Here is a 72,089-nt window from a genome sequence, read left to right as displayed (position 1 = left end):
TATGAGCTGCAGTAGGGACATCAGTATAGATCTATTTGTTAGAAGGGAAAGTAATGTTTTGGGGACCACTATGGTATGGAGAGGATGTTACAGAATCTAGGAAGCCAGTTTTAAGCAGACAGTGCCTGGGTACAATTGACAAATTTAGCATGGCAAACTTAAGACATTTTCAAGAAACCAGGATCCTGGTGAAAAGCCAAAATTTCTGTCTTCACTACTTAAAAATTCATTAATTTTAGTGGCACACTAAAACTACCAGTCAGTCATTCAACATAAGCTTATTTAGTTCTCATTCATGTTTGGATTATGGGTGACAGAGCAGAAACACACAGTTAAACATAATAGTGCACAGGATGCTGGGAGAGCAGAACAGTACACAGGGCAAAACAGGAAGACAAAAGCAAGCCATCCAGACAATAGCAGATGCACTGCACCATTTTGATTTTTTAAAGCAATCAGTAAATCTTAAAAATTTATTTATGTGTATCTGTGTGAGTATATGTGCACATACATTATCACACTTATGCATTTAGAGGTCAGAAGAAAACCTTGGTGTCCTCTACCTGTCTCTGTCTATTCCTTTGAGGCAAAATCTGTTCTTGAACCGGGAACCCATGCTTTGTCTGCTAGGCTTTTGGGCAAAAGAAGATGATCCTCTTGTCTCTGCCCTGCATGGAGCTGGGTTTCAGGTATGTGAAGGACTCTTTCTTTCTTTTCATTTTATCGTGGATGTTTTCAAATGTTGTGAACATCTTTGAGATAGGATATTAATAGGGCATGTTGTGAAATTTTATTCTCTGGGAGAAATAAAAGATCCCAAAGACAAACTGCAGTACAATTCCACCTAGGGAACCAATGATTTTATTACTAGACATTCTTTCAGATCATAGGTTGTGGGTGGGTGGTTATGGGAAAGAAATATAGACATTATAGGCAAGAGCATAGGCAGACTTAGAGTAGCCATACTGGAAGATCCTCACTGAGAGGTTATTTAAGTTATGTAGATGAACCCCCTCTCATCATCTTTTCCCTAATACTTCCTCTAGCTCCTGCCCCCAAACCATGTGTGATTAGGGCAGAATTGCATACAACTGATTTGAATGGGTGAGTCAATACTCAGATGAAGGTTCAATCTATGAGAGACAGTAAATGACCAATAGGCCTTGCTATGAGGAGCTTTTATGAACAGGGCCCAGAAGAATTCCTGAAGATGTTGGCTAACTGACTTGAAGGACAGTCCTGTTCAACAAAGGGTCTCACAAAGATTGTACAATTCAATGTGCCTGGTGAGTGTGCCTGCAGTGTAAAGAAAGTAAAGTAAATAAATAAAGTAAAGAAAGTGTAAAATGCAAGAAAGACAACAAGACCCTGTGACAGTGGCTCATGAGGAGAAGGATTTCATTCTCAAAAAAATATTCTGAGTGATTAAACAGGACCTTGGAAAGCAAGCTGAGATGTAGTCAGAGGCTCCTTATTTATTCTCTGCTGCTCTGAGAATAAATATATCATTTATTCTCAAAATAATCATTCAGAAACTGTATTATTTGCAATACTGTTTGGCCAAGGGCTTAAGCGTATTTCTGGCTAACTCTTATATCTTAAATTAACCCATTTCTATTAATCTGTGTATTGCTATGTGGCTGTGGCTTACTGGCAAGGTTCCAGTATGTCTGTCTCCTGTGGGCGGCTACATGGCTTTTCACTGATTCTGCCCACTTTCTCCCAGCATTCAGTTTAGTTTTTCTACCTACCTCTATTCTACTCTATCACAGGCCAAAGCAGCTTCTTTATTCATTAACCAATAAAATATACAGAAGGACTTCCCACATCAGTGAGAGTTGAAGTTGGATTCTATAGGCTGGTAAGTGCTATTATTTGGCAAGGAGAGTCATATTATAGATAGTATTAGACATATTGTCTTAGTTAGGTTTCTATTGCTATGCAAAGACCAGATAATAATAGTAGGTCTTACAAGAAAACATTTGATAGAGGTGGCTCACTTCCAGTTTCAGAGGTTCAGTCCATTATCATCACAGTGTGGAGCATGGCAGTGTGCAGACAGACATGTCTTAGAGTTGAGAGTCCTACATCTTGATTCAGGAAGTTGACTGACTGTCACATGAGTGAAGCTTGGGAAAAGAGACCTCAAAGCCTGCCCCCACAGTAACACACGTCCTATAACAAGATTACACCTATTCCAACAGGGCCACACCTCCTAATAGTGCCACACCTTTGTGGGACATTTTCTTTCAAACCACCACATTCTACTCCCTGGCCACCAACTGTTTGTATCAGTATCATCATGCAAAAATGCAGTCAGTTCAACTTGAAAATTACCCATAATCTATAGTAGTTTCATAGTTCCAAACTTTCAAAGTCCAAAGTCTAAAATTTTTTCTGAGACACATGTAATCTCTTAACTATAAATTAAAATTAAAAAGGAGATCACATACTTCCAACATATAATAGCATAGGATATACATTACCATTCCAAATTGCAAAAAAGGGGGTATAGTGAGGAAGTACTGGACCAAAATAAGACCAAACACAAGCTGGGCAAACTCCAAATTCTACATTGAAATGCTCTTCACTTTTGTTGACTGCAATATACTTGTCTTTCACTTCCTATGGTTTTACTTCCTATTATCATCTGTCCTTAACAGGTATCCCACAACTCAGGCATCTCTACCATCTTGGGTTCTCTAAGGCAATCCAGGTTTTAACTTTATAGCTTCATGCAATGGTCTATCTACTTAGGCCTCTATTCAGGGACACCCCAACACATCTTTGGCTTCAGCAGCTTTCTTTAGGCATAGAAACAAATTGCATAACCTGGCTCTTCTATACTTAACTCTAAGGCCAGAACTATGTGGCCAAAGCTGCCAAGTTCTGGTGCTTACTGGGGCTCAAACACATCTCCCTTGTTCATTTGAATCTTCACTAGCTTCCTGTCTTTCACTGCCTAAGCTTGGCTGTCCTGAAACTTGCTCTGTAGACCAGGCTAGCATCAAACTCAGAGATCTGCCAGCCTCCGCCTCCCAGTGCTTGGATAACATGTGTGCCTCACCATGCACAGTTCTAAGCTTTTCTTTAGTTTCTTTCCACAAATTGGAAACTTAGCTGGGTGGGATCTTGCCCTGAGATCACCACTTCCTTCATTTCATGTCTTTATATATTTATCTTCTTAAACACAGGATTTATCCCCATTCCACTTCTGGGTGCTCTTTTTCTCCTTAAAATTTATATTTTGTAATTTACTCTACTCAGTTTACTTTTTTCATTATAAATCTTCATTAGTATTACTAGTATTGGCATAACAGAGTCTATACTAGGCTGGCTAGACTATAAAGGCAGTTACTTCCTTCACCAAAATATCACAAGAATTATTTCTAGGCAACATACTAAAATTCTTCTCCTCTGAAACTCTCGAGCCAGCTCCCTACAGTTCATCAAATCACATTGATCACCTCTGTCTTCCATGTTCCTACTAAGACGGCTCATTAAATAGCACTTGATGCTTTCAACTGCTTTTCTACTCCACACTCCCAAGGTCCATATTATGCCAAATAACAGCATGATTGATACGGGATTCTCCTCTGTATGCTGTGAATAACACTGGTTAATAAAGAAACTGCTTTTGGCCAATGGCTTAAAAGAATATAGCCAGGCTAGAAAAGATATATAGAGAGCGAAAGTAGGCAGAGTCAAAGAAAGGTAGCTGCCTAAGGAGACAGACACCCCGGAAGCTTGCTGGTAAACCATAAGCCTTGTGGTAAAATGTAAAATAATAAAAATGGGTTAATTTAAGATGTAAGAGCTAGCTAGGAATATGCTTACGCTGTTGGCCAAACAGTATTACAATTATTATAGTTTCTGTGTGATTATTTTGTGTCTGGGCAGCTGGGAAACGAACAAGCTGCCTCCGCCTTCCCATGGTCATTCGTAATACAGCAATACTCTACTCCCTGGTGCCAGCTTCTGTGTTAGTTAAGGTTTTTATTGCTGTGAAGAGACAGGTGACTGTGAGAATACAAAGGATGAATGCTGCTCCACAGTCAGAGAAGATGCCATCCCTGAATCTGATTTGAGGAAACACATCAGTACTGGTGATCCTTGGAGATCTTTCTGTACTATAGCTCTACATTGCATATTCTTTTGTCAGTACTTCTCAGGGTCTACAGTGGGACTACTCATGATCGGGCACAGAACAAAGAGACTAGAACGACTCTGTGGATGTATCTTGATTTAGTTCTGCAATCGCCTGTTCCTATGGAGCTACTCCTGGTGAGGTTGCTGCCTTGGGCCTGATTCTGTGAATGTCACTGCCTTGGGCCTGCTCCATTGGAGGTCACTGGCTCAGGCCTAGTCTGGCAGAGGTTACCATAGATGTCCCTGGCTTGGGCCTGCTCCTACAGAGGTTCTTTTCTTGGGCCTGGTCCTGCAGAGGTTTCTGACTTGGGCCTGCTCCCTCAGTGGCCTCTCTCTTGTAGCTACTCCTATGAAGGTGGCTGCCTCAGTCCTTCTCTGGCAGAGGTTGCTGGCTCAGGCTTGGTCCTGTGGAGGTTGCTGGCTCAGGCTTGGTCCTGTGGAGGTCGCTGGCTCAGGCCTGTTTCTGAAGATGTCCCTGGATTGGGATTGCTCCTTTGGAGGTCCCTGACATGTGCTGGTCCTGCAGAGGGTTCTGACTTGGGCCTGTTCCCTCATAGGTCTCTCCCTTGTCAACTTTCTGTTTTTAACTAGTTGTTTTAGTTAGTGAAGTACCAAATAATGGGCTTAACTATAGTATTCCTTGCGTGCCACCATGACATTTGCTCATATCCATTCTTCTCCCATCACTTCCATCCTTCTTCCTCCCTTACCTTTGTGTCCTTCTGCTTTTGTCTCTAACATATTCATCTGTTTTGAAATTTAGATTCTACATAAGAGAACACAAACATCTTTCTTTCCTGTATTACCATCTCCTGTTCTTCATGTCCATAGAGCCCTTAGACTCCTTTTATTCTCCACATATTTATGCTTCCTAAGTTTCTACTCTCTACAACACTGTCCTCAAGAATATCAGCCATGACTATCTTCATTAGAGCACCTGTAGCTACTTGGCGAGACCCTCAACAATGGGCTTTTGGCTTCTTATAGGAAGTGAGCAGAACTTCATTGCCCTATCTGAGCTTCCAGACACTCCTTCCTAACCTGCCTGCCAACCTGTATGTAATTCTGCACAAGACACAGGGGGTTTCAGGTATACAGCCTGTGGATGGTTGACTGAGAGGACTCTCTGCAGTCGTGGGAAGTTGCCATCATTGCTAGAGTAAGACTTTTCAATAAGGTGTTTGCTTCAGAGTCACGCACACCCCTGCAAGTTACACCTCACTTATGCTCTGTTAGTAAACAAAATAAAGCCATTGGGTCACCAAATTGGATTTGGATGGACTGTTTGGCCTGTTATTCATGCCCTATCTGGGCTGTATAGACATTTATAATTTGCATTTCCCAGAAAAAGTTCACATGACATGTGTATAGTGGTTGGTTTTAAATGTCAGCCTGTCACATATGACAAGCAGGGAGCATCAACTGAGGAACTGTGTATATCAGGTTGGCCTATGGTGGATTCTCTTGATTGCCTTAATTGTGGTAGGAAGACACACCTCAAATGTGGGTAGCACCTTCTGGTAGCAGCCCAGATAATAAACGGATACAGAAGAAAGATTATTTCACCTCGTGCTTGTGTGGCCTTCCCTGTTACTGCTGAATTAATTCACCTTGCTGTTGCTGCTGCTTCCCTAACTAATATCAGAACCAGCTTTTCCTGGCTCCCAATGGAGACTGGGGACCAGCAGTTCTCTAGGAATCTTTCAGGGTTTTGGCACCGGATAAGGACTGCTGAGGAATCCAGTCTCATGGACTAGGTAACTACTGGGCTCTCAGCCTGTAGGTGAGGGACAACTGTGTTGCAAACACTGACCCAATACTGTTGCTACAAATATACATTTGCTCTATTGCTTCTGCTCCCTGGAGAGCCCTGATGAGTAAAATCTGTTAATCTATCAAAATACCGAACTGTCTGTGCTTTAAAGCTTCTATGTTTTCTATCATCTAAGTATTTTCTTCTGTCTTTTAAATTGCACATTTATATTAAGATATTTATTTACTTTATTTTATGCGTATGAATGTCTTCCTGCATTTATCTATGTGTACCATATGTGTTCCTGGTGCTCAAGGAGCTCAGAAGACGGCATTGGATGCTCTGGAACTGGAGTTATGGCCTATAAAGAGAGCAAACTGAGTCAGTGGTCCTTGCTATAGGTAGAAGCTAAGGGAATTTAAACGATATGTTCTAACAGAGTTTAAAAGCACCCCGGAAACCTAACATCTTTGTTAGTCTCTGTGTCTCCCCAGTTGACTCTTCTGGATGTCCTATGGACAGGGTACATTTTCTTTTAATCACTTTTTCATTCTCTATAGTAAGATTCTGAAAGGCAAGGGTTTAACAGAATGTGACCTCTAGAAACCTTCCCAAGACAAGAGAATTCCAAGGCAGACAGGGGAGTGTGTCCTTGGACGGCTGGATATAGGGAGAGTTGTTAGCCATCACATCGATGCTGGGTATCGATCTCAGGTCCTCTGTAAAAGCAGAAGGTGCTCTTAAGACTGAGCCATCTTTCTAGCCCTAATCCCTTGTTCTAATCTGTCAGAACTCAGCTTCCCATTTTCCATCCCGGGAAGAAACCTTTCTTCAATAGCTGCGGTTACTCCGGGCTATTTCCATAGCGTCTTTACCAGAGAAGACTAACAAACTCTGAGAAACAGACTTGTCCAGTGTCTAGTAACTGTAAGATATCAGAGCCAGTGTGTTATGTGACACCATTCCTTGGGAAACACAAACAGTGAAGTTCCAATGTATCCTGGGCTCTATGAGTTCCTGTCTCGAAAACAACAAAAAAACCACACACAAAATGAAAAACAAACAAATAAACAAACAAAAACCAAAAAACAACCAACCAAAACAACACAAAAAGCAAATAAGGGAAGCCAGATGGAGCGGCATTAAAGAGGTTGATCATTAGATTCAGTAATTGCTGAAAACCTGCTTCTTCTTCTCTAATTAGCAAATCTATTATAGAATTCACATCTTTTTTTTTTGTTTTTTGAGAACAAGAACCTAAAAATAAGCAAAACATGACAATTTAAATTCAAAAAAGCAGCCTACATATGTGTTTCTTGGCGTGAGTTAAATATTAACTCTTTGGAAACAGCAGCTATCTCTGCTATCAGAAATGGGGAAGGGCTATCAGTTAGCAGAACCTGTCCTCCTGCAAGGCTCCTGATTGTGTCTGGTCCCAGATAGAGGATAAGGCGCTCCTCCTGCCCAGAGGCCATCCTCCTAAGTACTCACTTGGCAGGCATCCTGGAAAATGGCCATGCGGTGCGGACTAAGTTACTCTTCTCAGAGATCTCTACCGGATTTGATACAGGGAAAAGTCCCGCTCAGAGCGCTCGTTGTACACAACTCAATGTACATTTTAAAGGATGTACAGTGAGTATTTACACAGTGGGCCAGGCGTTTGTTCTGAGAAACTCAAGAGAAGAAAAGACCCCTTTGAGTGAAGAATCTGCCTTTTTGTTTTCGGTGGCGGCACATAGAGACAGGTGATCCAGAAGGCATCGCTTTCAAGGACGTGCGTTCTATAAGCAAGGGAAGTTTCAGGTGTTACACCAAAGGTCCCATGTTACACCGGCTCACAGCAATTACTGACAGTTATTTCAGAGCCCTTTCCCTCTTGTTGGTAGTAAGTAAATCTGAAGCAAACTGTTGTTGCAAACAAGCCATTCCCGAATCACAAAGAGTGAATGTCTGTTATCAAAGAATTGGCAACAAAAAGAAAACCCGAAAAGAATCCAGATTTTCTCTCAGGCTATCTGGATAGTTTATAGCTTCAAACTGAATAAGATCAGTATGAAAGGTTCCCGAGCTTCCTGAAAGAGCAACTATAAACTGTAAACTATGAACCACTTTAACAGGAAAAGCTGTGCTAGGTCACACATCTAATCAATTTACTTTGGACCATTTTATACTTAAAAAAAATCACCATTACGATTAATGGCTAGAATAAAAGAGCATATGCTTTTGCAGGCTTATTATTTTTCAGATAGATATAGTAATGAAAGGTACCAATACTTTTCAGATGCCATAGAACATAAATTGGATGCTTTAAAGGATGGTTATTCTTTGAAACAGTGTATGTGCATTTTTGTTTTAGAAAGATGCTGATACGATCACACCTTTTTATCACAGAGATGTGAACTTAAAAGCCTCCACTGTGAGAGCTGGTGAAGTAGTTTGGTGGGTAACAGCCCCTGCTGTTAAGCATGATGACCTTCCAGTCGACCCTGTAACCCACTTGGCGGAAGGACACAAGAGACTTCTGAAAGCTGCTCCAGATCATTCCCTGGTGCCCCTCCCTCATTGCCAGAAGGACATAGACTAGATCATTTTCTTAAAATGAAAATCTCTTTTTGTAGACATTTCTGTGTGCTTACAAGTATGGATAACTTTTACTATTATCTTTTTAAGCTCTGTCTGCATGTGTCTAGAATTGTTAGTCACATGTATTGTTAGCAAAAAGAGCCTTACTACCAATTTCCCGGAAGTATTTGTCTCCTGGGCTATTTGGAACCATGATTCAGCGCAAGTGGCCTTATGATGGGGACTGCTGTTGTTCCTGGCTAGACAGAGAGCCATCTGCTCTGGAAAGCAGGTTCTGTTATGTCATGACCTAGAAATAAAGTTGCCATAACTGAGGTCTAACTCAGATGCAGGCAACTGAACACACAGTTTGTAGTGGACAAGCCTCCATGCTTGAGTTTTAGTTTGGGTAAACACTATGCATACAGATCTGGCTTCCAGAAAATTTAAGGGGCCTTTAAAGGAAAATATCTCTCTAGCTGTGGTGGCTTACACCTGTGACACCAGTGCTAATGGGGCCAAAATGATTGCTGTGAAATTGAGGCCATTTTATCAAGAGTGATCACCAGGACAGTCAGAGTTATGTGGCACGATCTTGTCTCGCTGGACTTGACAATTGCCTGTCACAGGTTTGAGAGGGGTCATAGGGCCCAGCTCCTCCTTTCTGAACTGTGGACTTATGGATTCCGGGACGTGAGAAGTCAGTATCTTCAGACATGAACCCACTGGTGACTCCAGCAGATTCTATCATTGCACAGAGGACCCAGGCTATACTAAGTGGGCCAAAAACAAGGAAAAAGACACAAATGAACATTGAAAAGGAAATGTACAGAGGAGTGTTGACAGGGACGGAAGGGAAGTAAAAGAGGGCGGAGAGGTGAGAACCACAAAATACATTATAGATGTGTGGTTAATTGTCAAAGAGAAAATTCAACTATTAAAAAGATGAAGAATGACTGAATGCAGACAGTGGACATGAATGATAAAAGAGGACATGAGACTAGGTGTTTCTCTACTTCTAACTCTGGTGGAGCGTTTTATGATGTTCTACAGTTCATAACTACATTACACTACCCTATAGTTCACAATTTGTTATTTTTCCTATTAAGAGGTTGTTATTTGGAAACTCAGGCCATATTTTCTTTCAGAAAAATTCTATCTATTTAGCAGGGAAACAGACAAAAGGAAAACACAGCAGCCAAGAGAAAGAGGAAAGAACAATGAGATATACACAGGGTGAGAATCTTGCATCAGTTCAGTCTGAGTACACTTAGAAAATGTGGTACATTTTACTCATGAAACAACAACAATTGAGAACTATTTTAACATACCACAATAAACCATATACCATTGCTATACATGTAATAATAGTGCATTAAATTGGAAGGCTCTTCTATTTGTTCTTCTTTTCTGGAGAAACTGAAAGACCCTGGTGTAGTCAGAATACTATGTGGGCTTTAGTTACCATGATTTTCTTTTCTTTTTTTGAGACAGCAGCTCCATGTACAGTTGTGGCTGGTTTAAAACTCACTGTGTATTCCACACCGACTTAAAACTTGAAGTTATCCTCCTGCCTCTGTCTCCCTAGTGCTGGGACCACAGATATTTGCCACTACACTAAGTTTTACCTCTCTCAGTTTTTAAAATTTACATTTTCTTACTTTATATGTGAGTGTATGTTTGTGCATGTGTATGTGTGTGTTTGCATGTATGTGAACATGTATGAGTGTGCATGTGGTCATGTACATGTATGGCAGGCATGTGTGTGCACAGGCATCTGTATGTATCTGTGCGTGCATTCATGTTCATGTGTGTGCATGCGTATGCATGCATACATGCATGTTCATGCATGCATGTGTATGTATGTGTGCGTGCATGTTCATGTATGTGTATGCATGTGGGTGCATGTGTATGTGTGCATACATGTTTGTGTGTATGTGTTGCAATGCATGTTTGTGTGCATGCACATTCATGCATGCATGTAATATATGTATGCACACATGTTAATGTGTGTGCATGTGTATGTATGTGTGCTTGCATGCTTATGTGTGTATATGTGTGCATGCATGTTCATGTGTATGTATGTGTGTGCATGTTCATGTGTGTGTGTGTATGTTCTTACACTAATTATGAATCTAGGGTACTGGCTCTCTCCTTTCCCCATCTAAGTCCATAAGACTGAGCTATCTCACCAGCCTTTCTTTCATTTATATCACCACATACTTTGCTCTATTAAATAATATATTGTCTGAAGTATGACTAGTTATGGTATGTTAGATAACTAAAAACTTGTATAGTACAAATTAGTTATTTTGTTATTGTTGGATCTTATATCTAAAAGTAATAGTAAGATCATAAATACAAATCTTAAGCCTATATATGTGGGATTGTGAAAAAAAATTTAAAACTTAAGTTCTACTTTGAGTAACTTCCTTTAGAAAAGAACAATGGGAACTGCATGTGTTAGAAAACAACTGATAAAGTAACCAGACCATAGATGGATTCTATGGGCACCGTCCTTCCAATCAGAAAGCTTCATCAAGATTCAACGGAAGGGTACAATCATGAACCACTGTGACCCACAATAAGCAAAGCCCAGCAGGGCACAAACGTGAGAGCTGGCGGGAAGCACTAGCTGCCACAGGGGCCGTGAAGACAGGCACCTCGTGCCTGATGGCACTATGGGACAAGAAAATTTGTCTTTGATGAAAACTTTCACCTTTACCTTCACTTAACCTAATCATTTATGTACACAGAATCAGTTCTAGTCAGTCCTCTTTCTCATTGAGTTGAGATGAGCCAAGATTTTGTTCTTTGTTTTTACATTTGTGTGCTCTTTTCAGTACACTTTAGGGTTGGTAAAAAGAAACAGAAAATAGGCTGTGCTTAGTGTCAATCTTTATATTAAATTTTATTGTAGTCTTTATTTCCAATTTGCCAGGTTTGGAGGACATCTTCATCTCTAGTCCATTTAGGTTTTAGGATCTGATTCAGGATCCCAATTGTATTTTGTCATGATACCCCTTACTATCTCTCTGTTCGTGACAGTCTGGGCATTGCCTTTGACTTTAATAAGCTGGACACTTTGGGGAACATGCGGCTGTCTTTTGTCAAGGAGTGAAGTCACATGGTTATGGGAGGTATCCTTCTAAAGTGCTGGTTTGCTCCTGGAACATAGTCCCATAACCATTTCTTTGCTATGTCTATAGAAGCTGTTCCAGGAGTCTTCTGGATCACTACAATGTATTCTTACCAGTTTTTCTCCATCTGAACATTTTGTTTTGTAAATTTTATAGCAGCATAGGATGCTCCATACTTGAATATTTCCTGTCCAGCCCCAGTATCGCATCCCCAAGATGCCTGATATCAGGTTTTTCTGATATGTTTCTTTAGTTTTTATTTTTGTTCTTAAAATTCTGGGTCTTGGATGTGTCACCACAGAAAGAACTAACATACATTATTTGTGCATTATCTGTCACTAGTGGGTCCCTGTGTACCTTTTTCTAAACTACAGCTGTCCAAGCATCCCAAAGGTGTGCACACAGTATCAAAGGCTAGGTGTGCTGACCTGCAGCAGCACATCTGAGCAAGACATCTAAGGCAACTGCTGTGCAGCAGGCGACCCTGGACGCTACCTTCCTTCACCTCACACAGGCAACTGGTACATCTGTGTTGTCACACAGGCTGCCCTCCCTTCTCATCTTGACTGCCATTCTATTTGTCTTTATGTTTCCCAGGGCTTCCCCAGCACATGGCACAACCTCCTGACAGTTTATCCATGGGAATGTCTCCATTCTGTGTCCCATCCTTCACACAGATGCCTAGGCATAAGCGATCTTTTCACTTGAAAATGGAGCTTTGTTGCTTGTTCCCTGAAGGCTGGCAGAGGACAGTTTTGGCAAGTTTGGTCAGTTTTTCTCCTAACCCACCGCAGATGAATGGTTCCTGCCCCTTGGTGTCTGTGAACATTTGCTGGAGAATGTGCTAGTGTGGTTGTCTAGGTTCCACCCTGTGTTTCAGACACAGTTGGCCTGGGGTGGGAGTCTGACAAAGAGCCCTCCCCCACCCAAAAAAAACCCCAAGGAATGCTGAGGTTAGGGGCCAATGAGATTGTATACATAGTGCGGAAGAAGATAAACACTTTTTACGTTTGGGTTCTAGCTCCTCTGTCTAGCTTTGTCCTTTTGCCACACATGCTCTAACCTGCTCACATCTTTGCACACGCCCTACAAATACAAGCCCCTCAATCTATTTGCCTCCCACTTAAAAAAAATGTAATAGATCACTTCCTGGCTCCCTTTGCCAGAGTCTTCCCTCTTCTTCCAACCTCAGAAAAGAAGTCTGGATCCCAATAGTGTCTGGTCTAAAAGGAAAATTGCTATTTGGTGCAGGGTGTCGTGATTTACTAACTCAGGTCTCTGAGCAGCTCAGGAATGCCATGGTCTTAGTTAACTTTCGTCTTTAGCACTTATACCTGCTGACACTCAGCACAGAATAGCACTTAACATATGATGTTGAAAGAAACAACCTCTCCCAAGAGAAATACCTTTTTACACTGATGAAAGTGGTAAGGGGTTTACAAGAATGTGTCAAGATTTGTTATTATTACATTGCAGATGTAAAAATGATATTTTAAAGAAGAGAGTGGCCCAAGAGATGGAATGGGCCCAGTAATGTATAGATTCTTTGCTGATTTAAACCAGGCAATTCAAGCAAGAGTCCTAAATGAATTTGGAATGAGCTTTTACCCTCTAGCAGCATGGCAGCAAGCAAGGCAGAAATCTAGCATCTCTCATGGGCTGCTTACTGGTACCTCAGCCCTCTTGTCTGCATGGCCGTTAACCGACTAAACGATGGATGGTGCGGCCAATTTTGTTGTCAACAACTACGGTATCCACCCCCATTCTTTTTATACATGCCATTACCTGTAGAACCAGCAGACTAAATCAACCACTGGCAGTGGCTATGAAATAGAAGTGCTAGTCTTCACAGAATCCACAAGCTAAACAATGCGTCAGAAAAAATAAAATTTTGGGGGCTGGAGAGATGGCTCAGAGGTTAAGAGCATTGCCTGCTCTTCCAAAGGTCCTAAGTTCAATTCCCAGCAACCACATGGTGGCTCACAACCATCTATAATTGGGTCTGGTGCCCTCTTCTGGCCTGCAGGTATACACACAGACAGAATATTGTGTACATAATAAATAAATAAATATTTAAAAAAAAATAAAATTTTGTGCCCTTATTAATTGTACCCTTATTGGAGCCTAACTCCATGAATAAGTACAAGTGTTACAGTCTGAGAGGGAAAGGTATCCTGTTGTAATGAGGAGCAGCATGCGCTTCCCGCCACCTGGCTCTCGCACTGCTAGCTTTACCTGAAATAATTACACGGAAACTGTATTCTTTTGAACACTGCCTGGCCCATTAGTTCCAGCCTCTTATTGGCTAACTCTCACATCTCGATTAACCCATTTTTAATAATCTGTGTAGCCCCACGATGTGTAGCTTACTGGGAAAGATCTTAACCTGCGTCTGTGTCGGGTGGGAAAATCATGGCGACTACCTGACTTGGCTTCTTTCTCCCAGCATTCTGTTCTGTTTACTCTGCCTACCTAATTTTCTGTCCTATTAAAGGGCCAAGGCAGTTTCTTTATTTAACCACTGAAATCAACACAAAGCAGAAGACTCCCACATCATTTTATATTAGTTACATTTTCTAGATATATAGAGATATATTTCAGTTAGATAGGCATTCTTCATATCTTTCAAAGGCTACAGAATATGGCATTTAATGTTTTAATAACTTAAGACTTTTCATGACAATGAGACACGTCTGTCTTGGCAGTACCAATCTACTTCGAGAGGAAGATGGACATCGAAGAGGCTCCTTATGGAGTTTGATAGCCATTTGGGCAAGAAACTGCTCTTGCCTGGACTGTTGCATAAACTGGACACAGAGTACCCTCAGAGAGAGGACTGCTAAACTTGCCTAAAGGTGAGATAATCTTTCCAAGTCCCTGATTCATGAAAGAGTCTGTGAGACATTCTGCAGGACACAACAAATAGTGACTGAACTGCCTTTGAAATTTCCTGCTTCATGGAAATGTCTGCTGGAAATTATGGGTCTGTAGGCAAAAGATGGATGCCCCAATGGTACAAAAGAACTTTGGGTGACTGTCCAGACAGTGAGATGTCTCTGTCATTTCTAGAGCTTTGGACTTCTTGTTTGCTTAGGTAATATTATATCCTTCTGGAGTCTTTGATGGAATTGAAGAATGGATAGTTATAGTTTTCCTTAGTTATGATAAAAGATAAAATAGATATAAATATTGTAACTGTAATTCTTGTTTGATAACTGTTTTGTTATATGTAATCTTACTATGTTAAAGTGAAAGCCTTTCTTTTTTTGTTTAAACAGAAAAAGAGGAAATGATGTAGGAGTCTTTTGCTTTGTGTTGATTTCAGTGGTTAAATAAAGAAACTGCCTTGGCCCTTTAATAGAATAGAAAATTAGGTAGGCGGAGTAAACAGAACAGAATGCTGGGAGAAAGAAGCCGAGTCAGGTAGTCGCCATGATTTTCCCACCCGATGCAGACACAGGTTAAGATCTTTTCTGGTAAGCCATACCTTGTGGTGCTACACAGATTATTAAAAATGGGTTAATTGAGATGTGAGAGTTAGTCAATAAGAGGCTGGAACTAATGGGCCAGGCAGTGTTCAAAAGAATACAGTTTCCGTGTAATTATTTCGGGTAAAGCTAGCCATCAGGGAGCCGGGTGGCAGGAAGCAGCATGCCACTGAGTTGGGCGGGAACACAGCCCCCTTGCTCCTACTACTACAGAGTGGCACCAGAACACAGCCTGCTGCTCCTCGCTACAGTATCCTGATTTTTCAGGAAGTCAGGCTATATCTGCAAGTATTACAGGTCTGGAGGGAAAGTGTCCTAACTTGCTGGGAGGTCAGGTTATACCTACGGTAGTGAAGGAAGGTACCCTGGATACCTACAGATATGAGGAGAAAGGTATCCTGACTTGTTGGGAAGTCAGGCTATATATGAAGCTGGGGTGCCAGGCAGGATGGTCTCCTGGCAGGATATAGCATTTTCTCCTAGAGAGAGCCATTACAGTTGAGCTCTGCTCTGCTCCCTCCCCTACTCCTGCAAGGGACCTTTCCAGCCAAAGTATCCATTCCAGCTGAGGGATCCATTTCTTCTCAGATCATATTCAAGATGTTACTTCTTCTGCTTCACGCTGCTAAAGGGAAACCCCTGCAGAAATGTACAATTTCCTCTGGCTCTGGAGACAAGTTGTTACATCTTCTGTTCAGCCCCTCTAAGGGAACATCCCAGCAGAGATTCTTCTCCCTGATGGCAAAAGAAGATCTTCACCAAAACTCTTTTAAGAAAGAGATTTATTTGAGAAGGAGGAATCCAGGAGAGTGGTTGTCTTTGCCAGAGTTGAGAACAACTAATAATTGAATAGGCAGAGGGGTTTATATAGAACTTCTTAGGGGCAGAGTTTTTCCAGGAAAAAATTTTCAGAAAGGGAATTGGTCAGATTCCACCTCCTTGAGCTTGGAAAAACACAGATTGGCTAGTTTTCCTGCTCAGAGATTGGTTGATTTTGTGTTCAGTTGGTCAGAGACGGAATTGGCTCTGGTTTCAGGGCCAAACTGTGTTTCTTTCACCGGTCTTTTTAAGCTCTAGTTTCAGTGCCTGGAAATATTTCTCTCACTGGCTCTGATTTGAGGGCCAAAGTGTGTTTCTTTCACTGGCACTGCTTTTAGGGTCAGGATGTGTTTTTTTTTTTTTTTTTTTTTTGGTTCTGGTTCAAGGATAAAGTGTTTCTTTCACTGACTGTGGGTTTCAGGATCAGGGTGTGTTTCTTTTGCAGACTGTGGGTTTGGGGTCAGGGTGCTAGATTTCATGCTCAGAGGTTGCTTGGTTTCTTGCTCAGGGTTTGGCTGGTTTTCCTGTGTAGGGATTGCTTGATTTTGGGTTCAGTTGATCAGGGCAGTGTTGGCTTTGGTTTCAGGGCCAATTTTTTTTTTCTATCACTGGTCTTTATTAGGCTTTTTGTTCTAGCTTCAGGGACACAGTGTATTTCTTTCACTGGCTCTGGTCCCAGGATCAAAGTGTGTTTCTTTGGCTATGATTTCAGGGTCAGGGTATATTTCTTTGGTTCTGGGTTCAGGGTCAGGGTGTGTTTCTTTCACTGGCTCTGGGTTCAGGACCAGGGTGGGTTTCTTTCACTGGCCCTTTTACCCTACAATAACACTGTTTCATGCACCTTAGGAAGCAATAGTAAGTGGGCCCTAGGGCTGCTTGTATGTTGCAGAGAGCAGCCAGGCATTGGTAGTTTAATTACCACGTTCCTTGTTTCATAGCTAGTTACTGGACGGCAAGGCAGATTTGAACCCAGACAGCCTGGCTCCAGAGCCTATGCTAACCACGACACAGCAATTAAACAGAGCCTATGTTAACCACTACACAGCAATTAAATGCATACTTTATTCAAACTTTGGAAAAGTCAGTGGGTCTTGATTTTTATTTATTATTCAAATGTTTCTTATTTCAATTAGACCGAGTGGCCCTTGCCTGAAAACTTACTGTTTTGTAGGTAGGAGCAGGAGGACTGCCACTAGTTAGAGGTCAGTTAGGTCACAGTGAGTTCCAGGCCACCCAAGACTGCATAGTAAGATTCTTTCTCAAAACACACACACACACACACACACACACACACACACACACACACACACACAGAGAGAGAGAGAGAGAGAGAGAGAGAGAGAGAGAGAGAGAGAGAGAGAGAAAGAGAGAGAGAAAAGACACTGGAGCCCATGAACACAAGTGTGGGAGTTTGAGCAGAAGCAGAATTGTGAGATTAAGGCCAGCAGCTTGGGTTACATAATGAGACCCTGACCCTACCAAATAAAACAATACAAAACAAAACAAAATAACAAACCAAATACAAGCAAACCCAACAAAAAGTTCCTGGGTATAAGGAGTTTCAAAAGCTCTGTATCCTTTTGACTCTCTTTTACTGAGCTGGTGGGCTTGCTGGTCTTAGTAACAGTTCCCTAGGAAAAGAGCTACAAAGGAAAGGAACCCAGCTGAGAGGGGGGTCTGTTTATCTGTCAGTGAGTGTATTAGTCCACAGGGAAATGTGATGAATTGAAGAAATGACAGAGACAGTGTTTGTGGTAGGCAGGGGTGCCAGGGCAGTTAGGTTGATCCTTGAGCAATGTTTCCCTCAGTGTGAATTTAAATAAAATATGGGGTTATCTATGGAGTTGTTGGGATATGAGGGTGACAAAGGGGGCAAAGGCTAAAGTGAAGAAGGTACAGGTACGAAGGGAAATTAGTCCCTCAGTTCTAACACATTTTGTTGTCTTTCAAGTACTTTTATGTCAGACAAGAGAACACTCTGCTGCAGTATCTGCTTAGACCCCCACTCACTAGGGTTAACGAGAATCCATTCGAGCAGTAATTTCCTATGAAAAGAAACCCTAGCAGGCCCACGTCTGGGTCTGTGCAGCTGATGGATTGCCTCTTTTTCATAGAGCCAAACCATCTTCATAGGAATCAGCTTTCAACTATATAAATTTCAGCTTGGAAATTATTTCTCTTGATACTGCTTTCAGCTATTCTTTTATTTTAAAGACATTAATTAACTGAATAAATCCACCAAGGAACACAAAGTGTTTCTGCAAAATAATACGATAATTTGTATTGAAATGTGATTGAAGACTGGAAGGAACAAAAGAAGCACAAAGATGGCAAAGTTATAGTTATTGGGAATCTGGGATAAATCACCTCTCCTCTATTTGATCTAATGTACCTGATTTTTATCTCCTATTCCCACCTCCCATTCTTTCCACAATTTAAACAGTGTCCCCTCTGTTAATGTGTCACAAAAATGTAACTCACAATTTAAAATAAATAGTCAGCATTCAGAAAAATGTCTCTCAATTGCATGATAAATTTGAATGTTTATAGAAATCAGGTATTTTTCTACTATTATCTTATGGGTCAACATTAAAGTTGCAGGCAAGGCTCTTCTTTATAAGACAAGCAACTTTTATGTCAGATATACTTTTTATTATTCATTTCTAACTTAAGGAACATACCAAGATAAATGCAAATGTAATCCACTGGATATGAAGAATTCCATATGCTTCATTTTGTTGGTGGTTTGAGGAAGAGCCTCACTGTGTGGTCTGGCTACCCCTGGATCTCTATGTAGACCAGGCTGGAATCCTGGAGTTACAGAGTGTTGCAAGCTGCCATGTGGGTACTGGGAATTGAACCTGGATCCTCTGCAAGATCAGTCAATGCTCTTAACCACTGAGCCATCTCTACAGGTGCCTACCCCCATTTGCTTCATATTGAAGAATTGATATTTTATAGCAAAAGAGAAATTTAGGTCAATTAGCAGTCAGATAATTTCCCAAGTTGTTTTCTTTGGTATGTTAACAAATTTTCACGGATACAAATTCATAGTTAATTCATCCAATAATAAGGTGGCAGTGGAGCTATGGCTAAGTAGACAGGACAGCAGAGTTGGGATGCCACAGTCTAGATTTGGATCTGCTAACTTGTCTATTGCTAGCAAAACCTTACTGGAGTAGCTGCCTCTGCTTTTCTCTTTCCTGTTCAGTGACAAAATCATCATGGGGTTTATGTGTGTGCATTAAATGCCACAATGTACAAATGCATACTTGATGCATCACTATGAGTTTTAAAGATGTGATAGTTGGCTCAATGTGCATCTGCTTCTAAAATGTTTTCTGAGTCAGATAGAAATAAGACATTGAAATGATTTATGATAATGGAAATGGATTTTTTTAAACTTTTATTGATTCTTTGTGGATTTCACATCATGCATTCCCATCCCACTTATCTCCCTTTCCCCTCACATCCATTCTCTGCCCTTGCAAACTTCCCCGAAAACAAAACCCAATTTAAAAGAAAAACCAAACAAACCAAAGAAACAAAACACAAAAGGAACAAAAACAACGCAAGAAAAAAGAAACAAAGGAAAGAAAAAAGAAAAGGAAAGGAATCTTGTTGTGGAAGTTGTGTGTCCCATTGAGTCACACAGTTTATGCTCTAGACCATCTTTACTTGCAAGTGTTCATCACCGTGAGTCTTTGGTCTGGCTTGATATTTCTAGCTTCTGCTAGCTACCCACTGATAATGGGCTCTCACTCTGACTCCTCTTGGATATTCTGTTGTTGTCCTGTGTAATGGAGATTGTGTGTTTTGGATCTGTAGGTTCCTTCCCTTCACATGCTCCAACAGGTCACAGATGGGGTGGGATTGGGACTGGCCTATAGCCCTGGTTCTGAGCTTGGGTGGTAACTGGGTTGGATAGCTTGCCAGCCAGCTTTCCCTCCTTGTCACTACCCAGGCAAACTCTCCAGCAGTGTCTCTGCTAGCTCACCCATAGCAACCTGTAACAAGGTTCAGGGCTAGTTCTCCAGCTCTCATGTCCTCTGGGCATGCACATCCGTGCTGCCAACAACAGAGTTAGCTCTTGTGTGCTGCCCAGATAGGGTGCAGGGCCTGCTTTCCCATGTGTTGTAGCTGTTGAGGGGCAGGGCTAGTTCTCTCAGTCTTGTGATTCCAAGGCCAGCTCTTTTATTTGCCATGGTTGGTAACGGGTGAGGGAGAGAGCATCTTTCTCTCATCCTTGACACCACATAGCAGATAAAGTAGGAAGAAGGGTCAGCTCTACTGTTTTAATAGTCAGGGACAAATCCTCAGAAATGCAAGTGCTGGGTCATACAGAAGAGCAGTTGTGGTTTATTTTGAGACCGACAAACTTTTTCAGAACTGCTCAAATCAATACTTGACTGCCAGCAACAGAGAGGCGTCTGGCAATTTGTTCTAGTTTTCTTCAGATATTTTAATTTTACATTTAGATTTATGACTAATTTTGAATTAGTTTTTATATGACCGATGTGTTACAATGAAAGATATCTTTCTTTATATTAGCTTTTCAATAGTCCAAGAAACACACGATTATATTGCTGTTGCCAGGTGCACTTGTATTTTGGGATGGGGAGGAAAGGCTTTATTTCCTCTTACAACTCTCAGGTCAGGCTCCATCACTGAGGGAAGTCAGGGCAGGAACTCAAGACAGGAATGTGGAGGAAGGAACTAAGGCAGAAGCCATGGAGGAACATGGATTTATGGCTTTCTTTTCATACCTTGCTCAGTCTGCTTTCTTTCTTTTTTTAAAATGTATTTTCTAAATTTTGAGATAATATAATTACACCAGTTCCTCCTTCCATTTCCTACTTCCAGTTATCCCACATAAAACACCTTTGTCTCTTTCAAGTTCACAGTCTCTTTTTCTCATTTATATATATATTTCTAGATACATAGACGCAGCCCAGTAAGTCTGTATAGTATTATTTGTATGTATGTTTTCGGGGCTCACCACTTGGTACTGGATAATCAATTAGTGTGATTTTTTCCTGTGGTAGACTATTTTTCCCACTCTCAGTGTTCCTAATTGCCTGTAGTTCTTTGTGAAGGGTTGAGGCCTTGTGAGTTATCATTCCCCCTGCCCCACAATCCACCTTGACATGTCTATTTGTGTCATCTTCATTCAGCTCCTGTTTAGGCAGCCATACTAGTTATACTTTAATGAGTAGATTCTGACATTTTGTGGAGACACAATCTCACAAAAAACTCCCTGATCTTTGGCTTTTACACTCTTTCTACTCCATCTTCCACAGTGTTCCCTGAGCCTTAGGTGTGGGAGTTAGCTTGTAGATGTATTCACTGGAACTGGGCTCCAAAAATTCTGCATTTTGGTTGGTTGTAGATTTCTGGAATAGTTTCCTTCTTTAACAAAGAGACATTCCTTTGATGAGGTATGAACCAAGCTATTCAGCTAGACCCTGGAGAAAGAGGTACTGGATCTGGCTAGACAGAGAGGTTGGAAGTCGTAGTTGTATTCTTGAGAAGAAGGAGAAGAAGAAAGAGAAAGAAGGAGGAGCTATAGGCACTTGCTTCCAATTCTGATGACTTTAGGAGCCTTACGGCAGAAGGAGAGAACTGAACTGAATTTTACAAAGTGTCATTTTATTTTATTTTTTGGTTTGGATTTCTCTGTATAGCCCTGGCTGTCCTGGAACTCACTCTGTAGTCCAGTTAGTTGTCTTTGAACTCACAGAGATCCAGCTGCTTCTTTCTCTCAAGTGTACCACCACTCTTGGCTTGCCTCAAACCCTTGAACCTCCTGTCTTTATCTCTTAACGACTAGAATATAGAGTTACAAGCATGTGCCAGCATGCCTGGATTTGTTCGTTTATTTATTTACTATGTGTGTGTACAAGTGCGAGTGTGTGGAGGCTGGAGAACAACTTTGGATGTTGACCCTGTCCTTTCACTGTTTTGATGATGGGACTCAGGTAACCAGGCTTGCAAAGCAACAGCTTTTATTCCTGGAGCCATCTCTCTGGCTTCTTTGTAGATTTTATGAAAGGGTTTCAGCCAGGCGTGGCGATGTATGTCTGTAACCCTAGCACTGAGGAGGCAGAGGAGGTATGACTGAAGCCATTTTGAGCATCCTGGTCTACATAGAGGGTTTCAGATGAGCTAGGGCTACACAGTGAGATACTTCCTCAAAAACAAAACTGTCTTGCTTGGTTCTCACACAGACGATCAGATCGTCTTTGAATAAAGATACCTTTATTTTTTTTTCCTTTCAACCTAGATATCTTTTACTTCTCTTTATTGTCTAATAGCCTTTGTCAGAACCTCTACCAGAATGTTGATTAGAAATGACAAGACTGAACTGCCTTTTCTTTCTGCTCTTAGTGAAGGCATTCAGTTTTCCACCATTAGGTGTGATGTTAACTGTAGGTTTTTTGTTTGTTTGATGGTACATGATCTTTATTTATCAGGTTGAGAAAGTTCCCTTGTCTGCTCTGTTTGTTGAGTGTTTCAACAGTAAAAGGGAGATGGATTCTATCAAATTCTGTGGAGTACAGTAGAGTACTGCTTGCATTTTCTCCTTGTTTCTGTTGAACTAGCCCATGATGCTGATTGATTTTGATATGTTGAAACAAGAATGTATGTTGGATAAGCGTTATTCAATCCGGATGCACTCCCTGTGTAATTGGGTAAGGGTTGCAACATTTTAGGAGGACTTCTGAGTCACACTTGTATTGGATGCTTTCCTTCCTGATTATGTCTTTATTTGGCTTTTGGGTGAAGGCAGTCCTAGCCTTACAGAGTGAGTTAGAAAGTCTTCTATCTTCTACTACATTTTGAACAAAACTGATAGGACTGAAATTAATTGGTACTTAATTTTATTTATCTATTTGATAGAATTTTCCAAGGAAACCTGGGCTTTTCTTTGTCATATGCTTTCAAATTTCAGATTCTCTTTACCTGTTACAAGTCTGCTGTCTTAGGGTTTCCATTGCTGCGAAGAGATACTATGATCACAGCAACTCTCATAAAGGCAAACAATTTATTGAAACTGGCTTACAGTTTCAGAGGTTTAGTCCATTATGGTCATGGCAAGATGCATGGTGGCATGCAGGCAGACATGGTGCTGAGAGTTCTACAGCTTGATCTGCAGGTAGCAGAAGGAGACTGTGTGCCACACTGGGTGTAGCTTGAGCATATGAGATCTCAAAGCTTGCCCCCACAGTGACACACTTCATCAGACAAGACCACACTCACTCCAACAAGATCACCCCTCCTAATAGTGCCACTCTCTGGCGGCCAAACATTCAAACACATGTGTAAACCCACCACATCTGCTTATATTTGTTATTTCTTCTTGAGACAATGTTTGCAATTTAGATATTTTGGGAGTTTATTCATAGGATCCCGGTTACAGAAATGCTATTTTTTTTTCAAGAATTTAACAGTTTTTTTAATTGTACCATGTGGGAGATTTTACAAGAGGTGTCTATCACCCCACATCTATGGATCCTTCTGGGATTCATAGTTTTCATTGTCACTAAATGGTTTGATAATAGAAATATGATAAAGTCTTTACAAGACGAATCCAGGATTCTTTTTTTTTTTATTGAGAAATGGAGAAAAAAAAACAAGTTTCCACCTCCTCCCAGCCTCCCATTTCCCTCCCCCTCCTCCCCCCCTACGCCCCCTCCTCCCACCCTTCTCCCCCTCCCCCACTCCTTTCCCCCTCCCTCTCCAGTCCAAAGAGCAGTCAGGGTTTTCTGCCCTGTGGTAAGACCTAGGACCTCCCAACTCCGTCCATATCTAGGAAGGTGAACATCCAAACTGGCTGGGCTCCCACAAAGCCATCACATTACATAGGATCAAAACCCGGTGCCATTGTCCTTTGCGCCTCATCAGCCCTCATAGTTCGCCATGTTCAGAGAGTCCAGTTTTATCCCATGCTTTTTCAGTCACAGTCCAGCTGGTCTTGGTGAGCTCTCAATAGATCAGCTCCACTGTCTCAGTGGGTGGGTGCATCCCTCGTGGTCCCGACTTCTTTGCTCATGTTCTCCCTCCTTCTGCTCCTCATTGGGACTTTGGGAGCTCAGTCCAGTGCTCCAGTGTGGGTCTCTGTCTCTATCTCCATCCATCACCAGATGAAGGTTCTATGATGATATGCAAGATATTCGTCAGTATTGCTCAAGGATAGGGTCATTTCAGGTTCCCTATTCTCAACTGCCCAAGGAACTAACTGGGGACCTCAGCTTGGGCACCTGGGAGCCCCTCTAGGATCAGGTCTCTTGCCAACCCTAAAGTGGTTCCCTTAACTAAGAATTGTGGTTCCGTGCTCCCCTGTCCAACCTTCCTTTATCCCAATCCTCCTGCTTTCCCAAGGCCCGACCTCCTTCCCTTCTAACTTTTCTCTCCCCATCTCCCCTTACCCCCAACCCACCCCACCCCAAGATCCCAATTTTCTCCCCGGCAATTTTGTCTACTTCCCTTAGCCAAGAGGATAACTATATGTTTTTCCTTGGGTTCCCCTTCTTACTTAGCTTCTTTAGATTCACCTATTGTAGACTCCGTGACCCTTATTTATGGCTAGAAACCAATTATGAGTGAGTACATCCCATGTTCATCTTTTTGGGTCTGGGATACCTCACTCAGGATAGTGTTTTCTATTTCCATCCATTTGCATGCAAAATTCGAGAAGTCATTGTTTTTTACCGCTGAGTAGTACTCTAATGTGTAGATATTCCATACTTTCTTCATCCATTCTTCCATTGAAGGGCATCTAGGTTGTTTCCAGGTTCTGGCTATTACAAATAATACTGCTATGAACATAGTTGAACAAATGCTTTTGTCATATGATAGGGCATTTCTTGGGTATATTCCCAAGAGTGGTATTGCTGGGTCCAGGGGTAGGTTGATCCCGAATTTCCTAAGAAACCGAAACACTGACTTCCATAGTGGTTGCACAAGATTGCATTCCCACCAGCAATGGATGAGGGTACCCCTTCCTCCACAACCTCTCCAGCAAAGGTTATCGTTGGTGTTTTTGACTTTAGCCATTCTCACAGGTGTAAGATGATATCTCAAAGTTGTTTTGATTTGCATTTCCCTGATTGCTAAGGAAGTTGAGCATGACCTTAAGTGTCTTTTGGCCATTTGAACTTCTTCTGTTGAGAATTCTCTGTTCAGATCAGTGCCCCATTTTTTAATTGGGTTAATTAGCATTTTAAAGTCTAGTTTCTTGAGTTCTCTATATATTTTGGAGATCAGACCTTTGTCTGTTGCAGGGTTGGTGAAGATCTTCTCCCAGTCAGTAGGTTGCCTTTGTGTCTTAGTGACAGTGTCCTTTGCTTTGCAGAAGCTTCTCAGTTTTAGTAGGTCCCATTTATTCAATGTTGCTCTTAATGTCTGTGCCTCTGGGGTTATACATAGGAAGCGATCTCCTGTGCCCATCTGTTGTAGGGTATTTCCCACTTTCTCTTCTATCCTTTTCAGTGTGTTCGGGCTGATATTGAGGTCTTTAATCCATTTGGACTTGAGTTTTGTGCACGGTGAAAGATGTGGGTCTATTTTCATTCTTCTACAGGTTGACATCCAGTTGTGCCAGCACCATTGGTTGAAGATGCTTTCTTTCTTCCATTGTATACTTTTAGCTCCTTTATCAAAAATGAGGTGTTCATAGGTTTGTGGGTTAAAATCCGGGTCTTCTATACGATTCCATTGGTCGACTTCACTGCTTTTATGCCAGTACCACACTGTTTTCATTACTGTAGCTCTGTAATAGAGTTTGAAGTCAGGGATGGTAATGCCTCCAGAAGATCCTTTATTGTATAGGATTGTTTTGGCTATCCTGGGTTTTTTGTTTTTCCATATAAAGTTGATTATTGTCCTCTCCAGATCTGTGAAGAGTTTTGATGGGATCTTGATGGGGATTGCATTGAATCTATAAATTGCCTTAGGTAGAATTGCCATTTTTACTATGTTGATCCTCCCAATCCAAGAGCAAGGTAGAGCCATCCATTTTTTGGTATCCTCTTCAATTTCTTTCTTCAGTGCCTTAAAGTTCTTGTCAAATAGATCTTTCACTTCCTTGGTTAGATTTACCCCAAGATATTTAATGCTGTTTGAGGCTATCGTGAATGGTGAAGCTTCTCTGATTTCCCTCTCTGCTTCCCTATCCTTTGTGTATAAGAGGGCGACTGATTTTTTGGAGTTGATCTTGTATCTTGCCACATTACTAAAGCTGTTTATCAGCTGTAAAAGTTCTTTGGTGGAGTTTTGGGGGTCGCTTAAGTACACTATCATATCATCTGCGAATAACGAAAGTTTAACTTCTTCCTTTCCAATTTGAATCCCCTTGATCCCATTATGTTGTCTTATTGCTATTGCTAGAACTTCAAGTACTATATTGAAGAGGTATGGAGAGAGTGGACATCCTTGTCGTGTTCCTGAGTTAAGCGGGATGGCTTTGAGTTTCTCTCCGTTTAATTTGATGTTAGCTGTCGGCTTGCTGTATATAGCTTTTATTATATGTAGGTATGACCCTTGTATCCCTAATCTCTCCAAGACTTTTAACATAAATGGATGTTGAATTTTGTCGAATGCTTTTTCAGCATCTAATGAGATGATCATATGGTTATTTTCCTTCAGTTTATTTATATGCTGGATTACATTGACAGATTTTCGTATGTTGAACCAGCCCTGCATCTCAGAAATGAAGCCTACTTGATCATAATGGATAATTTTCCTAATGTGTTCTTGGATTTTTTTTGCCAGTATTTTGTTGAGGATTTTTGCGTCGATGTTCATGAGTGAGATTGGCCTGTAATTCTCTTTCCTGGTTGAGTCTTTGTGTGGTTTTGGTATCAGAGTAACTGTAGCTTCATAAAAGGAATTAGGTAATGACCCTTCTGTTTCTATATTGTGGAATACATTAAGGAGTATGGGTATTAGCTCTTCTTGGAAGTTCTGGTAGAATTCCGCATTGAAACCATCTGGTCCTGGGCTTTTTTTTGGTAGGGAGGTTTTTGATAACAGCTTCTAATTCTTCGCGACCAACAGCTCTGTTTAGATTGTTCACCTGGTCCTGGTGTAACTTTGGTATATGGTATTTATCTAAAAAAGTGTCCATTTCTTTTACATTTTCCAGTTTTGTGTTATACAGGCTTTTGTAATATGATCTGATGATTCTCTGAATTTCCTCTGTGTCTGTGGTTATGTCCCCCTTTTCATTTCTGATCTTATTAATTTGCGTATTCTCTCTCTGCCGTTTGATTAGTTTGGATAGGGGTTTATCAATCTTGTTGATTTTCTCCAGGAACCATCTTTTTGTTTCATTGATTCTTTGGATTGTTTTCTGTGTTTCTATTTTGTTGATTTCTGCCCTCAGTTTGATTATTTCCAATCTTCTACTCCTCCTAGGTGAGTCTGCTTCTTTTTTTTCTAGAGCTTTCAGGTGGGCTGTTAAGTCTTCAATATGTGCTTTCTCTGTTTTCTTTAAGTGGGCACTTAGTGCGATGAACTTTCCTCTTAGCACTGCTTTCATAGTGTCCCATAAGTTCGAGTATGTTGTTTCTTTATTTTCATTGAATTTAAGGAAGACTTTAATTTCTTTCTTAATTTTTTCCTTAATCCAGGTATGGTTCAGAAGTTGACTGTTCAGTTTCCATGAGTTTGTAGGCTTTCTGGGGGTAGCATTGTTGTTGAATTCTAACTTTAATCCATGGTGATCTGATAAGACACAGGTGGTTACTAATATTTTTTTGTAACTGTGTAAGTTAGCTTTGTTACCGAGTATGTGGTCAATTTTCGAGAAGGTTCCATGAGCTGCAGAGAAGAAGGTATATTCTTTCCTCTTCGGGTGGAATAATCTATAGATGTCTGTTAAGTCCATTTGCTTCATTACCTCCATTAATTCTTTAATTTCTCTGTTAGGTTTCTGTTTGATTGACCTGTCCATTGGTGAGAGAGGAGTGTTGAAGTCTCCTACTATAGTGTGTGTGGTTTGATGGCTGCCTTGAGTTTTAGTAATGTTTCTTTTACATACGTGGGTGCTTTTATATTCGGGGCATAGATATTCAGGATTGAGACTTCATCCTGATGAATTGTTCCTGTTATGAGTATAAAATGTCCCTCTTCATCTCTTCTGATTGATTTAAGTTTGAAGTCAACTTTGTTAGAAATTAGTATGGCCACACCTGCTTGTTTCTTAGGACCATTTGCTTGATAAGCCTTTTCCCAGCCCTTTATTCTGAGTAGGTGCCTGTCTTTGTGGTTGAGGTGTGTTTCTTGTAGACAGCAGAACGTTGGATCCTGTTTTCGTATCCAATCCCTTAGCCTGTGCCTTTTTATAGGTGAGTTGAGCCCATTGACATTAAGTGATATTAATGACCAGTGGTTGTTGACTCCGGTCACTTTTTTAGTAGTAGGGTTTGTGTGTTTCCCTTCTTTGAGTTGCGCTGGTGAAAGGTCTCTAGATGACTGTGTTATTGTGGGCATTGTTGGACTCCTTGGTTAGTGATTTTCCTTCTATAATTTTCTGTAAGGCTGGATTTGTGGCTACGTATTGTTTGAATTTGTTTTTATCCTGGAAAATTTTGTTTTCTCCATTTATAGTGAACGAAAGCTTGGCTGGATATAGTAGTCTGGGCTTGCATCCATGGTCTCTTAGTTTTTGCAGTATATCTATCCAGGACCTTCTGGCTTTCATGGTTTCCATAGAGAAGTCAGGTGTAAGTCTGATAGGTTTACCTTTATAAGTAACTTGGCCTTTTTCCTTTGCGGCTCTTAATATTCTTTCTTTATTCTGTGTATTTTGTGTTTTGATTATTATATGGCGAGGGGATGTTTTTTTTTTTATCCAGCCTATTTGGTGTTCTGTATGCTTCTTGAACCTTCATAGGTACCTCTTTCTTCAGGTTGGGAAAGTTTTCTTCTATAATTTTATTAAGTATATTTTCTGTACCGTTGAGCTGCACTTCTTCTCCTTCTTCTACTCCAATTATTCTTAGGTTTGGTCTTTTTATTGTGTCCCAGATTTCCTGAATGTTTTGTGATGAGAATTTGTTGGTTTTGCTGTTTTCTTTGATCAGTGTGTTTATTTTTTCTATGGTATCTTCAGTGTCTGATATTCTCTCTTCTATCTCTTGTAATCTGTTGTTAGTACTTGTTTCTGTCATTCCTGTTCGTTTATCCAGATTTTCCATCTCCATTCTTCCCTCAGTTTGTGCTTTCTTCATTGCTTCCATTTCATTCTTCATTTCTTGAACCGCTTCCCTAACCTGTTTGATTGCTTTTTCTTGTTTCTCTTGGTTTTCTTGCGTGTCTTTGAGCGATTTATTTATTTCCTCTACCTTTTTGTTTGTAATCTCTAATTGTTTATGGCAGTTTTTCACCTCCTGTTTAAGGTTCTCTATTATTTTCATATAGTTCACTTTTGAGTCGATTTCTTCTATTTCTTCAGGAGTAGGGTGTACAATTCTTCTTATTTCGGGATCCCTGGTTTCTGATGGTGTCATGTTGCCTTTCAGATTGTTGGAGGAATTCTTGTATTGGCGCCTTCCCATCTCTTCCTTCAAATGGAGCCAGGAGAGGCCTGGTCTCTTGGTCCAGACTTTGCTGTGATTGACTCTCAGGGTATATCTCTTCAGTGTAGAAGCAGGAACCGTTCCCGTCCAGATGGGATTCCTCCGCAACCGTCCTGATGGGATTCCTCAGCAACTAAACAGGGCCGCCGGTAGCCCAATGATCCAGGGCCAACAGGATGAATGGAGCAGGGGGGGGGGGGTATCCAGCAGCGCGCAGGAAGCCTGGCGCTGGAGCTGAAGGTGCCCGGCTCCCTTACAGGGGACCCTGAGGCCTGCCCGGCTGGCAGGCACTCACCGCTCTGGGTGGGTCGCCTTAGTTTAGGAGCTTAAGACTGTAGTTGAGCACTGGTCCTAGCATACAGCGGGGCAGGGTTGGGGAGGGGTGCTGGGTCGTGGGAAAGAAAAAAAGCCAGAAATGCTATTTTTAAGAGTAATTTCTTTTAGCGTTTTGTTTGTTTGTTTGTTTTCGAGACTGTATCTTGCTCTTTGGCCTATGATGTCCTTGACCCTCCATCCTCCTTCAATCTCCTCAGTGCTGGTGTTATAGGTGTGGGCCACACTTAGCTAACTCTCTTGTACCGTTAGCAGTAATGCCCTTACTTCCATTCCTGATTTTTACTTCCCTTCTTTTCTTAAAAAAATTTCAGGTTGGAAGTGTAAGAATTTGGCTGATATGTCAAAGAATTAATAGGTTTCAATAATTTCTTCCTTCCTTTATCGGGGGGGGGGGGGCGTTCAAGACAGGATATCTCTGTGTAGCTTTGGAACTGTCCTGGAACTTACTCTGTAGCCAGGCTGGCCTTGAACAGCCAGAGATCCTTCTGCCTCTGCCTCCCAAGTGTTGGGATTAAAGATATGCACCATCACTGACTGCTCCTTGCTCATTCTTTCTTTCTTTTTTCTTTCCTTCCTTCCTTCCATCCTTCCTTTCTTCCTTTATCTCTTTTTGTAGTTCTGTAGGTTGCCTTCAGGGCCTTACGTATATTAGGTAAGTTTTTTGGCTACACAAAAGCCAATTAATCAGTTTTCCCATGTTATTTTTCTGCATAAGGAAAATTGCTCTATAGTCACCCTTTCTTACAATTTTTCCTGCATATTCTTCTCTTGTTCTGCTTGCTTCTATGTTTGTAACAAGTGGGTAAGCAAAGGGCCTAACAGTGGGCCACTATCCACCCACTGAAGTCTACTGGTCAAAGCTTTGGGGATTCTATTTAGGGCCACAGTCGGGAGACAGAAGACTTTGCACAGAAACTATTAGTGTAAAGTAATAAGATATGGTCAGTTGTCGTGGTAACAACTTTAGTCCAAGAACTTGGAAGGCATAGGCAGGCAAATCTCTCCAAGTTTGAGGCCAGCCTCCTCTGCACAGTGACTTCCAGGCTTGCCTGGACTACATAATGAGACTCTATCTAAAAATAAAATAATAATAGTAAAAATAAATAATTTCTAAATAATAAATAAATGCATAACATGGTTTATATTTTAGAAACATTTTTTTCAGTACTTTATTGAGAATGTATTGGTACAGGAGAAAAAAAAAACTAAGAAAAGTGGATGAAGTCTGTCCTGGTCTTTGTGAGAGAACAAATTATATGTGGGGCTTAGTTATATATGATCCTTTTTAAAATGTGTCAGTCTGACCTTAAAAACGTTGACTCTGGGCTGTGGGTATAGTTCAGCCTTGAAGCACATTGCCTACAATGGAAGAGACTTTGGATTTGAACCCAATGCCGAAACATAAGTTTAAATTTATATTTAATTAAAAGCCATAATATCAACGAACTTGAAACGTATATTTTTGAAGCAAATAAGTAAGGTAAATCAATTCTTTTACAGAGATGCTGGATTGTGCCACATACTTGGGCTAAATTTTCACCACTGTAGGTATTTTTATGCGAATTTTCAAGGGGGAGTTGAAATTTGTCTCTTTTTTGGATTTTGACATTTAAAAATGTATATTTTTTATTATGCCTTTTGACTCCAGCCTGGAACTTAATATGTAAACTAGGATCATTTGAAACTTAAAGAGATCTACTGGTCTCTGCCTTCTGTATTCTGACATATATCACATGGCCAGCTATTCACATCATTTTTATTTTTTATTTTTTTGAGACAGGGTTTCTCTGTAGTTTTGGAGTCTGTCCTGAAAGTAGCTGTTGTAGACCAGGCTGATATTGAACTTACAGAGATCCATCCACCTGTCTCTGCTTCCCAAGTGCTAGGATTAAAGGCGTGCTCCACCACCGCCCGGCTTTGACATCAATTTTTAAAGATTGCCCCATTTAAGGTTTCATCTGAAATTACTTCCTGGTATTTAAAAAAAATGAGTGTTTTTTTTTTGGGGGGGGGTGCAATAGCAGGCTGGGAAAGCTCAGGGACCTGAGTTCAAATCCCATGTGCCCATGTAAAAAACCAGGTATGACCATGAACATGCACCTAACTCTGGTACTGTCAGGAGCAGGCAAGGGGATCACTTTGGCTTCCTGGCCCCCATTGTCACTCCAGGTTCAGAGACCTTGCCTCCAGAGGGTAAAACAGAAACTGATAGAGCAAGGCATACAATGTATTTTTCTGAGCTCTGAACACGCAGGCACATATGCCCATAAACACATTGGCAGACATCACAAACTTGTGTTCCACACACATATATGAAAGTAAACAATAAAATACCCTCAAAAATTTGCATGATTTATGCTATGTACTGTGTATTATATAATAAGATGCTTGAAAAATTGTGGTGATGGCTATCAAGATGGTTTAGCAGGTAAAAGTGAAGCAGACAAGCATAGGAGGCAGTTTAGTACCCTGGGGCCCCCATTGGTTTTAGAGTTATGCATATCCCCTTGAAATAATGGCTTGGCAGCCTAGTTCCTTCACTTGTATGTACCTGTGCACATGCACACACACACACACACACACACACACACACACACACCTTTCCAAACAATGCATCTAGCTACCTCTGACTTCCCACCTTTATCAGGTTATATACACCTCTGTATTTGAGCAATGGTAATGATCAAATTTAGACAGTTTTTATTCAAGTATGTTCCCGATGTCTCTGTGTATGAAGACTAGAAAGACTGATCTTGTTTAAACCTGTCTGGGGTATGTCCACAGTAAAGCAAAACTCTGCCCTCTAGCAACATTTTCGGGAGGGTGTCCTATTTGCCATCTTGGTAGTTAGAATGTAATTGGCCCCCATAATCTCGGTAAGGAGTGACATAATAGGAGGTGTGGCCTTGTTAGAGGAAGTGTGTCACCATGATGGTAGACTTTGAATTTTCTAATGCTAAAACTATTCCCAGTGTTACAGCCCACTTCCTGTTGCCTTATGATGAAGATGTAGACAGCACCATGTCTGCCTACATGCTGCTATGCTCCCCACCATGACAATAATGAACTGAGCCTCTGAACTGTAAGCCGCCACCTTAATTAAATGTTCTCCTTTAATAAGAGTTACTGTGGTCATGGTGTCTCTTCACAGTAACAGAAACCCTAAAGCATAATCTTAATCTTATGCATAATTGGGTATGCATATAATTAGAATTAGAGACGTTATAGAAAGGTACATATACAGTAGAATAAAACAATGCATGAGCTAACCTATAAATCAGAATAGAGAACTACACAAACTTACCCCGTTAGTAACAACTTGTCCTTCTCTTGAGCCCATGCAAGGAATCATTGGCCTTCAGAGTGCTCTCCCTCAGGTGGCCTGCTGTCAGTCTTGATAGTACATCTTCATCCTCCTATACTCTTAGCACCACATAAAGTTACATTGCTTCTTCTGCAAATCTGTGTGAATGCTCATCTTCAGTTCTTTACATGAGAGACCGAGAGCCTGGAAACATCTGACCTAGGCTCCTACTACTGATAGCAAAGGCACTTCTGTCAAACCTGACAGCCTGTGGTCTCTCCACAGGGCAGGCATTGTATAAGGAGAGAACTGACTTCGTTACCATGTCCTCTGATGTACACACACACACACACACAGACACACAGACACACACACACACACAAATAAGTGGAATAAATTAAAAATGGGACTAAATATGCATTACTTTGCATTTTAAGCCATTTGGAAGGTACAGTTCAGTGCCATTTAAACACATCTTAATCTTATACATAATTGTTACAAGTAGTATCAATAATAATAATCTTTCTGTATCTTTTCAATAGCATTTCATTAAGTTATGTTTACCATAAGATTTATAGAACAGTTTTTACTATGTATATATCAAATTATTGTTAGTCATAGTTCCATAGGGTATAATAGTTAAAAATGAGCAGAAGATCAGCTAGTTACTCTAGCTAATCCATGGCAGAATCCGAGCAAGTACCTGTGTATCACACATGTTCGGTGTCTCACTGCTTCTTCAGGACACGTCAGACTATGGCGGCAGAGGATGTTAAGTTGGTCATGCTGCTAAAACAGAGATTCCAGAAAATTCCAGGGAAGAAACAACAAAATCAAATGCTTTGAAGTCACAGACTAAAATAACTCTCCAAAATACTTTACTTTTTCAGAATTCCACCACTTGGAAGGTGGAGACAGGAAGAAACCCAAGGTCATTCCCCACTGCACAATGAGTTTGTGGCCAGTCTTGGTTACTCTAGACCTTGCCTTAATTCCCTTACTCCCCCAAACACCCACCCAAAGCACCAAAGTACCATTTTGCTTAGACTTCGTCTTCATCTTGTCAGGAATTTTGTGAGATTCGATGCTGTCTCCTCGGAAGACTGGCAGCTCTGTGCTCTCAGAGACTGTCTGCAAGCTGCTAGCATTGTGCAGAAACAGCAGCAGGCTGGTTAGTGTGAGAAGACGGTCAAGGACTGGGGCTGCTTGGAAGGCTTTCATTACTTGTCAGAATTTACAATGGGGTTTGTTTTATATATAACAGTGGCATATACACTTTGGCAATATAAAAATAAGAATCATTTCCAGAGGTGTATATTTCATTGCAACAAACCTACTCAGGAATCCTGAAGTACAAGTCTTAGATCCCACGCTCTGGGCTTCAATTATTAATCCTAGGTAGAAAGAGCAACATGATGTTATCTTGAAAGTTAATATTATCTCCTGATAAATAATAACTGAAATGCAAAATTCATTTATTAGCTCAACAGATAATTCTGGTCACTTATTATTTATTACAAACTGAATTAAATAAGTTGAATAAAGGAGTGTATATGAGAGCATTTATGATTACAAAGCTTTTTCTCTGGAGGGAGAATGGACAGTAAATTCAAACCCCAAGACAATTTCAGTAATGAATGTGGTGATATAAATAAGACACCCATTGGAGCAATGTGTTGGGAGGGTAAATTCGTGTTAGGTATATTAGGAATGATGGTTGACCTGAGTGGCTAGGAGCTACGTATGGCGATAGTGAGTTGAAGATGGTAGGTAGAATGAGAAGCAGCTTCCAAAGCTCTGAACTTGGGAGTCGGTAGCTTGAAAAACAACACAGGCCAGCCGACAGGACAGAATCACATGAGGATGAAGGATGGCTGGGCATGTGGCAGTCATAGAGACAGTTTGTGATAGACAATGACAGAGCACCTATGTGAGAAAAGATGCCTAATGTCCATTCAGGTGCCCTTGTCTTTCTCCTAAGAATTAAACCTAGCGCTTCATAATGTTCTAGACAAGCATTCTGACTCCAAGCTATATTCCCAGCTCTCTTCTTACTTTTTATTTTTTTAAATAATATCTTACTGAATTGCCCAGGCTTCCAAGTATTTCTATAGTCCAAGCAGACCTCAAACTTGTGATCTTTCTGCCTCAGCCTCGAAAGTAACTGGGATTACAGGCCTATACTACCTGGCTAGGCTTGCACTTCTTTTCTACATGCAAAAGGAAACAATTGGCAAGCTTCAAGAAACATAACGTTTTGGATATTTCATAGGTGCCCTCGGATTGCCGTCTGGGGGATGAGTTTGGAGGTTCTATGTGGGAAATAGGAAGCTTTGAGGCTTTTGTAAAAGATGTCAGTAGCGAGGTCAGTGCTGCTAGCAACACATCTAAGTGGGCCACTCACAGGTCTATTTCTATGTCAGCATTTATCAGCTTTATGCTTCATTAGTATTAGGAAAATGATGTAGGAGGCATGGAGGATAGTGGTGACATAAGACAGATCTTGGGGAAGTCTCTTTGAACATTTAAATCAAGAGGGATGTTCTATTAGTGAGGGGAGACAAGGATAAATTCAATAATCTTGGATAGAGAAGTCAAGACAAGAGATTCAGGATGGAGAACCAAGATCACACAATGAAGCCATGGGCTGGGTGAGATGCCTTCTGACAGGCTAGATTAAAAAATGAAGGACAGCCTAGCTGAATCAGAAGGAGAGAAGAAAGGTCATTCTGATGGTAGTAAAATTATTGGTGAGGCTTTCCCTGAGGGGTTAGGAAATTGGGAAAGAATTGGAGGGCAGTAGAAATGTTAGCAAAGGTGTAATAGATAGCTTGTATGTTTATGCCTACAAGAATGATCCAGTCATCGGTGTATAAGGAGAGGAGGAGAATTTCAAGGTAATTGTTGGCTCAGTTTCCTTGAAAATGGGGATAGGAGATACAATCTAGAAAGTCAGGGAAGGGTTTGGTATTTTTTAGGCAGAGGGGAGCTTTCTCACTGTAAGAAGAGGAAGGCAGAGAAGGAGAAAAAGACAGGAGACATTTAGCCAGTGTGGAACTGGGAAGTTCAGGTATTTCTCAACTTATTACTACACCTTTCTCAGAGGAGAATGATGTGGGTTCCTGAGCTCTGGAAAGGAGGGGCGTCTGGAGGTTTGAGGAGTGAAAGGAAACTCTGCTTTGATGTGAGAAAAGCAGTATGTTTCCTGGATATCGATGAATGCTCATCTAAAACTAGTGTTCAGAAATTGAGGGCAAGATATTCTACATGGTTGATGCTTTTTTTTTTTCACGAGGAGCATTTGACTTTGGGGACAGATGTGCAGATGAGTTTGATTAAGACTGGGGTTTAAATAGTAAATGCATAAAAATATAGGAAAGAGTACATGAGGATGCAGGAGTTAAAGGAAAGTGGATTATGATGACTATTCACAGGGTTCAGACCGGAAGAGATGGAAAGAGTGTGCCCATGATGAGAATGGGAAGCATTTTTCGCTCTGCTCCACTGAACAATTGCTGACATTTCAAGTGGAGAAGAGAAGTGGGGATAAAAGGCAGTGCTCTTGCCACGGTGGCTTTTCTCTGCTGTGGTGTACTCATTAGTGATGCCAAGATACTCACAGTGTTGGGGATGGATGAGGGAGACAGATAGAAGCAAAGATTGGGAAAATGATCTAGCAACTGAGAAGATAAGGGATTAAGAAAAGCAATGCCCTCTCTCTCTACACACACACACACACACACACACACACACACATGCACACACACACACACACATACACATGCACACACACACATACACCATGAGACTGTCTTTGAACAAACAGTGTTCTGGTAACTTCTGACTCCTAGAGGATCCATTGCTCTGGGCACAGAACAACATTGTCCTCCCCTTTGTTATCATGACGGTCAGTGTTCAGGGACTTTGCTGAACTTGCAGGCAGTGTATAGCAGGGCGCAGAGCATATTGTTTCCTCCTGCCCACGCCTCCAGGTCCAACAACCCAGGCAAAAATGTAGGAGCAATAGTCTTACAGGCATTGTTACTCCGAAAAACAATAATTTAAACCCTCAAATGGGAAGGGTTATAAAATCCAAAGACATGGTCTATCAAATATAAAGGACTGGGCATTGTCTGTGACTTTTCTTCAGGAACATTGCTGAGCCTCACATGTCCTTATTTTGAGTAGGTCCTGAGAACTTGGAAGAAGAAATATCCATTGGAACAGATCTAAATTATTATTTGGAAAAATAAGTTTCCTCTAAATTATAGTACCCTTTGTAGTAATCAGTAACATTGTTTAACATTGTTTGGAAAGCTCTGGAAATTCATTTTTCTGTCTTCTAATATGTAGAAATAAAGAAACATTAAATGTGGAAAACAGAATAGTTTTTTTGTAGGTCTTTAGTTATGCTGCCACAAAAGTCCCATGAATACAAGATCCAATCTATACCATCCTGCAACCAGAGGGAAAGGGAATTCTCCTCACTTTCCCCTTCTACTCTTCTGTTTCAAACTTCTATATCTAGCCAAAGCTTCTTTTGGTGTTAATTATTTATTGCATTTATGTCCTTTTCTCCTAGACATAATGATCCTGTTAATCTCTGCATCTTTAACATTTATCACAGACTCAAAACATTACAGGTTTTAAAAATCTTTCAAGGAAAAAAGAAACTTAAGTCAATGAAAAAAGAATGATTAAGCCATGCATAGATAAGGAAAAATCTTTAAGGCATTTTAGCAATGGAAGAAGTCAGCCTAAAAAGGATCACACAGGGCTGGAGAGATGGCTCAGAGGTTAAGAGCATTGCCTGCTCTTCCAGAGGTCCTGAGTTCAATTCCCAGCAACCACATGGTGGCTCACAACCATCTGTAATGAGGTCTGGTGCCCTCTTCATGTCCAGCAGGCATACAAACAGACAGAACACAGTATACAAAATAAATAAATAAATTAAAAAAATAAAATCATAAGTAAAAATTAAAAAAAAGGATCACACAATGTATAATTTCAATCATAAGCTACTTTGAAAGCGACAAAGCTATAGAGAGAGTTAAGAGATCCATGATTGAAGGAGGTTAGATGATTGACATAAAGGAGTGTGAACAGGAGAAGCTCAGATTGTCTTTAAGCTGAGGATGCTGTAATTAAGGATATTGATGCCGTTGACACAAGCAGTACATGTGTAACTAGAAGAGTGGGCCTTACACACACTACAGAGCACGGGTAAGAATAAACTACCAGTATTAGCTCATCAGTTATAAGAAGGTGCAACATGAATGCAAGGCGCTAATCGCTGTAGACATTGCAGCAGCAGAGGGATCAGCTATCTGGAGTGCTCTGTGTCATTTGATCAATTATTCTGTCATCTAACTCTGTAGCAAAAAGGTCTAAACTCTATAAAAAGAATGTCATTAAAAGTAAGACTCAACGGGAATCAGGCAATAGATGATGTTTTTAAAAAATAAATGCTTGAAACACGTGCTACTAACACGGATAAAAAACACAATGGAATCCATGAGCAGCGACGTGGTGCCAATAGATTCTTTATGAAGGTCCATGACTCCACCAGCATTGGGAAGCTGGCTAGGTTCCCAGTGCCAGGCATGATTTACCTCGTGTTGAATGGTCTTTAATTACAATTAGGCAGCTGTTGATTTCTACCAACATGTTGAGGGCCACTTATCTATCTTTTTATGCATATCTTACTGTGCTCATAATTGCCATGGTTCCTAGGTGGTGTAGGACTGTTTACTTCCCTCCCTTGGCAGCTTGCATAGTATCTTCTGGAACAATGGAAACTAGATTGCAGGAAAGAGGCTTTCAGGTCAGATCCAGCTTGAGTCATCCAAGTCAAGTGTCTTAAGTGTGGGATGTCTTCAGCAATAGGGGCCTCCCTCGACCACTGAGAGGCAGCCAAGGGCTGCATCTATAATCTATATTGCTTTGGGAGTTACTTGGATGGCCTGACCAACCCTTCAAAAGGGAGTTTCTTCTCCTCTTGGAGATTTTGTTAGGGAACTAACAGAGCATTATCAATAAAAAAATAAAAATAGTGAAGAAATACTCCAAAAATTATTCATCAGCATTAACCATCAGGGGAACACAAAGTAGGATAACATTGAGATTTCATCTCACCACACTCAGAATGGGCAAGATTGGCAAAACCACTGGCAGCAAAGGCTGGGGAGTCTGTAGATAGGGGAACCCTTATTCTCTGTTGGTGGAAACATAAACTGGTGCAGTTGCCATAGAAACTAGCTTGGAAAAATCCTCAGAAAACTAAAAATAAATCCACCACATGGCCCAGCTATACCACTCTTTGGCAATGCCCAAAAGAATCAACAAACTATCTTACATAACTTGTTCAGCGATGTTTATGGCCACCCTATTCACAATAGCCAGGATATGGAAAATGACCTAAACATCCTGTGGTATAAATGGCCCCCATAGGCTCATAGGGAGTGGCACTATTAGGAGGTATAGCCTTTTTGGAGTAGGTATGGCTTTGTTGGAGGAAGTGAGTCACTAGGGTGTGGGCTTTGAGTTCTCAAATGCTCAGACTAGGTCTAGTGTGACATTTACTTCTTCCTGCCTGCAGATCAAGATGTAGAACTCGCTGCTCCTTCTCCAGAACCATGTCTGCCTGTGTGCCACCATGCTTCCTGTCATGATGATTTTGGATTGAATCTCTGAACTGTAAGTCACTCAAGCAATTGTTTTTCTCTATAAGAGTTGCTGTCGTCATGGGGTCTCTTCACAGCATTAGAAATCCTAAGACACAACCTTTAACATATAAGTGGATAATGAGAATATGATACAGATGCACTATGGAATACTATTCAGCAATAAAGAAAATTGGAATCATGAAAATTGCAGGCAAATGGATGGACCTAAAAAGGATCATATTAATTGAGGTGACCTGGACCCAGAAAGACAAATGCCACATTTTCTCTAATCTTCAAATCCTCAGATGTGAGTATACAATGTAGAATAACCAAAGAGACCAGGAAAGTGTATAGGGATCATAGGTAGGGGGAAGAGATTGAGAAGGGGATAGCAGGATGCAGCTGACAGGAAGCAAGAAACAGAGTAACAGGGAAAAGGCTCTAACTGAGGATTTGGAAGGGAGGCAGATCAAGACAGAGGAGGAAGGACAAATGACAAGGTTGTTTAATAAAAGAAATTATACTATTTTATATTTTAAAATTAAACTAAGTACATATAAATTTATGAACACAGAGAGAGAGATAGAGAGGTGGAGGAGGGAGTCAGGGAGTGAGGGAGGCGGGGAGGGGGGAGAGAGAGAGAGAGAGAGAGAGAGAGAGAGAGAGAGAGAAGATTAAAGGAAGCTAGGCCTTTTAGGCTGACAATGTTCCCAACAAGAACCATAGACTATCAAAAAAAGATAATTCCTAAAAACTGTTTTCATAAAGGAACACTTTGGAAATTCCTCAACAGGAAGCATGGCATAGCTTTGACAATACACCCACACATTTTCATTGTTTGGCTACCCATCTTAATCACCATATCACCTGTCTGCCATCCTTTGCTCTGTCTTTTCTTTCCCCTTGTAGTCTAACCTTGAATGTTGGACACTAAAAAACGTTTTCTTTAATTGAGACTTACATAGCTCTTGATGCAATAATCATGGTCATTATAAAATTAAGCAAAAAAGGAAACTTGTTCAGCAGATTCTCAGTTATGCAGACAGGACCTACAGAGCCAGGACAGACACAGCACAGTTAACATGTGTCCCCACAGACACACGGATAAAACTCACATGTTAATCTGGGAAGCTATTTTTCAACTGTGTCTGTGCCGGTTTGCTTTGGCCAGCGCAGCTCAGAACCTATAGGTTTAAAGGCAGTTCATAGTGGGCACGGAAAAAAGTGAGAGTAAACCTCTCAGTCTAGTGTCGGTCATTGGCTCCTCAGTCTCAGAGGAATGTGGGCTTCATCAGGCTGAGCTGACTCGTACAGGAGAAACGTGAGACTCAAGCAGGTCACTCTTCTTTGTTGAGCTGCTCCTTCTTGTCAAGCCACAGGGCTGCACGCTGTGGCTCTTGCTTGTCACTGGGAGCCTATCACAAAGCCCCTTCTGTTAAGACCCCACACCTGAAACTACCACCAGTCAGCGGAGCATAAACAGTAAGGTGGAGCCAGTATTCCAAAGCTCCCCGCGCACAATAGCCTCTGCTGTCACAGAGCCACAATCCCTGGCTCTTCGGGTGGTATATTTTTCCCCATCATATGCATGACAGAAAGTCTAATGGAGCCTGGAGTAGCTTTTAAGATCCTATAAAATGGACTGTTATCAGTTTCATCGGTGTCCCAAAATGTCTCCCTGGATGTCAGGGAGCCCACAGTGGCTGTATTTTCAGTCCTGGGGTCAGCAGGGAGCAGAAAAGAATTAGTTGAAAGAATTAGGGAGAGTGGCGGGGGCAGTGGGGAGGGGGCTGTTTGCAAACCAGAATACAAGCTCACTACTCACAGTCTTGCTAGATGAATGAGCACTTCTTCAGTTACCTTTGGATTATGCTTTATTTCAGTCTTTACAACTGAGACATAACATGTACTGTTACAAATCTGTTCTTTAAAAGACCACTTGACTTCTGTTCTTAGTGATAAACATCTTAACAACCTGAAAATATTTTATGTCCAAGTTTGGAATGTATAATATTTTCAATTACACCATAATATTGGGGAAAATATTAAGTGTGAAAGAACATTGAATCCCCAGGGAGTCACGCCTGCCATTTTCTAAGATTTAAATGGTGTGGTAAAATTGAAAAACATTTTGTGTGTTTTAAAAGTTTATTTAATTTAATCTTTAGATAAGATCTCACAGTGTAGCCCAGGCTTGACTAGAACTCGCTGTCTAGCACAGGTGTCTCAAGCTCATGACATTCTTCTTGGGAGGCCTCAACCTCCCACCTGTTGAGCTCAGAATAAGCTGCCATGTCTAGCTGAAAAAGCCTGTAAAATCTTTTTAAAAACTTACTTCTTTTTATTTGATGTGTTGAGTGTTTTGCTAGCTTGTATATCTGAGTACCACATGCATGCTGTGCCCACAGAGTCCAGAAGAGAGTGTGGAATCCCCTGGAGCTGGACTTACGGGCAGCTGTGAGCCTCCAGGTGTGTATCTAGGAAGCAAACACAGGTCCTCTGGAAGAGCAGCAAGCTCTCTCAACTGCTGTGCCATCTTTCCAAGCCTCTGGAAAGGACCTTGACATGCGGAGAGTACCACTCTATCTGACCTAGAAATCATAGTCCAGTAAGAATTGTAGCTACTGTTTTCACATGTTGGTTTCTATTAACATTCCCAGAGTTTCCAAAATTTATGAGGTGATAAATAACATTTAGGACCCACTGAGTACATGAGCTTAGAGCTCCTTCTTATTTTGGTTATTATTGAACATAGTTCTCTGTCCACAAGGTCAACTGTACAAACCTAATTTGTATACTCTTGCCTCTTAATCTAAGGATCCTATCATCTTGCAGGTAAAGTGTTTAAGTTGGACAGGATCGCATCCTCTAAGGCATTTGAGAGAGATACATCTGACCAAGGTGTCATTTATGGGTGATGACATTCTCCACAACACCCTTAGAAGCTGCTAACCACTTGCTTCTCATGCATGATCCCTGTCATATGAGTGGCTCTTCCCATATACAGTTTGCCTTTCTGTATACATGTCTTTATGGTTCTTCTAAGAGGCATGAATGTGGAGGCTTCTGAGGTGTCCAGCTTCTCAGGTTCAGGGCACAGCATTGCCTTTCTGGTTCTTCAGAGATCTTTCTAGGAACACAGGGCTCTCAGCACCTCTTTCCATGAACACAGATCTCTGCTTCTACAGCCTTCTTCTGAGGTTTCAGCCTCCCACACTGAGGGACTCCTTTGTGAGCCTTGGGAAAAAGGCCTTCGTCATTCCATGAATTTACCTTGCTTTTTCCCAAGGGGATAGACTTCAAGACACCATCGTGGTATAATTAGCCACTTTCTTTTTATCATGCCTTTCTCTTTCTTCTGGTCAATGAATTGAGCACAGACCCGACTATCTGATTGGATAGGGGAAAGAAAGGTGAGATTCAAAGTGGAGGGGGTAATTTATACTTCAAATCTATTATTCTGCCTTTCATGACCAATTACTTTTTACTCAGAATAATGCTCAACAATTTAGCATTAACTTATAGAATGCTCAAATGTTTGCTTGTTTTCTTAAATAAAACCCAGAAATTTAAGCACATAAGCTCAGATTTCTCTAATAGAGCAGATTCTCTGTGTTAGCTTGGAGAATTTCTCTCGTTAGTGTCTGGTTCTTCCTGTAAATGTTGGTGGATGCTTTGCAGTCACCTTTGCATGGCTAGACAGTCTGCTTCAATCAACTGTTACATTTATTAATTTGTGCATGAGGACCATACATGAAAGCCAGGACAGCTTGCGAGAGTTGGTTCACTCCATAATGTAGGCTCTGGGGTCCTTAGATTTGCACAGAAATTCTTTAACCCCACTAAGCAATCTCTGGCCTTTAAATAATATTTTTTTAAACTTATGAGTGGACATTATGGGCAGGGGTCTGTGATGCCAAGCTGTTTGAGCAGAGAATGAACTATTGCATGATCTTAAGCTGTGCTGAGGAATGGAAAGAAGGACTGTAGGCTGTGCTTTGGACCAAGGCTCTGCTTGCTAATGTTGCATCAAGACTATTGAGAGAACCACCTGGGAAGTTACTAGCAATGCATGACCCTCAGAATTACTAGGAAGATATGACACAAGGTCCACATGGCTGCCCTTTCACCAACATTCCGTGTAGCTCTGATGTGTGTTAAAATTTGGGAACTGCCGGATTTAAGCAAGTGATGCTGGAAAGGGGGCTTTGCCTCTGAGACTCAGTTTTCTCATTTGGGATGAAGGCTCATCCTCTGCTTAACCTCCTGGAAGGTGTGTGCCCAGGGAGCTTTGCTCAGTTCTATGATCATGACACAGCTCCTCGATCCTCTCCAGAACACAGACACACCCGAGTGTTTGGAGACATCATATGTCCCTTAAGAGGTCAAGAGGTAAGATAACAGGATGCATAAGATCCAGCCTCGCTGAAAGTCAGCCTGCAGTCGAAAGCTGAGCTCCAGTTCTTGGTTTTGCTCCATGTCTTACCCCATTTCTAACTTTTGCTAAGCTCTCAGTTTCTCCGTGCCTTGGCTTTGTAACCTGCGACATTAGGACCCTGCAGTAGTAACTGCTGTGCCACAGAGACAGAAGGAGATGGCATTTGTGTGAGAATGAGGTTACACAGGGCAAAGAATGAGGTTACACAGGGCAAAGAATGAGGTTGCTTACAGAAGGGCACACTGTGTTGGTGCCCAAGCAATGGCCATGCATTCTTAGTTAAGTATATTTCTAAGGGTCAGAGCCAGGGACACTATTTCTGCTTTGAAGGATCTTCTAAAATGTACTAGACATGTAAATTTATAATGTCAGAAGTAATGGAGACTTCCTTGTAGTATTCTAAAAAAGAAACAAAAAAAAGAAAAAATACATAAAAACAGATAATTCACAGTTGAGGGGTAGATCAGTGGTATAGAGATTGCCTCACAAATGAGAGGTCCTGCATTCAATCTCCAGTTCTGGGAAAAGAGGCAAATAAGTAATTGATAAGGGAAGCATACTTTAAAAATAAAAGAAAAGGCAAAGAGAAACTATCAGGTAGCAAAAAGTTTATCATAATATCACAAACTGAAAAAAAAATGTCTTATTAGTTAATGCATGGCAGATAGTAATAAATAATGGGGCTTGAGTCCCAGCTCTTGGCCAGTACAGGATGTGTGTGTGTGTGTGTGTGTGTGTGTGTGAGAGAGAGAGAGAGAGAGAGAGAGAAGGGAGAGAGAGAGAGAGAGAGAGAGAGAGAGAGAGAGAGAGATATCACTGAAGCCCCAGGAATACTAGGAGTCCAAGGCCTGCCTAGGCCACAGCAGGTACCAGGCCTGTTGGGGCTATGCAGAATTATACCTCAAACTAAACAAACCAAAGCTACAACAACAACAACAACAGACAAAACCAAAAGAAACAGAAAGGTAAAACCTCAAACATTTCATCTAACATAATTTTGAGAGGAAATAAATCTTGGATGAGAGCATGCGTGGGTGGTGAGCTTTGTAGCTTCTAACGAAGGCCTGAAGCTTGTCTGAAGGTGGATATCACCTTGGAAATGCAGACTGTTGCATGCAGGATGAGAAATATGTGGACACTCTGTATTCCCCTTTGATTTCGAGAGTGTCACAATACACAGGTCACCCAAGCAAACAGTATCTAAAGTGTTCTAAGACTCCCCGAGTCTCCTGGGGATGGTAAAACAGGATACAGCCTTTTATTCTCATTTCCCTCCATGAAATGCTCTCTCCTCTTCTAGGAACGCAGGCTGGTGACTGTGCATACAGATAGGCACTCACAATGGGGAATGACATTTAAGCATCTCACCTTCTATGCTCTACAGCCTCTCTGTCCTTTTAAACCTTGCTGCTGGGCCAAATGCAATGGAGACTCTGTGTGACTTTCCGTTTATCTTCTCTACCCAAGCTACAAAGTTAGTGCTCGAGTGTGTCAGGTATCACCTGGGGACTTGGGAGCGAGGCTTTTTACAGTGAACCCAGTCTCGTGACCTGTACCACATTGCCTTTGATTTGAAGGCGGGTTAGTTGACTACCAAGACAGCCTACTACATTAGTCAGAATCAAGTTCACCTGAAATGTGGGCACACAGTAATTGCTAGCTTGCCACATGATAGCTTCTGGCATACTGTTACACGCTGGGTACAAGTGCCAGTGGGAAATGGGGATGCTTTCCTCCGGCGTGTGCTGCCTGAGCAAGACTTTTCATTCACAATTTTAAGAAATCAGCAGTTGAAAGAGTAAAAATGATTCATATAACATTTCAATACTTTTTATAAAAAAACCATGTTGCTGCTTCTCAGTTTTCTCATAGCTCATTTTCTGTTTCTGTATGTGCAATGAAGTCTCAAAAAACAGATCTCAAACCATTTTAAAGTAAGACACCTGTATATTGCCATGTCTCTTAATATGGATATTGCTCTTTTACTCCCTATTTTTGTTTCATTTATCTAGACGAGGTCTCATTATGTAGCTCAGGCTGCCCTCCTACTCCTGATCTTCCTGCCTCAATCTATCAAGTATTGGGGTTACAGGCAAGCGCCACCATGCTTGATTTTGAGAGATTTTTCTTTTTTTCCTCCAACTGCTAATTTTATTTATTATTATTTATTTATTTTAGTAAAAGGAAAGACTAGAGAGCTAAAACTTTTCTCCCACTCTGTATTGCTTTTTTATATTTACTAAATTAGTATGTTACCAACTTGCTTTTCCATTAATGTAGATGGTTTCTTGTTTTATTGATTTTATTGAGCTACAAATTCTTCTCCACTCCCCTCCCTTCCTCTCCTCTCCCCTTCAACCCTCTCCAATGGTCTCCATGCTCCCAATTTACTCAGGAGATCTTGTCTTTTTCTACTTCCCATATAGACTAGATCTATATCTGTCTCTCTTAGGGTCCTCATTGTTGTCTAGGTTCTCTGGGATTGTGATTTGTAGGCAGGTTTTCTTTGCTTTATATTTAAAAACCACGTATGAGTGAGTATATATGATATTTGTCTTGCTGTGTCTGGGTTTCCTCATTAAATATGATGTTTTCTAGCTCCATCCATTTGCTTACAAATTTCTTTCTTTCTTTTTTTAAAGTCTCATCAGTTTAATAACAATAAAAAACCCCCAAATGGAAAACTGAGGGCAAGGGAAGTGGCCCCTAGGTAGGGGCAGAGGGATCCCTCTGTTCATGGCACCAGGCCTGGCCACAGAGTCCCCCAGTATTGCTGTTGCTACGAAGTTGGGGGCAACAATTGTCCTATGGGAGCCATTAGTCATCTGGGTCAGGACTCTTATTTCTTTTGGGATATGCTCAGCTTCTGCATGCCCCAATCTTGTCCAACAGGTCAGAGGTGAAGGCCTCAGTGCGTTTGTAACAGTCAACTAACAGCTCCTTCACTCTAGCAGCCAGGGTATCATTGCTTTCCATGTCTAAGAGTTCATCCACATCTATCTCCAGCTCTGGAATCTCCTCTTCCTGGCAGTCTTAGGGACGCATGAACTGTTCTAAAATCAACGCTTCCATAGCTAATTTGTGGTTGTACTTGAGGGTGACCTTCCCTTGCCTTCTCACTGGCAGTTGGCTCTGGTTAGCTGGCAGCTCTGCAGAGAGGATGGCGGGGGGCGCCCCAAATTTCAAGATGTCATTATTTTTCTTTGCTGTGTAATATTCCATTATGTAAATGTACCACATTTTCCTTATCCATTCCTTAGTGGAGGGGCACTTAGGTTGTTTCTACGTTCTGGATATGACAAATAATACTGCTATGAACACAGTTGAGCACATGTCCTTGTGGCACGATTGAACATCCTTTGGGTATATACCCAAAAGTGGTATTGCTGAATCTTGAGGAAGGTTGTTTCCTAATTTTCTGGGAAATCGCCACACTGACATCCAAAGGGGCTGTACCAGCTTGCATTCCCACCAGCAATGTAGAAGTGTTCCCTTTACCCCACATCCTCTCCAGCATAAACTGCCGTCAGTGTTTTGTTTTTTTTTTTTTGGTATTTTTTTTTTTAATTTATTTATATGCCGTCAGTGTTTTTGATCTTGGTCATTCTTACAGGTGCAAGATGGAATCTCAGAATCTATTGTTCTGATTTACATTTCTCTGGTGACTAAGGATGTTGAGCATTTCCTTAAGTGATGACCAATTTCTTGAGTTCTTTGTATATTTTGGAGAGCAGCCCTCTTTCTGATGTGGAGTTAGTGAAGATTTTTTCCCATTCTGTAAGCTGCCATTCTTTCTTGTTGATCACATTCTTTGCTTTACAGAAGCTTCTCAGTTTCAGGAGGTCTTGTTTATTAATTGTTTCTCTCAGCATCTGTGCTACTGGGATTATATTTAGAAAGTGGTCTTCTGTGCCAATGCGTTCAAGTACACTTTCCATTTTATCTTCTCTGAGGTTCAGTGTGGTTGGTTTTACATTGAGGTCTTTGATCTATTTGGACTTGAGTTTTGTGCAGGGCGATAGTATGGATCTATTTTCATTCTTCTATATGTTGATATCCAGTTATACCAACACCATTTGTTGAACATGCTTTTTTTTCTATTTTGAATTTTTTGCTTCTTTGTCAAAAATTGGGTATTAATAGGTGTGTGCATTGATATCTGGGTCTTTGATTTGGTTCCATTGGTCCTCCTGTCTGTTTTTATGCCAATACTAGGCTGTTTTCAGTATGTAGTTCTGTATTAGAGTTTGAAGTCAGGGATTGTGATGCCTCTAGAAGTTCCTTTACTGCACAGGATTTTTTTGTCTATCCTGGGTATTTTATTTTTTCATATGAGGTTGAGTATTGTTCTTTTGAGGTCATTGAAGAATTTTGATGGGATTTTGCTGGGCATTGCATTGAATCTGTAAAATTACTTTAGGTAAGATTGCCATTTTTACTATGTTAATTCTACCTACCCAAGAGCATGGGAGATCTTTCCATTTTCTGGTGTCTTCTTCAATTTCTTTCTTCAAAGATTTAAAGTTCTTGTCATACAGATCTTCCACTTGTTTGGTTAGAGTTACTGCAAGATATTAATATTATTTGAGGCTATTATGACGGGTGATAGTTTTCTGATTTCTTTTTCAGTCCATTTATCATCTGTGTAAAAGAGGACTACTAATTTTTTTGAGTTAATCTTGAATGCTGCTACATTACTGAAAGTGTTTATAAGTTGAAGAAGTTCCTTGGTAGAATTTTTCAGGTCACTTATATAAACTATCATATCATCAGCAAATAATGAGAGTTTGACTTCTTCTTTTATAATTTGCATCTCCTTGATATTCTTTTGTCGTCTTATTGCTCTAGCAAAAACTTCAAGTATTATATTGAATAGATATGGAGAGAATGGACAACCTTGTCATGTTCCAGATTTTTGTGGGATCACTTGGAATTTTTCTCCATTCAGTTTGATGTTGGCTGCTGACTTGCTATAATTTGCCTGTATTATTTTTAGGTATGTTGTATTTTGTCAAAGGCTTTTTCAGCTTCTAATGAGATGTTTACATGTTTTTTTTCCAGGTTTTTTTTTTTTAAAATATGTCTCAGGCCTGCTCCCTCAGCAGCGCTCCTGTGTACCTTCTTGAGGTGGGATTCCCCGCTGTATGCTGTGAATACCATTGGTTAATTAAGAAACTGCTTTGAGCCTATAGCAGAGCAGGGGCAGAATAGAGCTAGGTGGGGAAAACTAAACTGAAGGCTGGTAGAGTTAGAGAGAAGTCATGGAGCCACTGCTGGAGAAAGATGTGCTGAAACTTTGCTGGTAGGCTATGACATCATGGTGATGCACAGATTAAGGAAATAAATTAAGATGTAAGAGTTAGCCAATAAGAAGCTAGAGCTAATGGATTCAGCAGTGATTTAATTAATATAGTTTCTGTGTGGTTATTTCAGGAGTCTGGGAAGCTGGGAAATGAACAAGCAGCCTCATAGAACAAATTGGCACTCCAATATGTGCTAGCTAAATCCACATAAAACCTGCGAAAGCTTGGAAAGGAATTCTTTCCAAGATGCAGAAAAAAAAAAAAAAGCTTAGCTAAATTTTTTTTAAGCTCATGGCATGTGGTAGCTCCTTTAAGAAAGTTTTTTTCTGATTCAGTGGTAGCAGGAAAAAAAAGCTGTGTGGCTTTGAAACAGTGGCTTTCTTGTCCATGCTGCCAACATGAACTCTGGTTCTTTTAGGAGGCTGAGCACTTGAATGGAGTTTGTGGGCAATGTGTTGCAAGTTACTTGGTGGCAGCATGGGCCAACTGCTTACCAGAGTTGAGGTGGTGAGGACGGCTCCCACGTGGCAATCTCAGAGGCAGTGAACAGACTTCCGCCATGTTGGGCTGGGTGGGCCAAGCAGACAGGGCCATTATTTCCTCTAGCAATACCACTGTTTGGGATTTTAAGAAGCGCTTAGCAGTTTAAGAAGTAATCCTGGTCAGAAAAGGATTACAGATACACAATAAACACAAATTCAGATGAAAAAGACCTCTAAATGAGTCACAATGTTGGATAAATGTCCACAGGCTTGGGAGAGAAAGAAGAAAAAGAGTATAGAGAGTTATAAAAAAGGCAAGTTATTTTAAAAATAATAAAACAAAGTCTTTAAAGAGACAGTAAGACAGTCATAGATTAAAAGGAGTAAAAAAAACAAGCCACGTAAAGATGGAAAATACACAAAGAGTTTTGTGTTTTCTTTGAATTTTTTGACTGAAGAAGCTAGGTACAAAGAGACATTTCATTGCATGGGCTGATAATGCTAAGCTAAATCAACCTATTCTATTTAAAAATATCTTGATTGCAAAATTTTGTCTAAGGATTTGTTGCTTTGGAAAAGAGATTCTACTTTTGTATCCACAGAAGATGAGAACCTGTGGATTAATTCCACACTAATGTGATTTGATGGCCCAAGAGCCCCTGAAAGGTTGCCATTAACACATCCAAGAATACTTTGCTTAACAAAAAGCAGGAAGCAGTTTGGAAAGAACTATGCCCAAATTCCCCAAATGATTGTTTGTAAATGTTTGTTTACATTTAAAGGGGAATATGATATAGAGATGAATACTTTGTATTAGTATGGATCTTGGTCTATTGATACAAATTTAAGGTCAATTTTGTTATTTGTATATTTCTGCTCTTGATTAAGGTATTGTGTTTGTGAAGCTCATTTAAAAATGTAATGTATAATTAAGAAATATAGGTTAATAGATAATCATCCATAATAGCCAAGCTTGTACTCGTGTTAGCTAGGTTTCATATATATATTTATATGTGTTTGTGTTTCAGGTAGGGATTCTTCAAATATTTCAGAGACTTTCAGAATATGGCATTTAAAATGTTTTAAGAAGTTAGGACTTTTCATGACATGAGATACACCTGCTCCTGGCATCACCAATTACTTCAAGGAGAAGATGGGCACCAAAAAATCTCCTTATGGAGTTTGTTAGCTATTTGGGCAAGGAACTGCTCTTTCCTGGACTGCTTGATGAACTGAATATGCAGGATTCACAGAGAAATGCCTGCTGACATTGCTTAAAGAAGATGAGATAGTCCTTTGGGCTTTCTGCTTCATGAAAGAGTCTGCCAGACATTCTGCAGAACACAGAAGAAAGTGACTGACAAACTGTCAATTTAGGTGAAACTGTCATTGAAATTTCCTGTTTCATGGAAATGTCTGCTGGATACTATAGGCCTGTAGGCTGAAGATGGGTGCTCCAACATTACAGAAGAACTTTAGGTAACTGTCCAGGCAGCAAGATGTCTCTGTCAATTCTAAAATTTTGAAAGTTGATTACAATGCACTTCTTGTTTACTTAGGCAATATTATATCCTTCTGGAGTCTTTGATGGAGTTGAAAAATACATAGTTATAATTATAGTTTTCTTGAGTTATGATAAAAAATAAAGTAGATATAAATATTGTAACTGTAATTTTTGCTTGATACCTGTTTTGTTATATGTTATTTTGCTATATTAACGTTAAAACCTTCCTTTTTTATTTAAACAGAAAACTGGAAATGGTGTGGGAGGTCCTTCTGTCTATGTGTTGCTTTTATTGGTTAATGAATAAAGAAACTGGTTTGACCTGATAGGGTAGAGTAGAGCTAGGTGAGGAAAACTAAACTGAATTCTGGGAGAAAGAAGGAAGAGTCAAAGAGAAGCCATGGAGTCACCAGGCAAGAAAGACATGAGCTGCCATATAGAACCTTACCTCTAGGTCATGAGCCTTGTGGTAAAATATAAAATAATAAAAATATGAAATTAATTCTAGATGTAAGACCTTGAAGGAATGGTGCAGGAGAATTGTCTGTATTCTGTCAATCATGTTTTAAATAAACGCTGATTGGCCAGGCAGGAAGTATAGGTGGGTCAACCAGACAGAAAGTAGAGGTGGGGCCATGAGAACAGGAGTATTCTGGGAAGCAGGAAGCTCCGTTCGCACTCCTGCCCAGACTTTGAAGAAGCAACATGTGATCTGCCCAGCTGTGAAAGGTACTGAGCCACATGGCTAACATAACCCCATTAACATAATGGGGTTAATATAAGTGATAAGAGCTAATAAGAAGCCTGAGCTAATGGGCCAATCAGTTTATAACCTATGTAGACCTCTGTGTGATTTTCTCTGGAACTTGCTGTCTGTGGGGTACCTGGTGGGACAGAAACCCCAAGAATCAGGCCCCTTCGTGTTACACTTAAGTGACTGGCCAAGCAGTGATTTTATTAATACAGTTTCTATGTGGTTATTTCAGGAGTCTCGATGGCTGGAAAATAAACAAGCAGCCTCATACTACACCTGCTCCTATGGAAGTCCCTGCCTTAGGCCTGCTCTGTTGGAGGTTGCTGGCTTGGGCCTGTTTCTGTGGATGTCCCTGCCTCAGGCCTGCTCCTCAGAGGTCACTGGCTTGGGCTGGGTACAGCAGCAGTCTCTAGTTCGGGCCTGCTTCCTCTGTGGTTGCTCCCTTGTACCTGGTCTTGGCTTGTTTCTTCCCAGTTTTTCTACCTTTTGCCTCTGGGTTTTTATCTTTCTTATTCTGTATATATGACTTTACTTCTTTCTCTGTGGCTTGCTCTGTAGCTGAGTGGCTTGGTAACTAACCCCTGATGTCCTCCTTTCCTTGATCTCTCCTTGCTCCTCATTCTCGGTTCTCCTCAGCTACTCCTTTTAATCATCTCAGTCCCCCTAGTCCAGTGATACTATTGTCCACAGGGGACTGGTCCCTCCTACATGAAATCATGAAAATGCCCACAAACAGGCCCACAGGCCAATCTGAAAGACGTAATTTATCATCGGAGATCCCCTCTCCTCTTCCCAGAAATATCCAAGTTTGTCAAATTAGCAAGAGCTAATCAGCACTGTACAGTTATGAGCTACATCAAAAATAGAATACAAAATTATAGTCAATTATCCATAATTCTCATTTCCTTGGAAACAGGACCACTTAGCCTTCTAATACATAGATGATTCTTGCTAAACAGTTAGATTTCCCAGTGTATTATAAATCACAGGAGGAGTGAGTACATAATGTGCCATGCTATGAGAGGAGCTGTGAAATGAGGGGTTTGCAGCTGAGCCCTTTAGGAATGCATTCATGGAACTTTCTCAACACAGTCTAACAGTCGAGCAAACACTGACAATTGTGTAGTTATACTGAAGGAAATGTAACAGAGAACTATGTAGCTATATTATATATGAATGAAAGTACATATCTAAGAATCAAATTAAAATGTTCAAGTTTTAGCAGAAAAACAAATTTAATTTATAATATTTTGAATTTTAAAGATTTCTTAACCTCTTTTACTTTTATATACTTTAAAAATTACCATTATTAATTTCCTTGAATTCTTGTTTGCTCAGTGTTTTGATCATCATTTACTTAGTATTTAACTTTATTTACTTTACTGTGCTGTATTGGGTGGGTGTGAGGATGCTACATTGGACATGTGGACATCAGAGGACAACTTGCAGTTGTCACTTTTCTCTCTCCATCATGTGGGTACCAGGGGTTGACTTTAGGTCCTCAGACTTGACAGCAGGCACTGCTACCCATTTGTTTAGTATTTTAAATCAAACAATTGAGCTAGTAAGAGGGAATTTTAAATATCAATTTAAATTCAATTTTAACGACAATATTTTCCCAAACACATGGCTTATATATTTCACAGTTTGCTTAAAGTATGACTGAAATATTTTCCAAAGATTGTACTATCAGGTGAGTATATGCTAATATGGGTTGGATATGGTTTGACTAGGTTTTATGTGTTATGAAGTTGATCCCCAATTTGTAAAGATAATAAAGCAGTGGGACCTGGAAACAACCTAAATGCCCTTAAACTGAAGAATGGATAAAGAGAAAGTGGTACATTTACACAATAGAGTACTATACAGTGCGGGGGAAATGACATTTTGAAATTTGCAGGCAAATGGATGGATCTGGAAAGCATCATATTGAGTAGGAGATACATAATGAAAGAGGGGGGTGGAAGAGCTGCTACAAAGTATGAAGTGTGACTATAGATGCTGAAGAGGCAACAACACCCTCTGCCACCATGGCTAAAACGGAAGCCCTGCAGGTCAGAGATAAATTCCCTGCTAAGCCCCTTTGAGATTTCTGAGCCACAGAATCATGAACAAAGTAAGCATTGCTTTAAGCAGTTAAATTCTGAGTGACTTTCATAGGCAACAATCCATAACCAATATGTAAATATTGAACATGTTCAAGTTTTATTACCCTCCAAACTGTAACGTATGCTTTCTCTTCCTCTGTGGCACAATGCCAGGCTGTGACAGGAGTGCTGGCCCATAAACGTTTTCAAGGTAAATCTCCCTGGTCCTCAATACTCAAAAGTTAGAAACAGAAACTGGTGTCTATGTGATAAGTGCAATTATAAAATAATGTAATAATATGAAAAGCACGATTAATTATTACATTAGAAATTAGACACCAGAAGAAAAAGTACTCTTTAAGTCACGCACCAAGTACCATGGAACATTAAATGCACCTGGAATCTGATTCGCTCTTTCTCCTGTCTATTTGTCTATCTGTCTTTTTTATTGTGTGTACGTGTGTGTATGTATATGTGTGTGTGTGCAATGCTGAGGATGAATAGCCTTGGGCATATTAGGAAAGTGATATACCACACAACTACACTCTCACATAAATCTTTGTTGAATAAATTAGGGACTGGATAATGAGGGAGACAATGAATATGTGTGGGTTGTGAAGTTTGGGAAAGACCCTTGAAAGAATAATATGAACCAATGTCAATGAATGTTTAGAACTGTGTCATTAAAGACAGTAGGAGAAGAAAAGAGAGTGGCTCCAATGTGATAAGAACTGAGGTTGTCTGTCACTTGTCATCAAAGAACTCTGCACGGTCAGAAATGGAGACAGAAAGCAGCAAGGCTGGACGGGATCTCTAAATGGAAAAATCTCAGACGTCTACCTGAATGGTTTGGATGGAGTTAATTCCTAAACAGAGCCATGCCCTTCACATTAGGAGTCCAGGTATCTCTCAGACCCACTACTACTGTTATTCAGAATTGATTCTTCAACATAACTACCACATTTTACTCACTTTTTTAAACCCCTGGGCTTGTTTTATGGACAATCTAATTTTTATCAATAAAATACGGTAAAGCGTACATCTCATTGTGCTTTAAGGAGTCCCAAAGAGCTAAATTTTTTGTTTCGTTTTTCTCATCCCAAGTGTGCGTATCCCAGGTCTGTGTGTCTCAGGGCTCTGATCCCCAGGTCTGTGTATCTCAGGTCTTTGATCCCAGATCTTTATATCCCAAGTCTATATATGCTAGGCTTCTGTATCCCAGGTCTGTGTCTTCCAGGTCTGTATACCCAAAGCCTCTGTATTCTAGTTTGGCATTGGATTCTGCGTATAGTCAAGCATGATCTTGAATTTCTGATCCTTCTGCCTCAACTTCCCAAATGCTTGGATTACAGGCATGGACCACATCATACCCAGTTTATTGGATGAACTTGAGACTCTAACCCAGGGAGTCCTACAAGCTAGGCAAGGACTTTATCAACTGAGATGTCTCAGCCCAAGATCATTATTCTTGATGACTAGAAGTTCTAGTTTTCATCAGTTGCCTGTAATTCAAGGGAGTACCCTGGGATGCCATATATATCCTCATGCATTCATTCATTGACATATTTGCTCACATTTGCTATGGGTAGTATATGAAAATATACCCAAGTAGCATTAATCCCTCAAAGATTTTGATCCCTATTGAAATTCCAACAAATAAAAGTAGGTAGACCCCAGTCAGGAAGCAGATCGGCACCCTGTTCAACTCTCATTAGAGAAGCTTCCTACTACAACAGATGGGAACAAATACAGAGACCCACAGTCAGACATTATGCAGAGAGAGAGCTTGGAACAATCAGCCTTAAAAGAGATGTATCCATCAGATCTCTTTCCTCAGGGCTCAGGGAACCCTGCAGAAAAGGAGGCAGAAAGTGTGGACGACCTAGAAGAGATGGAGAACACCAAGGAAACAAAGCCTTCTAAATCAACATGATCAATACACATATGAACTCACAGAGACAGAGACAGCATATCCTGGACCTGCACAAGGCCTGCACAGATGGGACCCTAGAGCTGAAAGGAAAAGGGAAACAATCCCGATCCTTAGCTCAGAAACTCTCTCCAAGATATAAGCACTTGAAAATGAAAACCTAGTTTCCTCGGAAGAAGTCTCACTGGGAAGACAAACTGCTCTTGAGGGTAGGTGCATGTCAGGCGGTAGATGGCTAACAGCAAAAGAGCTTCACGGCAGCGTCTCTGCAGGTTCACTGTCTTACAGTGCCATGCCAGGGCTCTTCCTTTTCGTCTTTCATTTTATCTCATTATCTTGATTTTTGTTATATTTTTTTCTTTTTACCCTACATGTCCTTCACATGTATATTGTGGCTTCCAGTTTTTTTTCTTTTATGGAATTCCCAAGCGTTTGAACGAATGGGTCTCTGTTTCTTGTGCCTTCTCTTGGTTTTCTTTCCTCTGTTTGTTTTGTTCAATTTTGATGAGTTAGTGTTTGTTTTAACTTATTGTATTTTATTATTATCTATTAAAGCCTATTTGTTTTCTAATGAGAGATAAAAAGGGAGTGGATTTGGATGAGATGGGAGGTCAGGAGGATCTGAGAAGAGTGGAGGAAGGGGAAACTGCAATCAGGATACATATTATGTGAGAAAAACATATTTTTTGTTTTTATTAACTATATATTTTTCTCCACTCCCCTCCCTTCTTCTCTCCTCACCTTTTACCCTCTCCCATGGTCCCCAGGCTCTCAATTTACTCAGGAGATCCTGTCTGAAAAAAATGTATTTTTGATAAAAGGAAAAAAAACCGTAAGAATAGGCAAAGAAAAAAATCAGACTACTGTGGCTGTTGACATATTGATTTTGTAATGGAATTTTGGACAAATCTATTGAAGAAGCAGGGTAAAAAGTGGACTATATGGATTCTGTTTATGTTATTTAAAGTAAATTGTGTAGAGCAAGCTCAAATAAATACATACGAACACAAATCAAATGAAGAAATAGATATTAAATATGAAATGAATGTACGGATAGTATTAACTTTGGACTATTTCAAAGCTAGGCAAAATATTAGAACTGTTCTTTTTTATTACTTCTAAACATGGTCTCACTAGAGCCTCTTGTCAACACTACACACATTTGGTATACAGGTGTACATGCAGGCAAAATACCCATAAAATTCTTATGGGACTTGCTGTGTGCCCAGATAGAACTCAGGCTTGCCTTCTCCTGCCTCTGCCTTCTAAATCCAGACACTCCAGGTGCTTGCTACCAGGCCTCACTACGATTGCTCTGCTTAGATGGTTGTGGCAGCCCACCTGAATAGTGAAAAGATGCCGTGCTTCTGAAAGATGCAGGAAAGTGAATGGAAAAGCCCCTGCCAGGCTGGGATTATTCATCAATTATTACCCAACCATATTCCCAAAGGAAGCTCAAGAATTAAACTGGCAAATTTCAACACTAAATGAAAGTCTAGAAAATTATGATTTTTGTTTAAAGTTTTATAGTATGATCTATTTAGTTTCTAAAATACCTCATATGCTTTATTTTCTATGAATTATCTCTCCTAATAACCATATTTATGAACTTTAATAAAAATACTGTTGAGCTAGAACTCATTATAGTTTTTTAAACTTTATTAAGAATTTTATGGGTGTTTTGACTGCATGTGTATCTGTATACCAAATGTGTGTAGTGTTGACAGAGGCCAGAAGAGTGTGGTCGATCCCCTGAGACTTGGATCCCTGAGGACTGTGGTTACTGATAGTTTTCAGTCACTTCTGTGTCCTAGGATTTGAAGTTGGGTCCTCTAGAATTAAAGCTTGTTCTCATCATGGTTGAACAATCTCTCCAGTCTCCATCATATTTCTTTTGATAGTCCAAGATGTATATTATCAAAGGGAATGTGGTAGACTCCTATAAGAGTTAATTTTGTAAGAAAACTTGAGTGGGACATGGAATAACCATTGTTCTGGATGTGTCTGTAAAAACGTTCCCGGTAGAGATTAGCATTTGAATTGGTGAACTTCATGAAACAGATGGCCGTCCCCAACATAGGTGGGCATCCTCAACTTGTTCAAAGCCTGAATAGACTAAAAATGTGGAAGGAGGTTGAGATTTCCCTTCTGGGACTTTGGCCTTCTCCTGTTCGCAGTCGCCTCTGTCTCAACCTATGAACTCTATCACCAACTTGCCTGGGTCTTTAGATTGCACATGGAAGATTAAGAAATGTTTCAACCTCCATAGTTGTGCTGGCCCATTTCATATATTAAATGTATCTCTTTGTCTCTTTCCCTTTATCTCTTTCTATCTTTCTTATTAGTTCTTGAGAATTCTAATAACATACTATATGCTAAAACACTCCCTGGATTAATATGCCCTTCAAACCAGATCTTGTAAGCACTATGCATATGGTTACATATGATAACAGATAGTCATTAACATTAAATTTTATATCAGTCCTTGGAAAGGCTCTTAAAATCAGCAGGTGACTTAAACCCGTCTAGACTAGAACTAACTTCCCCGTGACTGTTAGCTGTTTAGGGTGATTACTCATTCAATGACATTTGGTATCAGTCCCACTACTGTTAGGAGACAGGTGTTGGACTCTAATCTGAACATAACAGTCAACCTTTTTATTTTGTTTTATCATAGCCAATAGATCTATGATTGAGTAAAAGACTTTATAATGTTCATGAAACTGGTTGGAAGGCAGCAGAGTACTCGAGCACATAGTAGTACATTTTCCTAATAGCAAGAGTAGGTGACATTGTTTGATTGCATGCTATATACTATAGTACTATAAATTTCATGAGGAATATGTAATCTTATGTTTAAAATAATCATATATAATATATACCCCCCCACACACACATTTGCTACTTCTTTCTTTTTGGAAGTGAAATTGAGGACTGGTCTCACCACTACTAACTAGTTGCTCAGAACTTCAAACCCAGGCTTGGGCTCCCAAATATCTACCTATTCTTTTAACCGCTATATTGACATTAGATAGTGAACAGATCTCATCGTGGCTGTTTTTATATGAGATTAGAATCAACCATTATTTAAAGATTACCCTTAGATCCTGAATACTAGTGGCAGACTTAACTTAGGGTAAGTGACTAAGTTCAAATTAACAGCTGTGTTTTCAATGAGTTGCATGTGATAATTACAGGCAAGCAAACCCGGGAAAACCTGCCAACACACTTTGGAGACATGAATTCTAATCACACCAATATTAAACATGAAGAAGTTACAACAATTGTTCCAAAAAATGGCATGCTAGATGAACTCATCAAGCATGAGAAAGAACCAATAGAATCATTTCCCACTGTTCAGGTAAGAATATAGCCAATTCAAACAGGAGGACTGATGCCTTCAGACTCACAGTACATGGGATTTCAGAAATCAGAGACAGCAATGCAGCTCAAAACCCATAAGAAATTCTATTGGTAGGTCCTTTCAAATAAAGCAGTCTTGACATAAAGGTCAATTGTAAAGAAGTTTAGGAAGTTGCTTGTAAATTAAAAGCAGAATAAACATAAATTAAATATTTCCTAGCATCACACATACAAGTATAAATCCATATGCAATTTGATTTCTTATAAAATCTTTCAGCATGACCCCAATAAAACCATTTAACTTCAAAAGGGACAAAGCCCAGAGCTCTGCCATGTGCCATGTGCTACACGGGCCGTTTCATACACCTGCCGTGGGTGTGTTTCTATTGCCAACACAGAAGACACGGGCAAAAATCCGTTCTAGAAACACTTTATCCAGAATTACAAACCTCTTTTCATGCTTATTTCTAGTATTGATCTGGATAACTTATCCTACTGCATAGATTGCAGAAAAGGGTTATGATTTTTATCTTTATTTTGTTTTATGAGATTACAATATAATTACATCATTTCTTCCGTCCCTTTCCTCCCCTCAGAACTTCCCAAATACTCCTCTTTGATCTCTTTCAAATTCATGGCCTCTTTCTTTTAACTGTTGTTACACGTATGTATTTAATGTATATATGCACATATTTTTAAACAACCTCGCTCAGTGTGTAAAATCTTACTTGTATATATGCTCTCAGAGCTTACCATTTGGTACTGATTAATCAATTGATGTGCTCTTCCCCCCTTCCCTGGGGAGGGTTACCCCCCCCCACCAGCTTTCTTCAGTTGCTGGTAGCTCTTTGTGCAGGGTTAAGGGAGCTAGAGGAACAGGATTAGAAATATTGCATAGAAATCATGACTTTATTCTTGTGTGTAAATTTTTGTAGCTAATAGATTTAACAAAAATTATGATCATGATCAACAGTTTGGCTCCACAAGTGAAAGAATTTGGGTGAAAACTGATAACAACTTTTTTTATGTGCAGAAAAGTCACTTTTTTATATTCTGAAAAGTAGTATCTTTATTCCTTTTTGACTAAGTATACTGCTATAAACATTAAAACTGGGACTGTATGTGGAAATAGCAAAATGCTAGTCCTTCGTTAAAAAAAATAGTGTTCGTTTTTGTCTTTTTAAAAGGTAGATCTCACTCATAGCGTAGGCTGGCCTCAGACTTAACCAGTCCTTCTACCTCAGTCTCCTAAATATTAGATTACAGGGTGAGCCACTATGCCTGCCTGCCTCTTCCACTCTGAGAACCCCCTTCTTCGAGCATCTCCGGAAGAGTCTGGAAATAAAATGTTTGTCATAAACAGGCAGAAGTTGCCAGCTCTTCTGTTAGGGGTGCTGGGACAATTTTGAAACACCTTTCTAAAATGCTATGTGTTGATGCTTCAACAGGATATAAATATCAACTAATTTGTAAACTTTTATTATTCCTACAGTTCCTGCTGGAAGAGTCTCAGTGAAACGAAGAACAGCGAGTGCTTTCAGACATGGGAGAATTACCTGAAGTGCTAGCCCCTAAAGAACACAACTGTGTCTCTTTCCCCTGTAGTCTCCTGCTTCTTTGGGGGTGTTTTCCAGTGAATTTCTCTGCACTTTAAAAAGTGAAGAGAGATTACAAAGTGTGCTTTAAAGTGCATTAAATATAACGTAAGGTAAATTAGTAAAACCTCTTGAAAAACTCTGCTCTCAGCTCGCCGGCTTGCTTCCTCTGGGGGAAGATAATGCGATTGTGTTGATTTAAAGGTTCTGTCGAGTTCTCTTAAGCATTCCTTTGATGCTGTGTCGCCCTGCCTCTAATAGACTGTTATTGCCCTCTATTGAGTTTACAGAGTGAGGGTAAATCTTTGGTGATGTGATTGAGCCTCTGCAAACTCAATATTGCTCACCCGGCCTTTATAACTCTCAGTTACTCTGCAGCAGAACAGCAAACATTTTCATTTTTACCTTTTTAGATTTTCATTCTTTGTTCCCGAAGCTGAGAGTATATATGCTTATACATGGTCTTCAATGTCTATTTGGGGCAGTAGTAACTCATAAACAAAAGAACACTGTCAAGTAGGTTTTTTTCTTTTTTTTAAATTATTGATTTTGTGGTTGGATCTTTTTTTTTTTTTTTTATTGTGTTCCATTAGGTTCTCAGCTCCACTATTGAACAGATAGCAGCTGGGGCAACTTTAACCCAGACATGTAGCCAAGGTCTAGTTGAAATATCATCGTAAAGGACCCAAGGACATGCAGAAGTGTTTCTCTGGCAACCGTTTTTACCTGGAGACTCAGTGAAGTTGTCTTCTCCTATTGAAGATGACAGACAGGAGGGCTATGTGACTGGAAGTAACAGCATAAGCTATGAGTAGTGGAGGAAGCCCTGAGTGAATGAGGACCTGGGTTGATGGTCGCAGCTGACACATCAGGACCGTGGCCAGGATCCTAGATTCATAGTTATAGGAAAAGGCAAAAGTCCCTCCACCCTGGCCCCATGAGTCTCCTCTTGTCAGAATGTGCATGTTCGCAGTGTGTCCGGAAGATGTCTACCTTAACTTCCTCCTCAGAGCAAGTTTATGGCCTGAACACTGCTCTTCTACAAAGGCTAATGCTAACTACACCTGCCTCCTGTTTGGCTGCATACAATCGACCCTGCTGCCTTTTTATGCTTGTATATAACCATGGTCCCTTGTTTGTCTGTATAAGTCAACCCTGGCTACTTGTTCAGCTACATGCAATAACTCCCCCTCACTGGTGGTTCAACTGTTTATAATAAATACTGAACTTCTGGGATGTTAAGGTTTCCTTACCAGAGCCCAGTCCACTCGAACCCAGCTTCTTTGTCTGTATATCTGTATGTGTCTGTCATTTCTTCATTCCCTTCCTACCCTGCATCAGGCCAAGTCCCTGGGATGTGTGCTTGGGCATGGTAATAAATAATCTAGCGTTTAATAATGCCTAACCCTGATATTCTTTTTGGGTGTCTTAAATTATTTTCTGCTTCTTTGATTAAACTTCTTGCAAAAATTAGTAGTTTTCACTGAAGCATAATTCAAGTTATAGTTTAAAACTGTTTATCAAGACTAGGGTATACAGTATATATGTAGCATACCCAAAGCTCTGGATTTGACCCCTAGCACAGTAAACCAGCCTCTGCCCTCCTCCAAAACACCTCCACTTGCCTATAAACTGAGGTTGGATTACTGCTACTACTATTATCACTGCTACTACTTCTACTACTAAGCTATCTAAGACAAGTGTGTTAAGATCATGTGTTCAAGCTCTCCTTTGAACCCACTACGTAGCGAGAATAGCTTTGAACTCCTGATGCTCCTCTCTTCATCTCTTAAGTACTGCAATTACAAACATGGGCCACCATGCCCAGCTTAAAGTAAGGTGTCATGTGCTCTATTGATATGGCTCTTTCTCCTGCTGTTTTAAGAGATACAGTCACGCAGTTTGGGAGCAGATATGAGTTGGTAAGTCCTTGGTGATTGCTCTTCCTGCCATTCCTTCCTAACCGTGATGAACTGTACCCTGTGTATAATTGCCTATTTGTTGTGGTTTGAAAGTGAACGATCCTTTAGAGGCTCATGTGTTTGGACGCTTGGTTTAAAGCTGATCGTGCTGTTTGGGAATGTCATCGAACCTGAAGGAGCTAGAACTTTCCTGTGGTGAGTACATTACTGTGGGCAGACTTTGAGAGATTTTTTTGAACCTCAAGCAAGTGTTATTATATACTGGCCAGTAAGATGGACACAGGCCGGGTCTAGACCTGGGATTCCCAGAAAATGGTGCTTAATTATGTTAGTCAGGTGCTCATAAGGCAGAACCAACAAGGCTATGGTACTTTCTGCTGTCATCAATCAAATCGGGGTGAGCATACATTCGTTGCCCTCTGTTTTTTCTTATTTTTTATTGTTTTTATTGAGCTATATATTTTTCTCTGCTCCTCTCCCTTTGTTGCTTTCTATCCTCCACTTCTACCCTCTTCCATGATCCCTATGCTCCCAATTTACTCGGGAGATTTTGCCTTTTTTTCTTTACTTCCCATATAGATAAAATCCATGTATGTCTCTGTTAGGGTCTTTGTTGTTGAGGTTCTCTGGGATTATGATTTGTAGGCTGTTCTTTGTTTTATGTCTAAAAGCCACTTATGAGTGAGTAAATATGATATGATATTTGCCTTTTTGTGTCTGGGTTACCTCACTCAATATGATGTTTTCTAGATCTATCCCTTTGCCCGCAAATTTCAAGATGTCATTATTTTTTTCTTCTGTGCAGTAGTACTCTATTGTGTAAAAGTACTATATTTTCCTTACCTATTGGTCGAGGGGCATTTAGGTTATTTCCAGGTTCTGGTGGTGACAAACAATACTGCTATGAACATAGTTGAATACATGTCTTTGTGGTACAATTGAACATCCTTTGGGTATACACCCAAAAATGGTGTTGCTGGGTCTTGAGGAAGGTTGTTTCCTAATTTTCTGAGAAATCGCCATACTGATATCCAAAGTGGTTATACAAGTTTGCATTTCTACCAGCAATGGAGGAGTGTTCCCTTTACCCCATATCTTTTCCATCATAAGTTGTCATCAGTGTTTTTGATCTTGGCCATTCTTGTAGGTATAAGATGGAATCTCAGAGTTGTTCTGATTTGCATTTCTCTGATGACTAGGGATGTTCATGCAGCATTTCCTTAAGCATCTTTCAGCCATTTTAGAATCCTATGTTGAGAATTCTCTGTTTGGGTCTGTTCTCCATTTTTTTTTATTGTATTATTTGTTCATTTAATGACCAATTTCTTGAGTTATTTGTATATTTTGGAGATCAGCCCTCTGTCCAATGTGGGGTTGGTGAAGATCTTTTCTCATATTGTAGGCTGCTGTTTTTTTCTTGTTGACTGTGTCCTTTGCTTTACAGAAGCTTCTCAGTTTTAGGAGGTCCTATTTATTAACTGTTTCTATCAGTGTCTGTGTTACTGGGGTTATATTTAGGAAGTGGTCTCCTGTGCCAGTGAATTCAAGAGTATTTCCCACTTTCTCTTCTATGAGGTTCAGTGTGGCTGGCCCTATGTTGATGTCTTTGATCTATTTGGACTGAGTTTTGTGCATGGCAATAGATGTGGATCTATTTTCATTCTTCTACATGTTGATATCTAGTTATGCCAGCTCCATTTGTTGAACAAGCTTTCCTTTTTTCATTTTATATTTTTTTTGCTTCTTTGTCAAAAATTGGGTGTTTGTGTGTACATTTGTATCTGGGCCTTTGATTTGATTCCATTGGTCTTCCTGTCTGTTTTTATGCCAATACCAGGCAGTTGTCAGTACTGTAGCTCTGTAGTAGAGTACTGAAAATCAGGGATTGTGATGCCTCCAGAAGTTTCTTTATTTACAGGATTGTTTGGTTTTGCTGGGTTTTTTGTTTTCCATATGAAGTTGAGTATTGTTCTTTTGAGGTCTGTGAAGAATTTTGCTGGGATTTTGCTGAGCAGTGCATTAGATCTATAGATTGTTTTTGGTAAGATTGCTATTTTTACTATGTTAATTCTACCTACCCAAGAGCATGGGAGATCTTTCTATTTTCTGATGTCTTCTTCAATTTCCTTCTTCAAAGATTTAAACTTCTTGTCATACGGGTCTTCCACTTGTTTGGTTAGAGTTACTACGAGAGTTTTATGCTATGTGTAGCTATTGTGAAGGGTGATGTCTCTCTGATATCTTTTTCAGCCATTTTATCATCTCTGTAAAGAAGGGCTACTGATTTTTTGAGTAAATCTTGTTTCCTGCTACATTACTGAAGGTGTTTATAAGTTGTAGAAGTTCCTCTTTAGAACTTTTGGGGTCGCTTATGTAAACAATCACATCATCAGCAAATAGTGAGAATTTGATTTCTTTTCCAATTTGTATCCATTTGACCTCATTTTGTTGTCTTTTTGCTCTAGTTAGAACCTCAGAAACTATATTGAATAGATATGGAGAGGATGGACAACCAGGTCTTGTTTCTGATTTCAGTTTTTGTTGTTGATGTTAATTTGTGTGTTTTCCCCTTCTTTGGTATTTGCTCCTATGACCATCATTTGTCTTTGTTTCTGTGGATGTAACCAACTTTCTTGGGTTGGAGTTTTCCTTCTAGTACTTTGTGTAGGTCTGAGTGTGTAGTAAGGTATTGGTTAAATCTGGCTCTTTCCTGGAATATCTTGTTTTTTCTGTCTATGGTAACTGAAAGTTTTGCTGGGTATGGTAGGCTGGACTGGCATCCATGGACTCTTAATGTCTACATAAAGCTTGACCAGGACCTTCTGACTTTTATTGTTTCCATTGAGAAGTCAGTCAGGTGTAATTCTGATTGGTCTACCTTTATATTTTACTTGACCTTTTTCCTTTGCAGTTCTTAATATTCTTTCTTTATTCTATATGTTTAGTGCTTTGATTATTATGTAGCAAGGGGACTTTTTTTTTATTAAGTCTATTTGGTGTTCTATAAGCTTCTTATATCTTCATAGGCATATGTCTACTTAGGTTGGAAAAGTTTACTTCTATGATTTTGTTGAATATATTTTCTGTGCTTTTGAGTTGGACTTCTTCTCCTTCTATCCCTATTATTCTTAGGTTTGGTCTTTTCATGGTATTCCATCTTTCCTGGATACTTTATGTTAAGCTTTTCTTAGATTTAATGTTTTCTTTGACTGATAAGTCTATTTCCTTTATTGTGTCTTTAGCACTTGAGATTCTCTATTCCATTTCTTGTATTCTTCTGTTTATTTTTTTTTAAAAAAAGATTTATTTATTGTGTATACAATATTCTGCCTCCATGTATGCCCTCATGTCAGAAGAGGGCTCCAGAACTCATTACAGATGGTTGTGAGCCACCATGTGGTTGCTGGGAATTGAACTCACGACCTCTGAAAAAGCAGCTAGCGCTCTTAACCTCTGAGCCATCTCTCCAGCCCCTGCTGTTTATTCTTGCATTTGTGGTTTTTGATCATTTTCTCATAATATCCATTTCTATAATTTCCTCTGTTTGTGTTTTCTTTATTGTCTCTATTTCAATTTTCAAGTCTTGAATTGTTTCTGTCATTTTTTGATTTTTTGATTGCTTTTTCTTGGTTTTCTTTAAGAAATTTGTTGATTTCTTCCAATTTTTTATTTTTCTTTTCTTAATTTTTTTGAGGGAACTTTTGATTTCCTCTTCAAGGGCCTCAAATATTCTCCTAAAGTTATTTTTATGTCATTTTCTTCCTTCTGCTTTTCATCTATATTTGGTTGTTCAAGTCTTGCTATTGTAGGGTTACTAGTTTTTATTGGTGTCATGTTGCTCTTTGTTGTGTTGAGTGTGTTCTTATCTTGCTTACCCACCTTTTCCTCTGATTGGTATAGTTGGGGCTGTCTGTGACTCTGATGATCAATATTCCAGGTGCCAGTGGGTCCAAAGCACAGATGGTTATTCCTCATGTGCAGTCATGGCCATGGTTCGTTACCCTAGAGGTCACTCAGTATTCTCGGAGGTTGCTCAGTGCTCCTGGAGGTCACTTGGTAATACCAGGGGTCATTTGGGTCTGCTCTCATGTAGGTTGCTTGCTTGGGACTGCTCCTTTTGAGGTCGCTACCTTGGGCTTATTCTGAGGAGGTCGTTGGCTCAGGCTGCTACCTCAGAGGTCATTGATACATGCCTGGTCTTCATAGGTCTCTGTCACAGGCCTGTTCTCTCAGAGGTGGCTCCCATGTACCTGCTCCTGTGGAGGTCATTGCCTTGGGCCTGCTCTGGTGGAGTTCACTGGATGAAGTCTGCTCCTATGGAGGTGGCTTCCTTGAGCCTGCTCTTGCTGAGGTAGCTGGCTCAGGCCTACTCTGGTAAAGGTCACTGGTTCAGGCCTGTTCCTGCAGATGTCCCTGGCTAGGGTATGCTCTCTCAGAGTTTCCTGATTGATGCCCCATTCGACAGAAGTCTCTGGCTAGGGCCTGCTCCCTCTGTAGTTGATCCCTTGTACCTGCTCCTGTGGACACCGCTCTCTCAGGCCTGCTCTGGCCCAAGTTGCTGGCTCAGGTCTGTTCCCATAAGTGTCCCACTCCCTCGAAGGTCCCTGACTCTCACCCAGTCCGGTAGAGGTCTCTTAGCCCCTGAGGTTTTATAGCCTGACTCTACTCTTTAGTCTTTTTCTGTGCTTCTAGAATGCAAGTACAATATGCTTGGCTGGCCTCATGGTCCTGTTGTTAAGTTGCTTTCATCAAGATATTTCATCATAGTAGCAGAAAGGTTATTACGGCAGAATTTGTATCAGGAGTGGGGAATCATTATAATAAACTTGATTATGTGTGTTTTAGGCCTTCGGGAATGTTTTATGAGAAGAGGGTAGAGGAGTTTGGAACTTCAGGTTAGAAAAGCATCAGAATATTGCAAGCAGAGCTTTAAAGGCTGTCTATTCTAGCGGGAGGTTGGAAGACAAAATGTGATGCATGGGGAGGGAGGCTGACTCATGATTTCAAAGGGAGGCAAGGACCTTATCAGGACCTGGAATAGGGGTCATTTGTGTTGTGTTTGGCAAAGAATGTGACTGCATTCTGGTCATGTCTTGAGAAGTTTCAATAAACTGACTTAAATGTAATGGACTGATTTCTTTGAGGGAGGGCATTTCAAGATAGCCTAACATTGATTTAGTGGTGTGGTTATTATTGATTTGTCTTGCACAGGTTTACAGTGAGAAATGAAAAGTGGGAGAGAGAAATTCTTACAACATTCAGTTTGGAAAGGAAAAGATCACCTGGAAGCTTAAGACTGTAGCTGAGGCAGTGTTGGAAAAGGCTGTAATTGTTAAGGAGATTAGCTCTGTTAAGGAGAAGCCTCCAACTTTGCACTGGGACAATAAGAAAGGTATCCTAAAGTCATCTGTCAAAGGTTCCAACTTGAAAATGCAAGTTTATTTGAAGGAAAAGAAGGTCAGAATATCAAAGGACTTTTTCACTCCTGTAAAGTGACATAGAGTGACTGCCTAAGGAAGTAAGTACTGCCTACCCTCAACCTCAGCACACAAAAGTTGCTATAACTGAGGTCCAAGAAAACCAGGCCCATACTGAACTGACCTGAGGACTTGGAAGTATCATCCATGAAACACTGGTTTTGGAAACATGCAAGACACAAAATTGAAGAGGTCATGGATCTTTCCCCCAAGGTTTCAGAGAGCTGCTGAGGCTAAACAATGAGTGACAAGATCAGAGTCCCTGCAAGGAGACCCTGAGAGGTCATTGTATGAAGCCAGGAAGGTGAAACTTTGGTTAAAGTAGAGCGCTCAAGATGCTGTAGATGCCAGAACTGTGGGATGCCTGCCAAGGATGAATATATACAGGAAGTTGAACCAGCCCATGAGACTGAAGTGTGTTGTAGGCAGCTAGAGGGGTGGAGATACCTCAATACTTTGAAATTGAGATAATTTTGTCCTGTGTCCCAGATGCAGGGCATAGAGTGGCAGGATCTGGTGTTTGTCCTACTAAGTTTTAAATTTTGCTATGGTCCAATCTTTCTTTGCTGTGCCTCCCTTGCTCTCTTTTGGAATGAGAATATTTAGTTTGTGACATTGTATGTTGGAAATGTATACACGGGTTTTAGCACCAGATGTAGGCAAGGGAAGCACAGTAAAGAAATTGCCAGTATGACCACTGCATAATATGGCTAAGGAGAAGGCTTTTGTTGTAGATATGAGAGAGCAAGGACTACCAGTGGTATATGGAGTAATCCAGAGAAGAGAGAAGAAGAAATAGGTTGAAATAACCAGCAGATTGAACTTGGCCAGGGCTATCTGTGAGAGAAGAAGCAATCTTAGGGTATAAATAATAGAGATAGCCAACCAAAGAATGGATAAAGAAGATGTGGTACATTTACACAATGGAGTACTACACAGCATAAAAAAATAATGACATCTTGAAATTTGCGGGCAAAAGGATGGATCTAGAAAATATCATACTGAGTGAGTTAACCCAGACCCAGAAAGACAAATATAATATGTACTCACTCATAAGTGGGTTTTCGACATAAAGCAAAGAAAACCAGCCTACAATTCACAATTCCAGAGAACCACGACAACAAAGAGGACCCTAAAAGAAACTTACATGGATCTAATCTACATGGGAAGTAGAAAAAGACAAAATCTCTTGAGTAAATTGGGAGCATAAGGATCATGGGATAAGTTAGAAGTGAAGTGGGGAAGAAGGGATGGGAACAGAGAAAAATACATAGCTCAATAAAATCAGTTTAAAAAGAAGAATAGAGGAAGCATAGTGAGGATAGCGAGAGCAGAGAATATGGTATTCATGGGGGCTAGCATAAATCAGGGAACCTGTAGGGGTCTCACCTAGGTCCTCTGCCTACATGTTATGACTGAGTAGCTTTATGATCTTATGGAGTTCTTAACAGTGGAAATGGAGTCTTTCTCTAACCCTTCTGCCTGCTTGTAGGACCCTTTTCCTTCTATTAGTTTGCCTCAACCAGCCTTGCTGTGATAATATTTGCCTAGTATTATGGTAGCTTGTTGTGCTATGTTTGGTAGATGTCTCTGGGAGGCCTGCTCTTTTTTGAGGGAAGGTAAAGGGGTGTGGATCTGGAAAAGAGGGGAGGTAGGGAGGAGAGGCAGATGGGGTAGGAAAGAATGGAGAACTACAGTTGGGATGAAATATATGAGAGAAGAATAAGAAACGTTTAAATATATATATATATATATATAATATATATAATATATATGCAACACTAACTGGTTTCAGTTGGTTATATATAAACGTGATGTGTGAAAAAAATCAGGAGTAGTAGTTGAAGGGAAGGAAAGGGTAAGGAGACTGGCATGGAGGCTTTTAGTTTCATTTCACTTAATGGTAACTGGGAACACTGTGGGGTGAGTGAAAAGGCATTTCACACCACACTCAAAATACATGGTACCCAGTAAGTTCTTACAAGTTTGTGGATATGCACAAGATCAAATCAGTTAAATATTCCACCATTGAAGAGGGGAGGGTCTTCCAGGGCCCAATCCCTAGCAGAGGAGTTACTGGCAGTTGATGGATGCTTGGGGAAAGAGATTCACCATTCTTCAGGTCCCTGGGGGTTCCTCATACCTGTGCTCATGTGTGCAACACCGAGTTCAATGGCTTAAATAAATAAAAATTATAAAAGCACAGTATGAACTTGAGAGGGAGATGTGATGGGGAGCTCGATGAGGGGAGGTGGATAGATAATTATACACTCTATATCTGAGATTTTTAGAGAATAAAAATTAAAGTAAAGAAAGTATATAAAAAGTATATAAAAACAGTTTTTTCTTTATTTTATTAATTAATTTATTTATTAAAGATTTCTGTCTCCTCCCCGCCACCGCCTCCCATTTCCCTCCCCTCCCCCAATCAAGTCCCCCTCCCTCATCAGCCCAAAGAGCAGTCAGGGTTCCCTGCCCCGTGGGGAGTCCAAGGACCTCCCACCTCCTTCCAGGTCTAGTAAGGTGAGCATCCAAACAGCCTAGGTTCCCACAAAGCCAGTATGTGCAGTAGGATCCAAACCCAGTACCATTGTTCTTGACTTCTCAGCAGCCCTCATTGTCCGCTAAAAAACATAGTTTTGAAGTGAATTTCATTGCATTAGTTTGATTGTTTATGGAGAGGACAAAGACAGGAATCCTGACTATGCTGAATTCCTTAGTTTATCTCTCTTTTTTTTTTTTTTTCAGCTAAGCATTTGGCTCTCCTTTAACATGAACCATGCACCATATTCTTTAGTGAGAACTCTACCTTTGGTGTTGTGAGGACTTTGTTCACACAACACAGCTTCATATCTGAAACCTTTGCCTTAAGTACTAGGAAACTCATGCACAAGGTTATTATTAATGGGTATTTTAATGGATTTACTTTTATTATCTAAAGCTTATTTGCTTTTTCTATCATTCTGTTTTCATTACCTAATATTTACTTTATTAGATTTTGCTTCTATTTATTGAGTGAAGAAAACCTATAGGGTACTGTGAAGATTGAGTCAACTTTATGCGGTAGCTTACAAAAGCAGGGAAGGGGCATTTATTGTAGTATTTTTGTTCAATTTTGTTATTTTATTCAATCAGGCTGGCCTAGAACTATTAGAGATTCACCTGCCTCTGCCTTCCCATTGCACCACCAACCCAGACTATGTTTTTAATTTTAAGGCACCCTCCCCCTCCTTCTTTTTGGAAGAAAGATATAACAAAACTTAAAGATTTTTTTTAACTATATGTTATTTCTTTGAAGACAGGAGTAAATCTGGAGCAAAATCCACAGTCCATTATGGTGCATATAATATATATTTTTCAGTGGACATGCATGGGAGGGAGAGGAATTAACAGTGAATGTGTGTATTGGTCTTGTCTGTGCTCTCTCATCTGAGT

General features: G+C 40.3%; 1 long non-coding RNA gene across 2 annotated transcripts; it reads left to right on the top strand.

Moving 5' to 3' along the window:
* Positions 1-39,813: 39,813 nt before the first annotated feature.
* Positions 39,814-62,637, top strand: LOC121439831. 2 transcript variants are annotated; one of them, XR_005973296.1, is made up of 4 exons: positions 39,814-40,106; positions 42,208-42,268; positions 59,495-59,658; positions 61,153-62,637. It is a non-coding gene; the product is annotated as an uncharacterized LOC121439831 (long non-coding RNA). The 2 variants fall into 2 exon arrangements; XR_005973297.1 differs by lacking the exons at positions 39,814-40,106; positions 42,208-42,268 and adding exons at positions 55,076-55,269; positions 56,205-56,506.
* Positions 62,638-72,089: the final 9,452 nt, after the last annotated feature.

The sequence above is a fragment of the Microtus oregoni genome, unplaced genomic scaffold (assembly GCF_018167655.1).
Source record: "Microtus oregoni isolate MIOR12 unplaced genomic scaffold, Mior012 000002F_ref0000024, whole genome shotgun sequence".
Lineage (NCBI taxonomy): Eukaryota > Metazoa > Chordata > Mammalia > Rodentia > Cricetidae > Microtus > Microtus oregoni.
Note: the sequence above shows the minus strand (reverse complement) of the source record. Positions and strands in the feature narration are given on the sequence as shown.